Here is a 72089-nt window from a genome sequence, read left to right on the forward strand (position 1 = left end):
AGAGAAATCACTTGCACAAGGTGGAGTAACACTATCTGAAATTAAATTCTGGCCTCCATTTACAAGTAACACTTTAAGGTTAATAAAAAAAAAAAAAAAGAAAAAAATAAAAAAGCTTTTTCTTCTCAAGAAATTTAGGAGAATTAAGAGACGCCCCCTCCTCTTCTCCGAAAACATTCCCCTGGTGTTCTTGCCATCCATAACATGGCAGCCCCATGCACGGGGTAATTAGCAGAGCTCATCAGCCAGCCCTAACGAGCACACATTGTCCAGTGGGGTGAAACCTGGCTGGAGGCTCAGGGCTGCTCTGCTCTGCAAGCTGGAATTGAAAAGGTTTGAACTCTCGTGCTCTTTGAGCCTGACTCCTATTTACACTGAGTTTCCTCAGCATAAAGGGGCCTTCAAGTGGGCATGCAGTGAAGGAATATTTCAAGGCAAGGAGCATGCAGAGCGGGCTCTGGCTCCCCTCCTTGCACCTTCCCTGGAACAAGCCCCTCACTGTTTTCCTGCGAGGGGGAAATGCCAGATGTAGCTCCAGTCCGAGGTGGAGGAGAAAGGCTCCGGCTCTCAGCCCTATTGGAGCTCTTTTGCCGTGCGCTGCCACAGGTCCAGGACCTAAATAATTACTTAGGAGGGTTGTTTTCTTTTTCTAAATTTTCTTTTTATTCCTGCTCCTGAAGGCCTCGTTTCTTACTCTTTCTCCATTCAAAAGTAATCTCGAATTTGGTTGTCCAAGGTGGAAGTTGCGCCGAAATGCTCTGGAGATGTCATTGAAATATAAATAGCAAATAAATGATTAAAAATAGTTTGTCCACTTGAATGGTTGCTTTAGAACTTAAGGATTATTTCTGACTTGGGAGACCTCCTTGGCTCAGTCCTGGTGGGATATTTAATTTATTTTTAAATGCCAGTCCATGTTCCTCACTCCTAAGGAAATTAAGGCACACAAAAAACACTGCAAAATCTGGCTTTTTGTCCAAAGACAGTCACAGGGTTTTCTGTGACAATATTTATGAACTAAGACTCTTGTCCAGTCCCCCAAAGTCCCCAAAGAAAATGTCTCTTACTATTTATACCTGCTCCTTTGCAGGCAAAGATCTTTCAGACTATAGAATAATCTCCCAAAAGATGGATTGGAAACCTGGTTTGGCCACTACATTGTAGCTTAACTGATTAATTTCTGGTGGTTGTCATTTTTAGAACTAATTACTTTTAACAGTAAAGGTCTCCTTTAACCCCCTCCCCCCAAAGCTTTCAATGCTTTCTTTCCACATTTTCATAATTTCTATTGAAGGGTTTTGCTATAACTCGCCTACCAAAAATATCCCAATATTTCATTTTAATCCTATAACCATTTCAGAACGAACACGAATCTGTTTCAAAGCATTATGAATTTGAAAGGATCTATTTTGACCTCAGAATATTGAAACTCCGAGTAATTGCAAACACAGGTTTTCAACAATCAAGTTTATTTTCTCTGCAGCAAACCCCACCCATGTGCCTGCAGGGAATAGCTGCACTTGCCAAATCCAACTTTTGGTGCACAGAAGAAGTGGGGTATAAAAATAGAAAGTGTAAGATTTTGGATATACAACGCGGGGTTGTAATTTAAGGCCTCCCAGCCAGTGGCAACAACTGTCCGTGTCTTGTGCGGTGTCAATTTTCCCTCTTCTCTTTATTTGGCTCAGCAAGTCGCCTTCTGCAATCCCAGTTGAAAGTTCTGGCTTGCGCCTCCTCCAGCTCCCACCTCACGTGGAGCCGCGGTCGTCGCGGGATGCTCTCCGCTAATCCCATGCTGCAGTCTCCAGGCCCGTGGTTGGGTATGAAACAACAACAAAAAAAACCCTAAAAAATATTAAAAAAAAAATTAAAATAAGGAAATCTTATAAAATAAGCTTTCCTGAATTATATCCCAAATTGCACATTATCCCACTCGACAAACAAGAACCCTTTTGTGGCGGGCAGGACGCATCGCGTACGCCGTCGTTTTGACAGCGAGTTCTGAGGCTGAGCTGGCTCTTGAAACGATTTCCCTGTGTACGCAGAGCTGTTCCAGTTCAGAGCGAGCATATGGCAAACACAGAAACTGCACTGCCTGGTGCCAGGGCATGACCAAAATCTGTAATAATGTTGTTTACTTTCACCAGCTCTGCGAGGAAGAATGTAGCCTCGTGCACTGAAACGACCTCAGAGCAGTCACACTTTTGCTTTGTCAATAATTTACCCAAAAAACACTCATTTCCCCTTCGAAACATAAGGATTTGCAGCAGCAGGGACAAACTCTTCTATAGGGAGCCTCCTGGAGAAATCCTAAGGAAAATCTCTCTCTGACGTTGGTAAAAGTGAAAGGAGGCAGCAGACAAGCAAAACATTTGGAGCACCCTTGGCTTACTCTCATTTTGTTGTCATTTCTGATAAAAATCAGACCATTCTGAAGTCTTTACAGACAGAGCTTCTGCCACAAAATTGGCTCTTCCTGAGCAGTGCCAGGAAGGAGCAAATTTCAGCATCTCAGCGCTCGCGGTCTGGCACTGCGAGGCCGAGGGGCTTGGCCACTCCTCTGCAGGAGGCTGCAACACCCCGAGCTCAGGAGGGTTTTCCTCCACACTTCTGTCAGACACCAAAGCTGCCCGAAAGCCGAGGAGCCACGGGACAGGGCAGGCTTTGAAATGCTGGGGAAATAAACAAATCCGAGCGGCCGCCTTCGGAAACTCCGGCGCACGCAGGAAAAACATCCCTCTGCCCAGCCCAAATCAGAGTGCCAGCCAGGGGGAGAGTCCTGGTTCCAGCTGGGTTTGAAACATCAGGGACAGCCTGGAGGGATGGGATCTCCTAAATAAACATCTACGCTGGGAACAGAAGTTCAAGGAATTTGAGCGAATTTTGGCGATTTATTGAATAGCTCAGATAGATTTGCAAGTAACATTGCAAAAATTGATGCCACAAAAGTTGAGGAGATTCCATGGAAATGCCAATGCATTAAGTGGTTTCCCAGTTGCCTAAAAAGCACCTGGACACGCATCCCAAGCATCAAAGAGTCTGTGAGGATCTCAGCTGAGCTAAGTCCCACCCCAGGCACTGAGGAATAGGGGACTCTGCATCTGAGAGCACATTGCTTAAAATCAACATTACCTCTGCTGCAGACAGTGTTTGCACAGGGCTGAAGCAGGAGAACCCATTGGTGGAGTCATAAATATTTATTTATGAAGGGAGAAAACGTTGCTGATTTACTTTTCCTAATTTACTGTTCCTAATTCACGGTGTCCTCTCCCATTTCTGAGTCAGCAGACCCACCAAAAAGAAAAAACAAAAAACCTGATAAAAATTTGAGAAACCAATAAACACAGTACCCAAATAGAAATGAGATATTTTTCCAGCAGTTAAAACTCAATTACAGTCCAGTCACACGTTCACCCCACTCAATAGCTCATAAAATGGGCAATGAACTCACCAGGTGCTCAAGCATTGGATGGATGAGAGAAGGTACCAGGGGATGGAATCCTCCAGGGGCTGAAACCTTTGGGATTTACTGCCTGAGGTTCAGCCTGAGCCTTGATTGTCTCTGGGAAGAGGCAGAGCTGTTTTGGACTAAAAAGCCCAGCTGGGGTCTGTTTGGAAAATAAGGCATCCACAAATATTAGGAGTTAATTTTGACTGAGGAAGAGGTAGATGTCACATGGAAAGTGCATGGAAACATCCCAGGGAAATCCAAGGGTTTAGCCTCCAGCAGTTCCATATATTAAAAAAACAAACAAACAAAAAAACCCCAACCCAAAACACACACACAAAACCCCCAAACAAGCAAAGAAATGAAAAACCAAACAAACAACCAAAAAAAAACCCAACAAAAATAAAATAAAAAAAAACAGAAAACAAAAAAAAAAAAAAAAAAAAAAAAAAAAACCAACCACCAAAACCGATTGAAAATAGACATTTACTAATTTGCCTGAAGCAGAATTTATAAATCTTTGCAGCCATTGCACTGCTGATGACTCCTTGCAGGAATGTGGGGACGTATCCATGCTTAAGAGCAGAGATATTCACAAGAGCAAAATCCCAAAACTAAAGAAGACACTGAAAGCTGCTCATTTCAGAGGCCTTTGGGCCACATTGACAGGTACCATAAGCAAAATCCCAGCGAGCAGGTTTTGCTGGAGGCCCTGGAGCACGGGAGGATCCCCATCCCACCATCCTGCTCCTCCTGGAGGAAACCCAAACGTGGAGATTTCCACCCCCAGCCCCCCAAAGGATTGCTCAACGTTTAGTTTTGATTTCTGCATGTGATTCATGCCTGGCTGGGACAGGGCCACTACTAATAACAGAAATGCAGGCATCAGCATGGATCACAGCCCTTCTTTTCCTTTGGGTTTTTTCTTCCTACTTTTCCTTTTTTTTTTTTTCTTTCTGAATACACAGTATTTAAAGTTTGGGTTTTTTTTTTATTTTATGGAGGTGCACATTTTACTGACACCAAGTTCTCTACTCCTTTAGCTCAGACCTCTGCAATAGTGTGTTTCCATTAGTCAGGTCCTGCACTGCTTTTATTTTTCTTTTGGAAAATTTCTTTTGAAGAAAAGGAATGATTCCATCAATTCTAAAAGTTCATGTTTGAAAGCTTAACCACACTTTGTTCACTTGGACTTAAAACTGGTTCCTCTGAGTTGATGATTTACTCTTTCAACTAAGATTCTTCTATCACCTCTCTGGGTGAGTCCAAGAAGATTTAAACTTTCTCCTCAGCTAAGAAAGCCCCAGTTTTACCAGCAAAAAATATTCTGAAGAACAGGGGATAAAGGTGGATCTGACCCATTGCCTAGCAAAATATATTAAATGAATAAATAACACTGATGAAATTAATAGACTTAAGAGAAAAATGCATCAAAGAAATGTTTTTTCTCTCTCACTTTGTGCTGATGCAGACAAACTAGGGTCACGTTTAATCTTTCCAGAAAGGTCAGTGAAATGATTCCCAGTCTCTGCTTTCACATGACTCTGCAGCTTTTAGTCCAGCTCTGAGGAGAAGCAGAGGTGCTGAAATACAGAAAGATAGGATATCCTCTGTGTGTCACTTTTCCTACTGGAAAGAGGAAATAAAGGAAATCTTGTAAGGAGTCCCATTCTCATGAGTCTTTCAGCTTCTTTATTCACACCAAATGATCCTGGCTGGTTCAGATAAGGTTACTTTGGCTATTTACCCATTGTGAAGTAAATTATCAAAAGTCCTCAGGCTTGGCCATCATTAACAAAGGTTGGAAAATCCACTCTTTCCCATGCCAGGGTTAAGAAAACAATGTTAAAATCTATTTCAGGATCTAAGAGATGCACGATTCAGCACCACAAGCTTGCTTGTAAAAAGATTATAAGTTTCTCTGCAGCTTTTCTACTTATCCATGATTTTGGGGTGGAAGTTGTAGAAGTTACAAGGAAAATTCTTTCACTCGGATATTCTGAAACCTTTAACAATTGAACACCTTTTTCTGGGGTGATTTTCCTCCTTGTTGTAATTTAAGCTGAATCTGGCGGCTGATGCTTTGTCTTGTATGGTCTTCCTTATGAAGCCATGGATTCCCAGCCTTGCTGGTGAGAAATGCTGCTTCTAGAGGAGGGAATCACTGCTTGAGGGAAGATAATTCCTCTCATATCCTCCCAGACAGCCTGACCTGTCCCTTCAGCTGCACATAACACCAGGCTGAGCCCCCCTATTCCCATTCCTTGTCCTAAGGTGTGTCCAAAGAGGGATCACAGGAGGGAACTGAGCTCCCCCAGAGGCCCATGGAAATACCAGCACAAGATTTGTAGCATCACCTGGTGATTTTTCACTGCTCAACTGTACCTCTGCACTCAGGCCCTCTTTGTTTATTGTGTACCCTCCTAATCCTGGCACTGTCAAAGCCCTCCCCGTTAGCTCTGCGTTATTGGGATTTATGAGCTGTGCATGGCTAGCACAGTGTTATGACAGTTGGGATGAGATTAGGTTGCAGGTCAACCTGCTCCACAGCCTGGAACATTTTCAGGTCTCTTTGGAGCTAAGCACGAGGTTCAGACAGAGGAAATCCCAGAGGAGAAGGCAAGGGAGGAATGTGGTGCTTCTCCATCCTACACTCACAACACCTCTGATAAATGGCAGCAGAAACCTCCTTCTTAGAAAGCAGAGGTGGAAAAATAAAAGGTATTTGATTAAGGCACAGTGCTCCCTCTCTCCAAACAAGAAGCTCCCAGACCGAGGGAAAATACACTCACACTTTCCAGTTCACGCCTAATTTCAGACATAATTTATGAGATCAAAAAACCTTGGTGATCAAAAGTGGGCACTTCTCGCGTGTTTCTCATTTTTTCCCACTTGACTGAGAACAGTTGGGGAGAGTTCAGTCAGACTCTTTTCACACGCCAGAAACCCCAGCTACACACAGCAGAAATTTCTCTGAATTAGAGCAAAATCCTGCTCCGGTTTGCCAGCTCCTGAGCAAATTCTTTTATTTTGCCGAGCAATCATGTCTTTGTTTGTCCAGGGGAATATCTCATAACTCCCTGCCCATGGAAAGGCACTGACTTCTGAACGAACCAAAAATAGCCCAGCAATAATTCCAACAAGCTGCTCAATATCTGCTTTGAAGGCCCTTCTGGATCCAAGGCATTACAACCCAGCCCACCGTGACCAAGAGGAGCAGGACAAGGTGTGGAGCATTTCCCAGCAGGAAAATCAAGTTTTAGGAAGGAGGGCTGAGGGTGCTCCCCCATCAGCCATCCAGATCTGCTGTCATTCAGTGCTCACATCCAGTAAATTGTTCCAATCCAGTTGTGGTTGGGAGAAATGTGCTCTGGATAACCCACTGCAGCCTCCTGCCTGCAGACTCTGCTGAGTGGAGCAGGGCCTTAATTGCTTTTTTCCTCGTTCTCTTCTTGCTCAAGTGAATTGATTTAGAAACACGATATAAGTTAATGATAAAATCCTTCACTAAACCACTGATGGCTACGTGCTGCCTGGCTGGGATAGACAAATGGCCTATTTAGCCTGGAATTATGCTTCTGCAAGGGCTCAAATGTGTTTAAGTTGTGCAATACTACAGCACAGAGATAAGTGATTCCATGGCAAAACCCTTCCAAAGTGCAGCAGAGTGTGGCAGGTGAGATGATGAAAATCACTGGGTTCTCTTCCAAGATCTAAAGCTGAATTTCTGCACAACCAGCACTGGGCATTTGGCCCCAGCCAATCCTAGTTCCTTCTTCCTCTTCTTTCTGTCAGCTCCATGCTCCTGCTCTGCTTCCTACCTCTGAAGAACGACCTACAGCCTTATCCTTAGCCTATATTTTTATTGTCACCCAAATAACACGGCTTTGATACCAGTAATGATTTCATATGGTCTTGTAATAAGTAATTAAAAATAGCTTGAGTGATACTTTGACTGCCATCCAAGCTAAATCCTTCTGCCTAATCTTCCCAATCTACCTGCCTTGGGTATATCCCAAGGCACTGAGGGCCAAAGATTAACCAAAAACTGCGTGATATTTTTTTTTCTCCAGATTTAAAAATGTTTCCCTTAAAGGCAACACTTTTTTTTTTTTCCCTTTAATGGGTAAGCAGCCTCATTAGTACCAGGTGATTCATTTAAAGCACAATTACACAGGGAATTCAGCTAATTGATTGGATAACCCTCGATTCCTTTGTAAAAACACAATCCTCCAACCTGAAGTGCTTGGGCTTAGTGGTAGTCATGTACCGAGAAGTTTTCTTTGAAAGCAAACGTTTAGGTTAATGGGATCCATATGATATAAATTCCTAATAACTTTGCCATGGGTGGGCTTATCGAAGTGCTTATCATAACACCAGTCGGGCCATTTCAAAGGAGCTTTCTTCTCTGACTTTCTGGATGCTTTTCTTTCACCCCAGACCAGCAGAAAACTCTGCTAACTCTCCATTGAGGAAATATTTGAGCTCCCTCTCAGGAGATTCTTTTCCAAAGGGGTATTGTTTATTAACCCTTTGCTGGCAGGACGAAGACTGTGATTCTTCGGAGGGGAAGAGCTCTGAGCAGGAGGGGTTTGTGGTGCTGCTGTTCTGGGGTCCTGGAGGTCACACTTATGGATGAAACTGGTTTGGGGCTTGGACTGACCATGCTTCACTTGTCTGGACACTAAAAAAGAAGAACTCAACATTAATTTGGGCTCACTCAAACCCAGAGAAGTAAAAGCTGACCTCTGTGGGCTTAATCAGATCCACTATTTCTATGTCATTCAGTGCCCCATCACTCTGATGTAATAATAAATAAATCAATAAATGTAATAAATAAATGTAATAAAAATATCACTCAGAAAAGCTTCTATTTCTAGAGGAATAAATGACAGCAAACATCCCCTAAAGAGGCTTTGGGATATTTAGGAATCAGAGAACCAGGGCCACCTGCACTCTTTGAAGATAAAATTTTCTATACAGAGCTAAATCATCCTAGAAGCAAGCAGGGAAGCTGTTGCTATAACTATAGTTTACCAATTTGTTATATTTTTTAAAAAAATTATATTCATTTACATCTGCCAGAAACATGTTATAAAAACTTAACTCTTCTCTCTTTTTCCTGAATTTTACTAATTTTTCCTGAAATTTGATTTTATATTTCCCCCAATATAACTTCCTTATAGAAAAGCATAAAAATAATTTAAAATAGCTGAACATGGCTATAGAATTTTATATAAATACATGTGTATAGGCAGTTAAAGAGAGATCCAATATCCTGATAAACTCTGGGAAAGAAGAACTGCCAGAATCATGGTAGGTATGAAAATGGCCATGGCCTTCACAGTAATTATATCATTATTCTTTCAGTATTTAATTAAAACAAGCCATGATCACTCAGCAGAGGAGGGGGACAGCATCCAAAAGCATGATCTTATCCATAAGATTCCTGCTGGGATAACTGCATGGACTGAAAAAAGAGAAAAGATGAGAACCACTCACTCTGCTCATGTTTGGCATTGACCAATGGGGACATTAAAATGATCTACAGATATGTGGGAATGGGTAATCAAAAGTGGTTATATAAATTGACCAAAAAAAAAGAGGAAGAAAGAGAATTGTAATGGTCCAGTCTGAAGGGAAAAACACTGATTATTTTTCAAGGAGAAATTCAGAGACAGACCCACTTGCTTGCAAGAGTTTCCAGCGGTGCACAGAGCTCAGACCACTCATGATAAATAAATCATTGTAAACAGAAATCTCATTGGAGGTTTTGGCACAATTTAACCCAAAGACCTGTGATTCTTTGATGATAAAAAAAAAGGGAAAAAAGAAATTGAATGATACTTTGAGCCTTGAGTGTGAAATTAAATTTTAAAATACCATTTTTTGCTAAAAGGCTCTAGTATTAACTATTAGCCTAGTTTCCAATGTTTGGTCCTGCCCTCAAAGCTTGCACAGAGGGTGTTTTAAGCCCTTAATCACACAACCAATGCCTGAAATATCTCCATCTCACTGCTGCAAACGCTCCCCATCCACAGTATTATTGCAAAGAGGTGCATTTGTGAGCACTGCATCCCCTCACAGCAGTAGAAATAATGGTCTGGCACATCAGGAGCCCTCCAAGGTGATGAGAGAACAGTGCAGGAGCTCAGTGTGTTGATGTAGGGAGTTTCCAAACATTAATTAATGCCGAAGGGAAGTCAGGACTGGAAAATCTTGTTCTTGACCGTGGTGGGACAGCTGAACCCTTCATAACTCTGTTAATTAATGTGCTACAGACACTGGGCTCCTCAGAGGGGAAGGCCAGCTTGGAGGTGGGCATGTCACAGGAAGAGTTTTGGGTTTGCCGGCAGGGAAGTGGGGAAGATGCCCGCAGGGTTCTTGTCAGCACCTAAATTAAATCATGGCGTGCAAAGCCACCTGTGGACATACACGGATGGAGAAACAAAATACCAGAGCCTCTACAGCCCTGTCCTTCAAGCCAACACTCTCCAGAAAGAGAGAAGAAACCTTCTGTTCAATGAGAAGAACCCACTGAACCTCACCATCCTGAAGGCCAAAGCCTTTCCAAAAGAAAATAAAAAATGAGAAATTAAAAAATTGGGATTGCAAAAGAGACTGAGTTACCCTGGAATCTGGCCTCTAGGAGGCCTCAGGAGTAACCAGAACTGGGTATAAACTGTGAGATTATTGTGTTGGAGGAGAAGAACCCACCAACCCTCACCATCCTGAAGGCCAAAGCCTTTCCCCCCCCCGAAAAAATAAATTAGAAATTAAAAAATTTGGATTGCAAAAGAGACTGAGTTATCCTGGAATCTGGCCTCTAGGAGGCCTCAGGAGTAACCAGAACTGGGTATAAACTGTGAGATTATTGTGTTAGAGGCTTAACAGGCCTCAAAAAGCGGGGCTGGAGCGGCAGAGAGAGCGCGAGCGGCGTTTATTGAGCAATAAAAACAACATTACATTTCATGGCTCAGCCAAAGCGCCCTGCAGGAGCAAACCCCCGTGCCTGACAATGTGGGGTGCAATAAATGCTGATTCCATGAAGGGAAGGCAGCAGCGGGGCCTGTCAGGCTGCGACCAGGCCCCCTGTTAAATTAGCATCGCGCTGCTCTCGCTGCTTTATTGTGCGATGGGAGCGAGCCCGGGGGCTTTGGGGGCTTTGCTTCACCTCCTGCACGGCTGCACTCTGCTTACCCTCTCCCTGGGACAGCTCTCCCAGGCCAAGGGTTAGGTTTCCTCCCAAGGATTAAGCGGGAGGCTCATGTCAACAAGGTGGTCGTGGAGATAGAGACAGAGCAGGAAGGGCTCACGAGGCCGGCGGAGAAAGATCCAACAATTTCAAGGCAGCAGATTAATCCTGATAATGCAGAGCTGGGCCATTCCTTTCCCCCTGGTTGGGTCAAGTTCCCTTAGCAACCACAAAGCCTGTCATTAATAAAATTAACAAAAAAAAAAAAAAATTCCAGCCTTTCCCATCATAATTTCCAACCCCTGTGCCCTTTTCTGAGGCGAAAAGACAAATTGAACATAAAATGAAAGCTTCGCTTTTTGGCCTTTTAAAACCTTTTCTCCCTTTCCTGCTTTTCTGCCCATAATTCTGCAGTGCTGACCTTGCTCCAGTCGCAGCCATCTCAGGAACACACAGAGCATATGGACCTGATTGTCCCGTGGAGTGAGGAGGGCACAGGGACACCATTCCCAGCGACCTTCCCCTGCCAGGCCTGGGGGACATTAGTGACATTAGTGACATTTATGACATTAGTGACAGCATCTGCACAGCCCTACCTGGGCTGGGCTGCAGCAGCTTCTCCTTCAACCTCTGTCTGATATTCCAATTATTGTCACAGGCAGAGCTGCCTTCCAGGGTTTCTCTGGAACAAAAAAGAAAAAAAGAGGCCTTTTTATTCCATAACTGAATTTTTTTGGCTAAAATTTGTATTTCTGCTAAGATGATTTAGTTGCTGCTGTTCTGTGAAAAAGGAGTGGTTGGAAACCAAAGGGGACAAAAATATGGATATATCTGAAGATGCTTCAGGTTTCAGAAACCAGGAGTGACTGAAGAGGAGCTGTTAAAAATGGGAGGGGGTTTTGTCAGTAAACAAGAACATTTCTGTGGGAATTCAGGGCTTTTCAGCTGCTTGCAAAAATCACTGGAGAACTCCCGCACTCCCACCACCTCTTTTTCATTTTGTTCTGGTCATATAACACCAGGTTTCCATTTGCTGGAAATAAATGAGGGAGCCATGGGGTATCCCTGCTCTCTTTATTCACACAAATAATGCCATTAAAGTCCACAGGAGTTCTTGTATCCAGTGGGCAGGTACTGACCCCAATTGTTTTAACAGTTCTTTTTGTTCACACCTCATGTTCCAGCTAAAAAGCCTTATGGAGCCTGACAGAAGGCTTAAAATCACAAGCCTGCCCAGTGATGGAATTGGTATTGGGTATTTATGCTGCTTGGTTGGCTTAAAAGTAGGGAAAATAATGGAAGAAATCAAGTGTTATGGGTAAACAAATGGCTGAAGTTTGGTGAGTCAGGTTTAGACCATCACACACTTCTTGAGAAACCATAATCAATCCAATTTTTTCCTCTCTGTGCCTCAGTTTCCCCACAGAAATTGTAAACTGGGATTTATCAAACTTGACTTTCTCAACATGTAGTCAGTGGTAAACTTCAGGTGGTCAAAAGTAGGAGAGATAACTCAATTTTTCCTCAAATAATTTGAAAATCAGTACTTTTTGGTAAAAATCTCCTTTTTTTCCTATTACCCAACTGATGTTCAGAATACCAATATGATGAATGATGTTGCATCCACAAATGCTGAAAATAAAACAGATGAGTGATGCAAAGTGGGTGAGCTTTGTGTACTCACACAGTCCTGTCCACCTCTGCAGAATGATGTTTAAAACAGAACTGTCTTTCTCCTGAAATAATTCTGAAATATTTTAAATTTAATGAAATTTCTTCAGAGCTTCTAAAAATCTTTTCTTCATTATAACACACCCCACTGCCAGGAAGTGTTTTGCTCTTCCAGGATGAACTGAAAAAGAAAAATTGGTAAAACCTTTTCCAAAATGCTGTTTACTTCCTTCACAGTATGGTTTGGGTTGGAATTTGTGATTTGTTTATATGATATTTATGTGATGCCATAAGCATCTACAGGGCAAGGTGGTCCATTCTAATGATCTTCCTCATGTCTCAAATCTTACAGTAGCCAAGTTAATTGTACTGCAGCTTAGAAAGAAACAAAAAGTCTCCTCTAAATTCAGATTAAACATGAAAAATTGTAACCAGAAAGGAAATTTAAAAAAATTTTTTAAAGTAATGTGGGAAGATATAAACCCAGCAGGTTGAACTGGAGTGACTCTTTCAGCATGAGTTTACTGTGCTTACAGTATTTTTCAACTTCTGTGGAAAATAGCAACCATCACAAATCCCCCCAATGCCCCATATTTTAGGGCTTGAGTTTTCTTACATTTTCTGCTGGTTTAAAGCCCAACAATAAAGAAAGTTTTTGATAAGACAAGCTCTAAAATTAAAACTACTCTGACACACCAAGATCCACAACCTCATTCTGGCGGAACCAACGTTTCCACCACAACTTTAACAAATTCTTTCCCCTCCCTCCAACCTCTCCTCCATCCCATAATAGCCTCTATGTTTCCAAAGCAGAGCCCCACATCTGTAATATATTATGTGCATGATTTGCACTTAATTACCAACCACATTGATGAAACCGTTGCGCGACAATTAAACCTAATTAGGTTTTTTTTTTCCCCAATTCCCTCTTTAACCGGGTGTCTTATCAGCTCTCATCTCGCTGGAGACGTTTAGCCCCAAGTGTGAGCAGCATTTCTTCCCAATTCCAGGTGAAGGCAAAACTGGGGATTAACAAATGTGGGTCAGCCCAGCAAGGCACTTTGCATTCCCAATTGTTTCCATCTGGGTGTCAGCAAATGTTCATCTCCAAGCTAAAAATAGATGACCAGGCTGCCCTCTCCACGAAATCACACAAGACTTGTAGGGCTGCCCAGGAGGGGTTATTCAGAGTTAAGTTGTGAAATTCGAAGGGTTCGTTGAGTTTTCGGTGATAATTTCAAGATATTCTTTTCCTCAAGTGTAGAATTGTAGCTGCTATTAAAAAAAAAAAATTAAAAAATCATAATTATACAAATTTTAGCTAATGATGAAAATGAAGAAGCCTAATGAGATGTGCAAATACTGAGACAGTGATAGCTACATTTAAGGAGTTACTATTTTCCCCAAAAAATTGGTGTAGTTGAGATATTTCTATATCGATGGATTTGAGGGGATGGATTCTTTTTCTCTAGGGAAAGCAACACATAAATATTTGATATCTTGAAAGTGTTGTTTCAATGTCCAAAACAACAATGGGCAGAACTTTGAGTTAATCTTTGCACAAAATAACAAAATTAAATAATATTTTATTATGGTTTTACTGGGGCTGAGTTTGCGGGAAAATTGCAAATGAAAGGAAAAGATAAAATAGGTTCTCTAAGTCATACTTCACTTTCTGATAAAAGAAAACAAGCTAAAAATGATTCATGGTCACTGTTGAATTTCAGCACTGTTGATGGGATTTTTGTAACTAAAATATCCTGAATTCACTGATATTTGAACTTTCCCCTGCTCCTCTGAGTATTGTCTTCCTCACAGTTATAGACTTAGTCACTTCTTATCCAAATTATATCTTTACCTAATATTCCCTGTACTTTCCTTATTAGTGATATATTTTTAAATATTTAATTCACATACTAAAAAAAAAAAGGTTATCTGTAAGCCTGAATATTGCAATAAGATAAAGATGAAATTTATATGTCATATATATTAAATAATGTGGCAGTGGAACAGACTGAACTCTTAATTTTGAATTTAATTGTGTCAGGTTGTCCTCTCTTTTTCAGGTGGGAGCACTCAATTCTTTCTTCCATTAAATTTCTTAAGAAATATTTATATTTGGCTGGTGGATTAACTTAATTCTGCTACAAGGGAAAGGTTTCATAAATGCAGATGAATTTCTGATTTTTTTCAACAGAATTCAACCAATTGTTTAAAAATTCTGCTTCTTGGCAGAGAAAATCATTGCAGTATTTTGATTATTGTCTGATCCACCAGCGATTGGAGTCTGTTGAATAAATTCACAAGACAATGTTTTTGGCAGATTTTTACAGTCTTTTCATAAATTATTTGACTCAAATGATTTTCATCTCTTTCCCAGCTGATAGTATTGCTTTGGGAATTTGCCCATCCATTCCAGAGGAGAAAAGATTCCTGTGAAATCTTTCAAATAATCATTTCAAGCAAGAAATATTTTCCTTCAATCCGGTGTCTGCAGAACCCGTAACCTCAGCGTTCATACACAGCACCTCAAATAAATTCAAGTTATTTTCATTTTGCTCTGATTTTGCCTGTAATTTTTGCACTAATGATTTATAAATTATAAAAACAACAGCGGGATTTCTGCAGGATTTCCAAACATGCCCGGGATGTTTGGATGTTTCCAAACTTTCCCCTTGGACACCCACCCAGAGAATCTCTCAGCATGAGGAGAGTGATGTGGGGTGGGGGCAAACATTCATTTTTGGGAACAAACATTTCTTTTTTGGTGAAAACATTTCTTTTTAAGCAGCAGGAGGTTAACAGGGAGCCTCCCTCCAGCTTTCCCAGTGATTCCTTCAGTGAGTGTGAAATGCAGGAAAGCTCAGCCCCGATGCCTTTATGAATGGACTGTTTGTCTCCCTCTCCCCTGCCAGCCCTTTTTATTTTTAAATTATTTATTTTCCCCTTCCTTTTTCACCCCACTCTTGTCCAGTGGCCCAAAGCAGCTTGGCAGATATGGCAGCTCCAGGAATTATGGAAATGTGGATGCAGCTCTGCCAAAGTTTTGTCACGTTGGGGTTTTTTCACTTCAAAATTTCTTCTTTTTGAGAAGGTGCAGGACAAGGAGCTGCTTTTTATTTTTCTTAAAGATGTGGCTCTGGGCACCTGACGTGCTTGAAATAATTGCTCAAATTTAAACACACACTGTGCTTAATATAAGCCAGATCTAAAATCTTTCTCCATCACCAGCAGCTCCAACAGGTCTGGATCCAGGGATAATTCCAGCAGGTGGAATTCATCTCTGAATTAAATCCATATCTGGGACACAACCAGGATCAGAATTTTTGAGTTCCCTCCTTCGTGCCACCTTCCAAAAAGACAAAATCCATCTTTTGTGCACTCTGGGACAGAGGAGTTTAAAAAATGCTGGAGGTTTGTTTAATTAGGTGGCCCCGCAGTTCATTTGTTGGCAAATCACCCAAACTGCTTCCAGGGCTGATGTTAAAATCTGTTTCCATATTTTCTTGTGAGGGGAAAAAAAAAAAAAAACAAGAAAAAAGAGGGGGGAAAAAGGTTATCCTTCACCCTTTCCAGCAAGCCAGGAAAGCTTGAAACCTGAAATAGTGGCTTAATGCCCAGACACAGAGGAACTGAAATAAATACGAGCAAAGTTAAGAATTTTCTTTATTGAGAGCACCTGCTCCAATTTTATGTGTAGGGTTGGTTAAAACTCTTTCATTGCAGTGTGGGAGCTCAGTGAAGGTTTTGGTGCTGAGAAACCCAAAGGAGTCCTTTGGATTTCTCCATGGAAAGGCTTTCCCTGATTTTCTCCAAGGGAATTTTGTGTGTCCAAAGGGAGCTGCAGGTGAAGATGCAGGGCCAGGTGCTGGTGTGTAACTCAGGGACATGAAAAAATAAACTGGCAAATCCTCCCCACTTGGGAATTTTCAAGCAAAAAAATGTAAATTTTTTTACAATTTTTTTTTTTTTTGTAGAAAATGCTGCTTTTTCAGGGAGCTGCACATCTCCTGGGTGTATCAGCCCCTTGTAGCTGCTCAATCACCTTCTCAAGAAAAACGTGCCAGAGGAGCTAATTATGACCTTAATTTGTGATGCACCAAACATTTGTGGTCACTTTGATGGGAGAAAGACTAAAGCAAGAAAGGATTCAGAAATAGGAACGTGGTCTTATTGAGGAAGCTGTTGTAGCAGGAAAAGGCACACACCAGGCTGGGTCTCTGGTATTAAGCAAGAAATTTTAAGCTAATTTCTTGGCAAAACAATTTTAATTTAAACACGCTAATATTAAGCCATTAGCCTGAGACTTTGAGACAGCACCATTCTTTTGGCTTTTGTCTGAAGGTGAAACAATTAGGGACTAATCCTTTAAACTATATTATTTTTGGAGTTGAGGTTGATTATTCCCAGACCTCTTCAACCTTCTAGCACTGCTGTCAGAGTCAGGGCCTCCAGAGGCCTTTTGCTGAAATTGTGATGATCCAAGGACACACAACTTGTCCAAGAAAAGGAGCAGCCTCTCTCCCAAACCCACTTTCAGCTCCAATCTCTTTATTTTTACGCGGCCTCATGACAAAAGAGGTGGTCTTTGATGCTGGAAGTTTAATCTCAGTGTTGACAATGAGTCCCTCAGTAGCCCTGGTTAAATTGTTTTGCTTTATTGCACCTCGCTTTCCCCAAACAGATGATGATTCCTCTGTTAATGGTCTGAAAATAATATTCACAATAAACTTTTCAACCAGGTCAAAGCCTTCAGATGACAGAAGTTCTTTAGGAAGTGCTGTTTGAGTTTTAATATTATTATTAAAGGTAAGGAAGGAGCAGCGTGCTGGAGATGGCAAACAGAACCAGGGGAACTGCCTTGTTTTGTTCAAAATTCCTCCCCAGCTGCAGCCAAAGTAATTTTGTGCTGGGCTGGTGTCTCCTGAGGGAGTTTTCACAGTTTGACTTGTCACAAGTCCACAATCCTGGCATGGATAACATGGGATACTGTGATCATGATGGCAAAGTTGGTTTGTAAGTGCTGAAAAGTGGAAGAGAAATTTGGGAGATGCTCCTTGGGGTGGAAAATGGCCCCTCAAAAGCTGGTTTTGGTTGGTTTTATATTTCATTTTTTCAAATGTGAAGCCTAACCTCAAACTGCAGGTGAGAGGGAGGGCTGGTACCTTAAGGGAGCTGACAAGAACTATGAGAGTGACAATTTACCATGGTCTGGAGGGACAGGACAAGGCAGAATGGCTTCAAATTGACAAAGGGCAGGGTTAGAAGGGATATTAGGAATAAATTATTCCCTTTGACGTTGGGGAGGCCCCTGGTAAAGGGTGCCCAGAGAAGCTGTGGCTGTTCCATCCCTGGAATGTCCAAGGCCAGGTTGGAAGAGACTTGGAGCAGCCTGGAATAGTGGAAGATGTCCCTGGCCATGGCAGGGGATGAGATGGGCTTTAAGGTCCCTTCCAACCCAAAGCATTCCATGATTCCATGATCACAGTGGGAGCAAGGCTTCAGCAATGCCACCACTGTGCAAGGCTGTGGTGAGCCAGGGGGATGTGACCAGGAAAAGAGTGACATGAAAATGTTCACCAGAAAGAGGGAGATGAAAATGTTCACCAGAAAGAGGGAGATGAAAATGTTCACCAGAATTTTATCTGAAGGATGTTCGTTTAACACAGGGCATGACTATGGCTAAACGTAGTCTAAACCCAGGAAAAATCCCACACTGGGAATTGGTCATTACTCTTGTGAATAATGGCATTTTCAGAAATATTGCCTTGACAATAAACTTTATCTCCCTGTAATAACCCTGTCCCAGTGTTACTAGATGTCCGTTATTATTGTCACTTTTTTCCAGGCCCTGCAATGCCACCTTATGTTCACCAACACAGCAAACCGCAGTTTTCTGTCCTCCTTTTTGTGCCAGATCTAAACCCCCACAGTCACAGCTCACGAAGCAGAGATCCAGTATAAGCTGGGAAATGAGACAGGAATGCTGCAGTGCATCCAGAGCTGACCCAGAGCCAGGATCTGTGGTTTGAAGGGATCTGCAGGGTGCAGAGCCAGCAGTGAGGCTGCAACCCATGGGAAATCCTCCCCAAATGGCCAAGGATGGGCACAACCATGGGTGGAAAATAAATGAATCCTCCTGCATCAGCTGCTGCATTGAGATGCTCCCCAAGGGCTGGCACAGCCTAAGCCTGGGAGCTGGCAGGGAATTTTGCTCCACTGGGAGAGAAGAAACATTCTTGAACTCACAGAAATTACCCCGTTTTACTAGGGGATAAATCTAATCAGATTGTATCCAAATGGCCTATCTGTAAATTTCACCCACAGATGTATCTCATTTTCTTAATACCTAAGCTGCTTAGAAGCTTTAGTGCATTTATTTTCCTTTCACCCCTGCACTGGGGAGACACACTGTCCCTATTTTACAGCTGGAGAAGTTACTCACAAGGAGATTTAAGTGCAGGAATTCAGAGCAGAATGGAATTCAGCGTGGCCACAGAACCTACCTGCCCTGCTGGGCAAATACTCGGGCAAGGAGCTCTGTGCTGAATTACCTGTGCTAATTCATGGAAAACAGGGCTAATTGCACCCACTCACACTCCCTGCAGGGTAGAAATGGGTTCAGGGGAGGCTGGAGCAATCCCAGGAGCTGATCTGTGTCCCTGAGACTGGAGTCTGCTCCATGGGAAGGGCTCACCCACCAAGAACCCTGAATTATGCCATGGGAAGTCCTCACCAACCAAGAACACTGAATTATGCCATGGGAAGGGTTCACCAACCAAGAACACTGAATTATGCCATGGGAAGGGTTCACCCACCAAGAACACTGAATTATGCCATGGGAAAGGCTCACCCACCAAGAACACTGAATTATGCCATGGGAAGTCCTCACCAACCAAGAACACTGAATTATGCCATGGGAAAGGCTCACCCACCAAGAACACTGAATTATTCCATGGGAGCTGGATATAAGGAGGAGGGAACTAAAGTGACACTAAAATCTCTGTTTTTTCCATTCTCAACCCTTTCTTTTCCCTGGAGCTGTGTGAGAAGAATCCACCAGCCCAGACCAAGTTATCAGCCCTCCTGTCCCCTCCTGTCTCCCAATCAATCACTCCAGCTCAGTGAGTTCCCTGGGTTTTTTTGGTTTTTTTTTTTTTTTTTTTTTTTTTTTTCTCTCAGAGACTTGAACAGAACCTTTGAGGGGAGCAGGGACACAATGATAAATCAGAGCAGCAGCACGTGCACGAGCGTGGCACCGCCGCAGAGATCATTCCTCGAATCCCAAGTCATAATTAACTCCCTGAAGGACAGAAACCTGACAGGAAATCCAAAATCTCTCTGCAATCCACTAAATATTACAGGAATGAATGGCTGGCACGAGGGAAGGAATGTTGGCTGCAAGTGGAGCCCTTTGGTTTGAGCTTTTCCTGGGCTGTGTTTATTTAGCACACAGCTCGGAGGCACTGGCTGTTCGTATCTGGGAATGGGGGTTCCATGGTTGGGCTGGGAGATGGGAGGGTGGCAGCTCAATCTGCTGATACCTGGAGTTAATTCTGCACCTGCACAGCGCCTCGGGTGGTGTTTGAAACATTTGAAGGGTTTAACTCTGGGTTTATGTGGAACAGTTCAAAACGGGGCTGCCCCGTGGGTCTTTGTACTCAGACCGTGACGTCTGAAGTGTGAGTCCTTCTGGTTTCTCTTTTTCCCTGGGTGAAATGGAAGCAAAAACATTAAAAAAAAAATATCTGAACCCTTCACCTGTCAAACCAAAAAAATTCCACTGCATTTCAGATCCAGTTTCCCTCAAGGATAGGGCGAGGGAAAGAAAAGACATCAGATGTCACATAACCACTACCAGATGATGTTCATGAGGGTCACAGTGAGGGTCCCATATGAAATAAATAGAATATAAATTACAAGCCTCAGTGAAATGATGCTGCTTCACAACAGCTGCTCGTTGGCCCCTTCCTCAAGAGCTCTGGCTTTGCCAAGCTTGGAATTGCATCCTTGTGGTGAGAGTTCCCATCCTCAGATGTGTTGGGGAGCATCACTCGGGGCCAGCTCACCTCTGCTGCTCCCTGGGCAGGCAGGACCAGCCCTCTGTGCTCCTTCCCATGGCAGAGCAGCAGAGCTGGAGGAGCAGAGGGCTGGATTTTAGGAGGCACTGAAACTGCAGGTGATGAGTTTCCAATCAGATAAGGGGATGGTAATTCCAGATGACCCTGCCATCGGCCGCGGGAATCGCCAGGCAGGGAATGTAGGGGTTGGGTTTCACTCAGAGCCTGGACACATTTATAACGTTTCACTAAATGAATAGGGAGTACTGTGACCCAGCTGGGAAATTTATGGCCTTGGTTGTGGCTCTGACAGGGCTTTGGAGTGAGATATCATGGGCGTCGGGGGTGGAGGCTCATCTCAGCCTCAAATTGGGGTGGGGGTAGGGGTGAGAAGCAGAGATAAAGCAGCTGTTGAAAAGCTTAAGCTCTGTGTCTCTGGCTGAAAGCAGCTTGAGAACACGCTCACCGAGGTGTCAACCCCTCCACCAAGTGCCCAGGAGGTGAAAAATATCCCAAGTGAAGGAGAAATCAAGTCCCATGTTGGGGGGTCCAGGAGCTCAGTCGTAAAACGTGCAGATGCACAAGAGGAGGGAGAGAAGGAATAGCTCCATGGGAGGAGGAGAGGTCATTCCTGACAATGTGCAGCTCCACAAACCTGGAGCTGTGCTGCACAGGGACCTTTCACTCCACTGTCTGTGGTCACTCAGCTCATTTTCTCTCAGGGCTGGACCAGATTGGGGATTTATGGCACATTTTGGATTTTCAACAGCATCCGTTGCACAGCCCAAACTGAGCTCCTCCAGAAGTGGAAGTTAATCTTTGCCTAAGCTCCACACAATGATCTGCTGTGACCTTCCTGACTGATGCTTACAAAAGCCTTCCTTAGAAGCTGAGGGTGAAAAGCAGGGTTTAAAGATTTACTGGGACATTTACAAGTGTGATAACATTTTTCAGCCTGTTTGGCTTTACGATAAATCATTTTTTATTGCCCCAGAAAACCTGGAAGATGGTGACCAGAAGTTGAATATTTTTGGCTTTGTCATTGGAAAATCAGACCCAAAGTGTTTCAGCTATGAATGGAAGGAAATTTAAAGCACAGAACAATCTGAGGTAACCAGGCAAAACACTTGCTCTGGCTGTCCAAAAACAACCAAAAAAATGCCTAGAAATAAACAAAAGATGTATTTTGTAGGCCACTGAGAAGGTCTTTATTTTTTTTTTTCCCTTTTGATATTGAAGACTTTTTTTGAATTTTTTCCAAAGAAAGTAGTGAGGTTGAAAAATGGTGGTAGTGGGGGGGGGGGGGCGGGGGGGTGCATTAAAAATATGAATGTTTGGAGCAAAGCCAAGTGGTCGTGATTTGTTTTATTTGAAAAATGTCAACCAGCTGTACCTATGAAACTGGAAACCAGGTAAAAATTGCCCCAATCTCGGGGATTTTTTTTTTTAACTGAAAAGTCAACCAAGGTTCATCAGAATGGTTTGTGACCTTCCAACTGAGTGTCTTAGGCTTGCTGGAAAGTGGACTTGGCTAACAGGATTGTTGGAAATAATGTGGACTCAGCTGAAGTTTCACTTTCATTTTTGCGCACAAACCCAAGTTATGTGATGCTTGTACCACAAGTAAACTGAGATTTTTCACAAAATCTTTCCGTATTCATTGATACCAACAAACCAAGCTGCACAGCAATGAATTTGGGGTTGCAGTGAAGTAATCAGTTTTGGGATTGGCATGATTGGAAATTGGAATTTATCCTGAATATCCACCAGCAAATCCCTGTGACTCCTGAAGTGATATTTGTAAACAGGCAGTGTTTTAACGCAAGTATCTCAATTTTAATTCTTCTAAACCTCTCAAATGAGGAAAATCTGATCAATTTATCTCTGTGAACAGTAGTTCTTTGTTGAAAGCCAGCATGGCTTGAGTTTCTTTCAAGTTCAGGTTAAGAAGAAAAGGATTTGTCAACCAGAAAACTCCTTGGGTGTTGCCTTCTTCTCCATATTAACACCATCCCTAGTGGTTAAATCCCGATCCATGAGCAGGGCTCATAAACCTAAAGCAATGGGAATTAGGGACACAAAACCAGCTGAATAATGAAATTAGAGCCATTTTCAGTCTCCATGCAGCTGAAGCTGTGTGCAGGTCTTTTTTCAGTGCTCATAATCAGACAATTTGAGTAGCGAGCTCCCAAACCTGTTCGGTTTCAGGACCTCCCTTTGGAGAGTTCACCTGCAGCAGGAAAAAGTGGTTGGTGTTCTGGACACGGAGTGAACCAAAATCAAAGGCTTCGGGTCTGTTTTTGCAGGGCAATCTACACCTATGCAGCAGCTTCCCTGGAATCTGAACCATCTCCTGCAGCACAGAGCACTGAACCCCTGCCAGGAATGATAAACACATCCCATTTTTCTTTCCTTATCTGTTTGCATTTTGTTAATATCTCCTCTCAGCCCCTTCCACTCACTTCCAGTGGCTCTTATCAACAGCCAGCAAAGAAATCCTTCCCAGCCAAAGTCTGGAGCTTTTGTGTGGGAAATTTTCTCACCCGCGCACACGAGATGTGATTTACACGGGTTGTGATGTGGGGGTTCATTAGGGAAGTATAATTAAGATCAATCACATAACAGGTAAAATATAGGGATGGAGGAAGACACAACATCTCAGATCTCTGATTACATGAGTCACCAAAATATATTGCCACAGAAATCATGGAAAACATTCCTTTGACTTGCTGAGAGGAGTTTAGCATTGAAAACCTCATAGCAGTGTTTGTTGGAACACCGGTGTTCATTCTAAACAATAAAAACAAAAAATTGAGAGGGAGAAACTAGCTTGCCATAGGTTATTAATTCTAAGTTCCAAATCAATTTATTTTGGGGGGTTTTTATTACATTATATATAAAATGCCATAAAAGAAAAAAAAATATGAATGTATTCTTTTGTATGTCTCAGCAAACTGGAAAGCTCTTGGGTAATCTATAGAAATACATTTAAATGAGTAAAGCTTTTTTAGTTAATCATCTATATTTAATATTCTGTGTGGAGGGAGGGAATTTACCATCAGTACTTCTTTATTCAGTGTTTAATTAACGTGATGAATGCTGCACAGTTTGGAGCATGATAGGTTCCCAAGCTTAAGGCAAGCTATGGAGTAGATACATCACTAAGAATAAAATATATGAATTAATATAGATTTTTAATGCTGGAGATGCCACGGTGTTCAGGTGGGAATTGGAACCTTTTAAAATAGCACACTCCAGATAGAAACCCAGCTCAATAATGTTTGCTCCAAACGTGGGAGTTGCTGAGGGAGAAGCCAATATTGCATTCCTCAGGTCTGGGGCAGCAAAAGTGGAGGAGTTAAGATGAAGTGCAGATTTACTCCTAATCAAATCCAGAGGTCGTGCTGCAAACCTTATTGGGAGAGATCCGCTAGGGCTGCAGCACGAACATGACAGGCAGGCGAAATTGTGGATTTGATCATTTAAAAACCTGTGGATTCCTGGGGTTTTGGCTACGCTAAAGGCTCTGAGGAAAGACACGCTGAAAATTGCTGAGGGGTGTTACCCAAGCCAGTTGCCAAAGGCTCAGTCTGTTCAGTAATCCAGGGAGCAGCTGGTTGAGCTAACTCCCAGTTAATTACCTCTCCATTTCTGCAATCACTCCGTGGTTTGTTTGGGGCAAGGTGGACTGGGGGGTTTGGTGCTCAAATCGTTCAATTTATTCGTTTCGCTGTAGAAAATAAAAGTTGAGAAATAAAGACCTCATTATTGTACATATTTTTTCGTTTAATTCGTTATGGGCACGTTACAAACTGGCTTTGTAATTTGGGTAATCATGCACAAATGTTGGGGTTTGCTGCAGTATTTCCAGATCAAATGCTCGTTGGGCTGGAGCTGGCAGGCACTGCTGGGGCAAACCCAGCTCGCTGAGGGTGTAGAGGTGATTGACTAAATGCCCTCATAAACCTCCAAGAGCCAGATCCTGATGTCTTTTCATGCTCTTCAATGCCCAGGATATGAAAAGCACTTTTATGGGTGGAGTGTGGGGACCAAAACTCTACATACAATCATTTATCTGAGGAGGAGAATTAAGGAATGGAACATCTTACTGCCATTTAATGGGATCACTGGAGAACTGTTTCCTACAATGAAGGACCTCAAGTCCTTTGTGCCATCTGCTTTATTTAAATATTGCAGGATAAATCAGGTAAACATCCCAGTCAATCCTAACTTCCACTGTTCAGTTTAATCCCTATAGATTATCCTAAATAATTGTGCTTTTCCTTTGTCATTTCTTACACAACTCCAAGTTACAATCTCCTACAATGCCAGCCTTTTTTAAACTCTGCAGCACATCTAAAATCAGCATTTAAAGAAATTTTTCAGTTCTAAAATCAAGCTCTGAGAAGATTAAAAGTGCTTGGATCCAGAACACCCAAGCAACCTTAAACTGTCCCATTCCGTGAAGCCTTTAGACATCTGATTGCTCCAAGTTCATGCCCCTTCCAACTACTGTGAAAAAAGAGGTGAGACCTGCAAAAGCTGCTCCATTTTGAGGCACAGCCTGGAGTCATTCCCACTGTATTTTCCATCCAGGGCTTTGTATGAAGGAGGGAGTTATATGGAAAAAAACCCAGCGTGATCAACATTTTCTTGTGTGGAACCACAGCAACCAGGGAGAGCAGATGGAAGAGGGATTTCCCTTCAATTTTGACAACTTATTGTGTGAATTAGCTCCCTCTTCTCTCAGAAATGATCTTGAAAGGCTGACAATAATCTATTTTGACTTAGTGATGAGGAGTTGTGATGGAAGACTGCAGGGTCTCATGAAAATCTAATATTCCACTGAGAATGTTTTCTAGTCTACACTGGGAGCTAGAGACCAAATTTAATATCTGTTCTGAGATTCAGACCCCCTTGTCCAAATGTTCAGATGCTCCTCCAGCACCTGATTTTGCATCCCTCATTTGAGTTCTAAGTCTAAAGACAATCAGAAAACACACACCCCCAAAGAAAACCTTTTTGCTTTTTCTGGGAGGTTCTAAACGACTTTTTCTTCTCTCTGTGGTGGTGGGGAGGTCTTCAGGAGCCTTTCCAGTGCCGGATTTGACATCTGTTTTCTGAGGCACTGACTGGGGTAGTCTGCCCAAGGAATGATCCAGCTGGCTGGGTATTCCTAGGTGCTGGATTATAATGCAACAGGCAGGAAAGACATACTTGTGGGTATGGCCGAAAATGCCATTTAACGTGAAATGCTCCAATGCCACTTTGTTTAGGAAACCAAGCAGCTTCTTGTAAGTAAGATGACTATTTTTACTTTTTTTTTCCTGTATTCTCCATAATTCTCCTCCCCAGCTCCCCAAAGAGAACAAAAATACATAAAACACAGTGAGATAATTTGCGCGTTGCATCAAGCTATAATCCCTGGTAATTCCAGGCTAGCACTGTGGAAGAAATGACCAAACTCGATTCACTTTCTGTTGTGAAATTTTTAAAAAGTAGCTTTCCAGCTGACTTTCCTACTGCTGCACTCGCTGTGCCTGAAATGGTTTTGGCTTTAACTGCTTGGGTAGGCTCAACATGGCCACGAGGGATTTGGAAGACCTCACAGGGAAGACCTCCTACAATCTGCACTGGATGCTGTCTCCCCTCAGTTGGAAAATTTAGCGCCAAGGAGGGATTGCCTCAGCATCCCAGGAGAGGTATCTGCTCTTGGAAGGGTCTTCTTTCTTTGAGCGTGCACAAGACCTTGACCACCCTTCTGCCAAACGTCTTCATGGCAGAGTTCTGTTCACTCCAATATCCTCTCCACATCTGAGGTTGTTTCCATCCAGAGTAGGAGCAGTTGTTTCCAAAGCTCTTTATGGAGAAAGCCTTACTCATTTCTCTTTATTCAGAATTTTTTTTGTTTAAGTGCATGGCTGAAGCCGTCTAGAGAAATGTCAGAACTCCAAGTGGAGCACAGCTCTGGTGTTACTACATTGTTCCAGTGAAAAACCCGACCCATGAAGTGGGTTGACCAGCTTCCAGTTGATTAAAGATGTTCTCCAGAAGAACAGCCTAATTCAGAGCTGACAAAGGCAACCGTGGAAACTATGTCTGCTTCCAATAAACCTCCCTGCCTCCTTGCCAGGCACTGAGGGAAAAACCTGCCTTCAAACTGCTGGCCATGAACTTGCTTCATGTTTTAGCAGCACAAAATCGCTAAGGAATGACCAGAATATCCCCTGCATCCAAAACCAGGGTATTCCTTGATAAATTTGCTTGGTTTTCCCCCATCCCAGTGGCTGCACACTGGGCTGAGCTCGGCTGCCTCTCTTCTTTATGCCAGCCCAGCAAGGTCCCACGCACAAACTGGGAAGCAATTTGGCCAGAGGTAAATAATTCCCTCAGTGGCCATGCCTGATTGCACAAGGCGCTGTCCCAGCTTTGGAGAAATTATTTGGGTGAAGGTGGCACGTTGGGGTCGGTTTTTGCTCTCTCTGACAGTGTGAAGGTGCTGATTTTCCTGCAGTGCAGTGCATCCCGCTGGATTCGCTTCTCGCGTGTTCCGTGCCCGTGTCTGGGATTCATTGGCTGCACTGCAACGTGATTTTTGGACTCCTGCTCCAGCAGTGACTCTCTGACATGCAGTTCAAACCCTCAGCTCGTCCCAGACCATACTTTTATTACAGTGAGGAGATCTGTGTATAGCTTCAGACTGCTGCAAATTTCCAAGGGCCGCGTCCCAACGCGTATCACTTTCCAATTTCATTCCCCTCAAGAAATTCTGTCAACAGCTTCTCCCAATTCCATTAATCTTGTGTTTTACCATCTTAAAGCCTCCCATTCTCTCAACCCCCTTAAAGATGTGACCAGTGTTTCTCCTTGAGTGCTGACAATTACTTTCTCATTCTTGTGTGGAGCTGCTCTCCCTGCTAAGAACCACATGCAGTTTTCAATAATACCTATTCATCAGTAATGTATGGAGTGAGCCAGGTCTGGATTTCCACACTGAGGTACTGATGTGTTTTACATACCTTTCCTTACTCAAAAGGGATTTTCTGTCTCTGAACGCTTAATATGAGAAGCATTTTTCAAATTCTTTGACAGAATGCTTTTAACATATCAGCAGGGTTAATAAATCTTTCCCATTTGTTCTGTTCACTTTTATTCATAGTGAAGTATTGATCAGGAACAAGCAGGGATTGTGAGGACAGTTCTCAAATCAAAGTGATATATGGCGCTACCAGGACACTGATACAAATGGTTTGGTTTGGAGCTGTGCTCCTTTAGCCCTGAGGATTTTCCCCCAGCAGCAGGAAAATCCAGAAAGGGATCATTCAACCATCCCAGACCACCAACCTGTCAGAGCTCTCTGCATTAACTTTTCAGATTTGTTTTTCTTCGCTCCTTTTTCACTGTGCTGCACTTGAATAACACAAGCATTTTATCTCTCCAAAATGCAAGCAAATGGTGGGGTCCAAGTGACCGATTGAAATCAGGGATGGGATGGCATAGACCACAATAATATTGAAATTAATATTTCACCTTCTGTCCATGCCCCAAATCTGGAATATTCAGGGGGTTTCCCTTCATTGATTTGATTTTCTCTTGGGCTACCTTATGTATGTGCATTCTTTAGAGGTACCTTGTGCTGTGCAAGAAACTAATCAGTTAAAGCCAAGGGACAATTGGAAAGGTGAAATTAATTTATCCTAATTAGAGACATAGAATAACTAAATTTGAAAAAGACTTCTAAGATCATTGAGCAACTTTGATAAAACACAAGGCAAGTATACTATCCAACAATATGAAAAAAACCCAGACATTTCTCATGGAGAAAGTCTCAATATCTGCAGTCCTTTTGTGAAGATAGGATGGAAAGATCAGAGATCCATGATGGGAAGGGACAAGATGCTGCTCTGAGAGGAGGAATTCAATCTTAATATCAGAAATTCTCAGAGACATCTTGGGTTGTGAATAATCTTCTTAGATGCTGGTAAAACATCTCTCATTTATGGCTTTTAGGACAGCCAGTGGCATAGGGCATTATCCTGAATTAGCAAACAAATTGCCTGGATCCAATCCATTTTCCATTTTGAGTTTTCATGAGTCTGTAGTTCTGTGAATGTTTTTCTATGTTGGTCTTAACTTCTCACCACATCACTGACTCTTTTTGGTTGTTTTTTTTTTTTTTTTTGCCTGGTCCTTGGAATTCCTGTTTAAAATTTTGGTGACACGTTGTGCTTTTTGTCAGCCTTGGCAGGGAGGCAGGAATGGTGCGTGTGATCCACTGAGGAGAACAGAATGTCAAAAAGCAGTGGTGGCACGGCGAGAGCCAGCAAGGTTGGGGATTGGGCGTCTATTTTTAGTGGCCAAAGATTGTTCTGAGGTTAAAGGAACACACAATTCTGGGGGAAGGTGGAGCGAATATTTGCCTTCCCTGGAGGGAATCCAAGAGGATTGCAGAGTAAGAGGTCAGGGGAGCAAGGGGAGGGGAGGGCTATCTGTGACACAGCTGTTTTGGGAAACAAAAAGGATTAAAAAAAAAAGAAGAGGAGTTGGATGGCAATTCCTGGTGAAGCATTTTTCAGAGTGGTGGAGTCAATGAAGCACAGTCGTATTTAAGGCATCAGACCACCTACATCTCAACAGATCCACAAATCGACGTTAACGATGCCATTTATATTTAAAAAGAGCTTTACATTCAGCTGGAAAAATAGAATGGATGCTGAAACGTTGCCTTACTTGTTCCAGCCAACTTTCTGAAGCAGGATCTGATACATTTGCTGGGGAAAAGAGCAGAAAGCACAAAACCCTTTAGGGAAGAAATATCTCAGGCAATTCTTCCCTTCAGCAGGTTCTGACCAACACTGGAAGACCTCAGTTTGTAGCAGTGACAAATTCTTGTGCACAAAAAGGGAAAAATCAGCTTATTTATTATTTTGTCAGAAAAAAAATAACATTTGGGGAGTGTAGGACCCTTTTGGAGATGAAAATTGCTAAAGCAGTAAGATCTACCCACTGTAAATTAGCAATGCCTAAAATGGAAAACACAGTGGGATTTTTAATTTTTAAGTCACTCGAAAATTACATAAACCTTGCATGGTTTTCTTCTTGTATTCATTTAAGAAATTGAAAGTGCAGCAATTTTTTTCTCATAGAGTTATACTATTGACTCACTTTTTCAAAAGGACAAGGAGCCACTCGAAATTTGCAGCAGGAAAAGGCACAGGAGCTGCCTAATTTAGCCACATTTTTCTTTGCCCTGAAGAACTGCGAGCTTTCTCCAAGGAAATGTGGAGTGAATCATTAGGCTCAGCCTAAAACCAGACCAGTGTGTGTATTCCAGGCTGTGCACAAGTTAAACTGCCTTTCAGGCAGGTTAAGAACATGCTCAGGATTATTTCACCTGTCAGTCCACAGTTACTCACACAGGCTTTGGATGTGCATCCAAGTCTTTCAAAGGTTGTTCTCTGTGTTTGAGGATAGACCAAAAAGCCAATATTGTTATTTTTGGGCTATTTTTAATGTCTACATGCAGACAGCTCTCTAGAGTTGCCATAAATATCCTGTTTGCTTTCTTTGTTTCTCTTTCATTTGGCTCCCTCGGTATCAACCAGACTATTCTTCCTAAAATGTTTTACTATGTCCCTGCTGCTCCTTTTGGAGGAGAAAATCAGGGAAACGCATTTGCAAGGGGAAAGGGATATTTATCCAGCAGCGAGTAACTTTTAAAAATAGTTAAATCAATTTAGAGCAAACTTTCAACAGAGAACGCTCACCTTTGGACAGAGATCAAGAATGGAAACTCTCAGACCAGAAGGAATTTGCGCAGGATGTAATGAGGAATCAAAAAATGTGAGTGGGTCTGGAGGGTGCCAGGACCAAAATAAGGCCAGGTCACCCTGGCTGCCAGGCTGAAAGCTGCTTTTTCTCCCTCTCACGCAGCTCACAAATGTCTAACATTTCGCTGAGAGTGTGAAGTGCAAATCCAAGGATTCATTTTCGTGCCCGAGTGGGGAGCTGGGCTCAAAGAGCAGAGCTGGGCCCAGCTCTGCCCCACGTGTGCACAAATCCACAGGCAGCCATTCCAGGGCCTGCAGAGCATTTTCTCCCCGTGAAAGGCACGTGTGATGCTGGGCTCATTAGGAGGAGACGTGAAACTGGATCTTCCTTTCTTCCTGCTCGGCTCTGCCTTTCTGCTGAGTGCCACAAAAGCAGATTGCATTTGTTCACTCTCTGCCCACAGCACTGGAGCTGGAGTTTATCTCCATCTTTCTTCTATTTTTTCTTTTGCCTTTTCAAATTCTTGGCTCCCTCATTCAGAAGCATGTGGAAGAGGGAAATTCTCCTAGTGCAGCAAAGCACTTATGTACTGGAGCAGAGGGCTGGTTTACTTTTTAATAAGTAAAGCATTTCTTTTCTTTTTCTTTTTCTGTACCCGTTCTCCAGGCTGGCATGAGCAGACTCCAGGAACTCCTGCCTGCTGTCACTGACACCTGGGCTGAGAGCCTGCCCTCACCAGGAGGACTTTGCCTGAGCCTTCCCAACAAGCTGGGGGAAAATCCTTCCAGCAGCTCCTCTCACCTCATAAAATTCTGAGTGCGAATTGCCGGCGCACGTGGGGGACCCTGCAGGTCCTGGGGACGCTGAATCTCCTCTGTTCTCCCACCAAAATGTTCCATTTTGCCAGCAGCACCATTCCCTTCTCGGGGGCTGCTGTCCCTCTCATGTGTCACTGGGAATGTGCAGGTGGTGATGTGGGACAGGGGGATCAGTCCCAGCTTCTTGTTCCTATCCATCATTTTTGGTGGCACTCGGCCCCCCTGATCAATCAGCACATGGATTTTAGGGCCATCCTCAGCACAGGGATCTGCAGGTGGTGGTTGCACCAATCCAACCATTGTAGGTACTCTGGGAAACTGCTGCCAAAAATTGGGCAACTGAAACCTGGAGAGGGACTTTAGACCAGAGCATGAATAGATAAGGATGTTGATATCAGTTTCAAAATGTGAAGAGGGTAGATGATCTTGATTAGATATCAGGAAGAAATTCTTCCCCTGTGAGGCCCAGAGAAGCTGTGGGTGCTCCTGGATCCCTGGAAGTGTCCAAAGCCAGGTTGGACATTTAGGCTTGGAGCAGTGGAAAATGTCCCTGCCCATGGTGATTTTTAAGGTGCCTTCCCACCCAAACCATTCCAGGATCCCTGACTTCATGATCTCAGGAATTGTTGTAGAACACACAGCAGAGAAAGAAAGGCACGACAGAGTCATGGCCATGTCAGATGTTTGTGCTCCTCAAGGACAGGCAGCACCTGCCTCCCTGCAGGGAAATCCAAGGGAATTGTAGATGCCTTTGTAGCCTTCTCTGCCTTATTAGGTTAAAGGACTCCTGGTTTGGCCTTTGCCTGAGGGTGTCCAGTTGCCCTTGCCCAGCAGGAGCTGAGGTATGCTGAATTCAGATGATGTATTCTGTGGACAGGTGCAAAAGGGAATAATTTCTTCAGCCAAGAGGGGGAAAAAAGAGTGGTTAGAAAGTTCATCCTATGCTACAGAAAACCACAGCACTGTATATCAGGGACTTACATATTTATTATTATATACATTTCCTAAGTTCAGCGTCAGCTCTTGGCTGTGGGTGGTAGGAGATGTTAGAGCTCCTTGAGGGTGAGAACTTCTGTTGTTTGGAATATTTTGGCTTTTCTGTGAAGAGTCTGTGGCTTTTGGGAAGGACCTTGCTGCTGCAGGGGGCTCAGATGCCCAAACAGGAGCATTTCTGGCCGCTAAATTCCCTGGATGGCTTGGTCCTGCTCAGTGAGATATGTCCCCATGTCACTGACCCAACAGCCCACGTTGCAGCAGAGAAGTTTGCTCGCTGCAGTCCCCACAAGGAGGCCTGGCAGAGGCTCATTATCATCTCTCTATGGCATTTAAGAGAGAAATCTGGATATTTTACCCCACCAGTGCCACTTTCCATGACAAACCACAAGCCAAAAATCAAGGTTTTTGTGGTCTCAGCATGGCTGTGGTGGCTCACAGGGAGATTTTGGCAGAGTGGGGTGTGTTTACACACTGTCCCTGAGTGACAATCCCTCTCTGGGTCCCCCCAAAGCCATTAAAGCTCTGAGGAGTCAGCAGATGAACTGGAGTGGTTAAACTCATTAACACCAGGTTAACTCCCATTGTGAAGCTCCTGGCTCGACTTCAGAGGGCAATAAAACACCAAGAGCAACACGATGACTGTTCTGATCAGGAAATTCGGGACATGTGTCATTAGAGGGAACAAACAGGGCAGCAGAGGTGTCTGGCAGCAGCTCTGCTGAGTGTTCATTGCCATCCACTCCCCCTCCATGTTCCTCTAATGCCCTTTATCAGCTTCCTCCCCTGTTGGGTGCAAACAAAGTCTGGCCCTTACCTGAGGGTCAGAGAGATGAGAGACAGTGTTAGACAGGATATTCCCAGCATTTTCAATGCTTCCTTTTTGGTGGGATATGAATGTCTGACTGACACGGCCAAGCGAAAGTGCCGCGGGTTCCCGCGGGACCCGTGGGGCTGTAAAGCTCACAAACATAATAATAACAAAGCCATAAATTCTGACCTGTGCTGCAGTCCCGGCCGAATAACAGCTCCCCAGCTGTGGAATATGTGCCCTTGTTGTGTGAAAGTGGCAGACCCAGGGGTAAAGTTCACCTCGTATTTGTCAGGTTGTGCGGAGCCAGGCCCGTTTAATGAGCAGAATGCAGCCAAAAGCCCCAGCAGCAGGACAGATGCCCAACTGTGTTTTGAGCCTGTTATGATCTACTGAATATTTTGTGAGGAGGGAAAGCTTAAAAAAATACGTGATGAGGGACAGATAAGAGAGGCAGGGTGAAAAGTGGTGGCGAGCCCATCGCCAGGGACAGGTTTATCCCCTACACATCGCCCAGGAGGTTTGTATCTGCAGAGCTTCACCCAGTGCCTTCAGGCCATGAGGACTGGGTGCAGCCCAGGAGCAGGGATGAAATTTCTTCTTTCTTCTTTCTTTCTTCCTTCTTCCTTCTTCCTTCTTCCTTCTCCCTTCTTCCTTCTTCCTTCTTCCTTCTTCCTTCTTTCTGCAGTGATTTCTTCCCAGCCAAAACCCTGCAGCCCCAAATGCCTGAATGACATTAGGAAAGCTCCAAAGCTTACAGCAAGGTGGGGAAGTGCACTGGATGAACATTAGGGAAGACTGACGAAGCCATGAGCTAATTCAGATCCTTCCCAACAGAAGAGAAAGAGTTGGACATGTGGAAAGCACCCAAGTACCCCAAGCCTGTTTTTGGGATGGGCTGGCAGCAGGGAGATGCTCATAGGAGGAGTTGGGGGTAAAGCTTAGTTGGTTCTGCCATCATCAGGAGGGGATTTTCCAGGGAAAAGGGCCCTGAGAGACGTCTCCTTCATCCCCCCATGGCCCCTGGCAGGCTGGGATCGTGTCCACCTCCAGCCTCAGTGACAGGCGGGAGCGGGCTGCGCGCCATCCGCGGAGGGAAGGACGAGATGATTTGTTTTTGTGTGTGTTTTTCTTTCCATGTCTGCTCCTTGGAAGGAAACATGTCTGCTTTTAGAGAACAATGCTGCCCAGGGCCGTGGGAGTGAGGGCCTGGCTGGGCTGTGCGAATCCCAGCCCGCAGCCCGTTCCCAGGCTGGGCTCAGCCCTGCACCAGCCCCTTCCATGGGGCTCAACCCTAAATGAGGAGGGCTGGGGGCTGTTGGGAAGTGCAGCCCCTTCCTCTCTTTGTGGGGATGCAACACTGTCCCTGAGCTGCAGCAAGGATGCTCTGGGGCTTCCTGAACACCCCTCAAATCTCCAATCTGCACCACATAACCTGCACTGTTACCCTGAATTCTTCCTCTGCTTCTTACCCCAAATGCTTTCCTTGGAATATTCTTAGAGCTGTCTCTTCTCCTTCATCCATTTCCCAATGGATTGGTGAGGACAATAAAATGGAGATAGGACAGCCACCAACCCAGTAGGACAATTTACCAACTTCATCTCCCTTCTCTCAAAGTGCAGCTATGTCAGATCTTCTCATCTTGAACCAGCAAAACTCCCTTCAAAGTTGAGAAATTCCTACCACACATTCCACATCTCTATTAAACACCCTGAGCTCTGCTTTGGGAAGCACAGAGGGCTCCATGGGTGTTGCAGTGGCGTTAAACTCTACCAGCCTCTAGCCACATCATGTTTTGTTTTGATGTTCTCCACACACCAAATTTTGAGGTGAAATTTGGGCTGCAACATGCTAACTCCACTTGGAATGGGTGTTTGGGGCATCTCAGGGGTGCAAAGCAGCATTTTAGGGATTCCCAGCCAGCTCTCTCCAGCCTGACTAAAAGCACTTGGCATCAATTAGGGAATGTCCAGAAAGGCTGAAATTTCCATCTGTGCCTGAGCAGCACAGGAGGTGTTACACAGGACTCAAATAATGTGGATTTGGAGTTATTGGGGTGATGGGGATTGACAAGAGGTGCAAAGACACCTTTGGGAGGGTTTAGAGCTCCCAAATCTCCAGACAAGTACTGAGTTGAGAAAACACATTCCAGCAGCAGGTTTAGCCAGGTATTTTTCTTATTTTACAGCACTTTTTGTCACCTCATAGCTCCCCTGTCATTGCAGCCCTTTGAGCCCGGCTGTGCCCAGAGAATCAGGAAGATTTTGGAGAGAGGTTTTCCTTTCTCCCAGCGCAACAAAGCCCTTTTGGGGTCCTTCCTGGCAATCCTTAAGGTCTGCATATCACCTTTAAGATAAGCCAGGTATTTTTCTTATTTTACAGCACTTTTTGTCACCTCGTAGCTCCCCTGTCATTGCAGCCCTTTGAGCCCGGCTGCGTCCAGACAATCAGGAAGATTTTGGAGGGAGGTTTTCCTCTCTCCCAGCACAACAAAACCCTTTTGGGGTCCTTCCTGGTGATCCTTAAGCTCTGCAGATCACCTTTAAGAGAAAGCCTTGCCCTGGCACACGAGGGAAGGCTTGAACAAGGCTCCTTAACACAGCCCCGTGTCCTGCCGGGCACCTCTCCCACCCAGCCCCGCTGAATGGGACCTTAGTTTTCAGGATAAACACATCCATCACAAAGCTGCTTGGCCCACGTCCCCTCCATGAAACCCCTTTTGAGGACTCTTTGCACAGAGCCTTCATCCCTGCTCCACTTTCCACTCCCCAACCTGCTTTTCTCCAACACTGCCCAAGCAAAATCCCGTATTTTGCATTTTCCAGGAGTGGGAAAGGGTGCAGGAAAACAAGGGGCGCTTTAACCCCCTGTTTTAAAGCTGGAGTTCCCTCCTGGCTTGGTATATTTAGTTTGGGCACAGTTCTGAAACAAAAGGTACAAAGGAGCCAAGTTGTTGGGGCAGGGGGAGGGAAGAAAGTTGGTTTGATTTCGAGAGCCTTGGAAGATCATTAAAATTTCATAACAGGCAGGGAAGAAAAAAAAAAAAAAAGGTTGTTTGCTTCTAAGGTCTCTCTGGTGTTTAAAGAGCTCGAGACAAAACTGCCGAGCAGAATATTCCAGTTTATCCCGTGGAATAGGAAGGAATGGCCCCAGACATAATTACAAGTAAGTAGAGCAGCGAGAGAGGGGGAAAAGCTCAGGAAATCTGATGTCTAAGAGGGTTTTTTTTCACTGGGGTTTAATCAGATTGTTTGTTTGTGGTGATTTTTCTGACCTGCCTCAGTGAAGCGTTGGATATTTCGACAGCAAAACGGGTGGGAATGGGGGAATTTTGGCTGCTGGAATTTGGGGGCAGCGGAAGGCAAAGCAGGGGTGAAATGTGGAGCGTGGTTTGTGAGTTTACAAAGCCGGGTTCAGGGGATGGGGTTTCAGCAGTGGCCTCGCTGCTCACTGATTTTTGGAGTTTTTATCTGCTGAACAAGCAACAGGAGACAGATTTTTACAAAAGCAGGGAAATGATATCTCATTAATATTCCTACCTAGCAGAAAAAGAGGGGAATAATAACATTTAGTGGTTCTAAAGCAGCGGGGAGATGATGATGAATGTTAGGCTGTACGTGAAAACTATACAAGGCTGTATAGATTTCAAAAAAAATCCATGCTATTTCTGTTCTTGGGCTTCACTCTTTAAAAATACATTACCACTGAAATGGAGTTTTAGAAGGGAATAACAACCCTGGCAAAATATTTCTTTGAAGCGCAGAACTCCTGATCTGAAAAACAAATTGGGTGATAAATCACAGAACACATTAAGAGCCACAAGATCTATGGAAATCTAACATTATAAAATATTCTTCTCAGGATGAAATTGCATTTAAAACCAGTGTTTTATAGTGATACAAGCATTAGGAAAGGGGTTATGTTCCCGTCAAGGTTGTAGATATCAGTTCCATTCTAAAATCACAGTACAGTACTTTAAAAAGTCATTTAGAATGATTAGATATTTGTATATATGACATCAGACTTATTCATGAAAGGAGAAACTTTTAGCTCTATATTTGCATTTTATTATTAACTTACTTTTAGCTGTCTGCAATTTGTAAAACATTGCTGTGTTTAATGGCATCGTTCTTGCAGCAAAATATATGTATCTTACTTTTTAATTTTGTTTTACCAAAAAAAAAACCCAAACCCAAGAAAAATAATCTTACTTGTAATTTCCTGTAGTTAAAATGATTGTTAAATAACATCCAAGCTGAACACAAAGAAAATATATTTAATTATTTGTTGAAATGCATACAATTTTTTGGTTTTTTTAATGAGTAGAGCTTATTATCCTTCCTCTTTTTATACATAATCCATAAATGTTGTACCAATAAGAGAAGCTTTATGGGTACAAGAGGAGGACAAGAGAAGGTGTTTGTAAAGGAATATTTTTAAATTCAAAGTGAAATCTTATTATCTCTTGTGGGATTTGTGCTCCTAAAATCATTACCCACAGTAAATTGTTCCTCTGATTTGAAACATTTATCCCATGAGGAGGATTGATTATTCCGTTAGGAAACAATTTTCTCCTTATTTTTCTATCTCCCGAGAAAAAATCAGGTTCCCTGCTTTTCAGTTTTCACATGAGTGTACAAACAAAACTCAGAGATAATTTCTGAGGATTGTCCATGTGCAAACTCCCATCCTTTTTTAAGGATTTTCCCAGAGAGGAGCCTGATCCAAGCCCTGTTGGAGTTAATTACTCATTTCTATCTGCTTTAAAGGGATTACAAGCTGGAGGCTGAACTTTCATAAGAACATGAATTTTATCATCTTGCAAAATCAGGAATCATGGAATAATTTAGCCTGTAGTTGGAGAGCGCAGTTTGGTCTGATAATGATATTTTCCTCCATGTACTTTGGATTTATCAGTGGTTTGTGGCTAACACAGCCCGTATCAGATGATTTCTCACCCCCACGTTAATAAGACTGTGTTTTGGCATCGTGTTTGTGTAGAAAAACAAATTTTGAACCTTTGATTTCGTTATATGTTAAAAATAGACAAAGGTTTGACAATGATAGACAAGAAATAGACAAAGATCCTATTGTCTAAAAATAGACAAAGCTATTATTTACAAAAAAGCCCATTCCACAATTTGATAGTCATCAGAATAGCCTGAAACCTCACCAGCTCCATGAGAAAACGGAGAAGTCTGAGGGGTTACAGGAATTCTGGAGGCAGTGAAGGCTCCAAAGCTTTTTGCCTCCTTTTCTCTCTTTTATTCCTTGCCCTGGGCTTCCCACAAAGCCTCCATTGGGAGCAGGGTCTGGAAAGGGTCAGCTCAGTCGAGGCAGGGTCTGGAAACAAGGCCCATGTTGTCACACCAACCTGGGGCTCCATGTCCTGCCATCATGTAAATGAGCTGTTCCTGCTGGGAACGTGGCATTCCCGGGAACGTTCCCTCCTGATTTAAGAGCTCGTGCTGATGCTGCTGTCCTGGCTTTGCAGGCATTCACAGCCTCCCTGCTCAGCCTTTCCCTTCTTTTCTAGGTGGAAAGCAGTGAAGGGGGAAGGCTCCGAGCTAGACGAGTTTGTGGGAATAAATTGGAGAGTGGGCTTGGAAAAGGAAAATCCTTCAGGAACGTTTAAAAATGCAACTCTTCTTTAAATGTCCCTCCCCAGAAGAACCCCAACAAACAAACAAACAACAACAGCAAAAAAAAAAAAAAATACCAAAAACACCCCAAAAACACCAAACCAAACCAAGCCAAGCCAAACCAAACCAAACCAAACCAAACCAAACCAAACCAAACCAAACCAAACCAAACCAAACCAAACCAAACCAAACCAAACCAAACCAAACAAAACAAAACAAAACAAAACAAAACAAAACAAAAAAAACCCCCACAGAATCAGTGGGTGCAGTTATTTGCAGATAATGCCATTTAAGAGGCCAGAAATCTTCTGGGATTTTCCAATCTGGACAGATGGGGGTACACAGGGGTCTCATCCCCTTCAGGATTCCTCTCCCTGATCCATGGCCCAAAACTTTCCAAGTTATTGAGCCTCCCCAAAAAATTTAAGAATCAGTCTTGCTTGGGAGGAGTAAAAAGCTGGATTCTGCTTAATTTCTGTTCTTTCTGTGCAGGAGCAATTCACAGAGCCCAGTGCAAAGAGTGCAAAAGAGCCCAGAAGTGCCAGGGGCAAAACGCGATGGATGATTTCCAACAGCACTGCCTGCCCAACCTGCTCCCACCCCTGGACAGAAACCTTGGCTGTCTCGGGGATGCAGTTTGCAACCACTCTGCTCCAACACTTGTGAATAAAGGCCTTTTTATCTCTGGGGTTTCATGTTCAGAAGAAAGTTATCTATTGCCATAAAAAACACGTCTGTCCCTCTGCTGAGGGCAGAGCAGCCCAGGGTTCAGCATGGCATGGAAATGCTTCCAGCAGGCTTGGAGCCACAGCTATGTCCTTTTTCTTCCCTTTTTCCATACACTTGATCCTCACCCAGGCAGCTGCTGCTCTTTCTGGAGGGTGGCAATTCAGAAAATGCCAAATATCTGATTTTTTTTTTTTTTTGTGCTTAATAAAACTTGTCCTCGCATGAGCAGAAAGATTTTTGCCACAATATCTGCCCAAACCCTTGAACTCTCAGAAACTGCCCTCAGCTCTGGTGTTACTATCACAGCTACAGCATCCTGGAAAGGATGAAGCTCCTTGTCCTGAGGTCTGCCTCAGCACAGCTCTGTCTGCAGCAGGGGCAGGACAGGGCTGGGGATGGAGCAGAGAAATGAGCTGTAATGGGTTGGGGAGCAGCTGTAAAACCCAATCTGCCAAACTCAGCAGAGAGGCAGCTGCCCTGCCCTACTCCCAGCGAAGCCTCTTCCTCCTGACAGTCTGCTGAAAGCATTTCCATTGTGTGGCACTTAGCACATCTGGGGGTTTATGGCAGCTGATGCTTTCTGTGCTCTGTCTCAGTGACACCCACAGAGGATGCTGAAGAACAACCCGTGCCAGATCTCTGCTCCTCGCTGCGTCCAAATGTGGTAAAAGCCTGGAAAGCTCTGACGTAGGAGAGCCCTGCTTGTCCTGGTCTGATCCTGAATGACACTGACACCCACTGATTTCTCCCTGCAGCAGATGCTGCTTAGGGAAAATACTGGGATTTGGATAAATTATAGGACAAAAAAAAAAAAAAAAGTTTATTTCCCAGCCTTTAAATGCAGGGCGCTGGCATGTGTGGCAGGGGTGGAACACAACATTCACCAAATTCTTCATGTCCAGACTTTATTACCCTGCTGGATATGGAGAAAGGGAAGGAATAAAGCCTTCCCAGGCAGGAATAAAGCTCAAATTTGAGCTTATCAGACTCCATAAAGGAGCAAAGAGGCATGGTGCATGGCATAGAGAACTTCCCTGGTAATATCCAGATGTCCCTGCCCTTCCCACCCAGTAACTGCCCTGGAAATGGCTGATGGCTGGCTTGTGTTATAGCAGAAAATAGGGATTTTCCATCTGGACCACAGGCTGTGGCCATAGGGCATCTGCATCCCAATGCCTTTCCCTGCCCTTTACCTCAGCTGGCCCTTTGCAATAGTGAAATCGTGTTCCCAAAGGCAGGAACACAAAATAACTCATGATGTGCCTCAAACTGTGAGCAAAGAGTATCTGACCCTGCCCAAACACAGACTGCTCGCTTCAGAGGGGGCAATATTTACACAGCAATCAACATCTAATTCCCTTTCCCAGCCCAAATATTCCCTTGTGTGCTCAGCCACAATTTCTGCTCATCCAGAAAATCGGCTGGGTGAGCATGGGGATGTGAGGAGTGCTCCCAGGGAATGCCTGGATCCCAGGGATCATCCCAAAATATACAAGGATCAAGGGTTTTCTCCTGGCTAATTTCATTTATAACCACCCAGCTTGGGCAGGGCTACTGAAAATTCGGATTTCTGTGCTTTCCACACTTTCTAAATTAAAGTTTTTTCCCATGTAAGTGAGCAAAAAAGTACCCTTCATGCCTCAAGGATGGGGAAATAAGAGCAAAGAACCAAATTGCAGCCTCAAAGTGCAATTTAGAACTCCCAGGAGGCAGAAGATCTCCTCCTTGCCAGCCATCCCTTTGCTGAATTCAACAACTCAGAATGACCAGCTGGGCAGAATGAAATTCCTTCCATTCTCAGATACTGCGATAAATATTTAATAAATAATCAAATTAAACCCGAATGTTGCTTGTATTTATTTTTTTTTCCCCTCCCTTAGGTCAACATCTGTAGCTTCTCGTGCTGCTATTTGTGAAACAGCTTTATTAACCTATTATGAAAGCAGGCATTTGTTATGCAGCAAATTGAAGTTTCACAGTCAATGGATGTTTTGTGGCCTGGGAAAAAGTAAACATCAACTGGAAAAGTCACTTGTGCCTATTCTTGTTTTTGCCCAATGAGAATTAATATCAGATGTGTAGATGGTGGAATTCCTTGAAGGAAATGCATCTCCTTTGTTAAGGGACTGCTAGCTGGAAGCTGCAGAGCCTCGGATGATGTAATAGCCAGACGTCTGCAGACTTTTAGAACAATTGTCATTTATTTCCAGGAATAAGAGGAAATTTCTTTCTCCTTCTCTTCCCACATCACTCATCCTAGCAGGGGAAGATGCTTTCCAAGGCAGTTTCAGCAGTCACTAATGGCACAGTTCTGTATGGGTCACTCCACTTGACAGATGGATTAGGATCCAGTGTCAAACTAAGGAAAGAGGGAGAAGAAATCTTCATGTGGGGATGGAGACAGACTGATGAGCCCACCCTGCTGACAATACTAAACCACTCAGGGGCTAAAGATGAAAGGTGACTGTGATGGGATGCCAAAAATCCATCTGGAAGCCCCTGGCTGAGTGAGAAAACATCAGGTGAAGTCCAGGACAGATAAATGTCAAGTGATGCACACGGGGGAGGAGGGTGCTGGAAATGCTCTGAAGTAAATCTTACACTCTAAGTTAATTGTAATCATTAAGGATGGAGGGCAATTATTCTGGGAAATGGCTTGGACTTGTGGCTCTCAGGAAGCCAAGTGAATATTAGAAATTATTAAGAATTAAGAGGATAGATAGATAGATAGATAGATAGATAGATAGATAGATAGATAGATAGATAGATAGATAGATAGATAGATAGATAGATAGATAGATAGATAGAGATAGAGAGATGGATATAGATAGAGAGATAGAGAGATAGCGAGATAGAGATAGATATAGATAGATAGAGAGAGAGATAGATAGATATAGATATAAGAGAGAGAGAGAGAGAGAGAGAGAGAGAGAGAGATAGAAAATATGTTATTTTATAAACTTTGGTGAATCTCCACCTGGAATACCTGAAATTTCCCAGCTCCTAGAGGAATTAGTCAAGCTGGAACACAGAGGGTGGTGCCAAGGGTTCTCACACACCTCAGTGTGAGAGCAATTAAATGGATTCTGTTTCTTCAGCCAAAAGAGATGAGTGAGAGGATCTGATGGCCTTCCCAGGAATTAGGAATGAAAAGGAGAGAACAGCAGGCAGCTGTTTGCTGTTTCTGCCTCTAACACAGACCTCAGAAGCATGAAATGGAGCTGGTGGCTGGCAGCTCCAAGGGAGCAGGAGCAATCCTCCACACCGTGCTTCGTCATCCCATGGAACCCCTTGCCACGGGATCCTGGGAGCATTAAAAGTTTACTGGATGCATTCATGAAAGAAAAACTCATCAGAGGTTTTTAAAATCCATCTGGGTTTTGTATTAAACAGAAAGGCTCCATGTCTGGTTCAGAAAGTGCCTGAGCCAGAAACCACTGTGAGCTGGGCAAGTGTTTGGGGGGAAGTGTTGCTGTAGGACTGACCTACATTTGTACTCTTTGCTGGGCTCTCACTACTGTTGCAGATAGGAGGTTATTTGGCGTGGGCTTCCAGCCTGACCTGCTAAAGCTGTTCATATCTCCTTGCGAGCCCAGACTTCCAAGTGATAAGTAATTCCAGACAAATGCATTCCTTATGTTCTCCCTTAAATGTAATAATAATGTTAACTATTAAGTCAGGTGATGACAAGCCAACACAGAGCGGCCTCAGGTCCTGAGCTTCTCCCTTCCCAGTCCTGATTTCCTCTGCTCTGGGTTGAGGTGACCCAGGGCAGCCCACAGGTGCTGTAGGGGCAGGTCTAATGGGTGGACATCAAGCCCCTCTTGTTCCCAACAACCTGCGCAGGGCCACCAAGAGACAAATGGAGGTGTTTAATGCACAGCAGGGGAGTGATGGGGTTGATTTGGTGACCAGGCTCACCTTACTGTGCACCTGAAAATCACAGGTCAAGGAGTTGTGCTCAGATTTCCTCTGACTACCAAACTCCAGTGTAGGGTTTGGAGCTCAGGGCATTTTAAGCAGGGAGGAAAGCTCAGTTGAAAACATTCCTTTTGGCTCTGAACCAGCAGAGACCTCCATAAGAGACATTCACAATCTTGCAACCAGCTCCTCCAACTCTAATTGCCTGAGCAGGAAGATGAAAACAGCTACAGTGGTTTCTGGGCAAACATCTCTGTGTTTTAGTGAAGCGTTTGATAGTCCCATAAAATCTGAATTGAAAGCTTGACTCAGTCTGGCCTGGATGTGAGCACTTGTCTGTGGTCTCTGCCTTGGCTGGAATGCCACAAACCAGGATAAAGTTTGAGATGTCACGTTTGAGGAGATGAAGGAGGTGCTGCTTGGAGAGGGAAGTGTGTTAAGCCTGGCTTTATCTAATTTCTTCATGGATATGTTGGAGGACACAGCAAACAAAATGTGCATTGGACTTGCAGATGGGGGAAAACACTGGGGAAAAACACAGGAGATTAATTACAAAGCTTCAATTACTCAGGATGAGTCACCTCCAGCAGAAAAAATCTCTGTGCATGAAGGGGATGTGACCACCACGGAGGAGAATATTTGATCTCTGCTGGTTCTAAGACAGGGCAGTGGAAAACTGGTCCTTTATGAGGCTCCAGAAGGGGAGATGGAGCTGAATCAACCACGGAGATAACAGCTTTCCAAACTATCCTCATGGTGATCATCTCATTTCTTGAATGCTGCTCCGCTCAGGGAACCTGAGCAAGGAATCAACACCCCAGAGAGAATTCTGGGAGAAAGAAGGAAAAAAAAATATAAAATTAAAAAGTAATAAAAGTAATGAAGAGCCAAAGGGGAATGGCTTAGTAGAAAAGATTAAAATACCTAAATATGGTTAAGTTGTCCAAATTATGACTAAGGGAGGATATGATAACTGTCTGCATGTATATGAGGGCTATAAACCACTAGGAAAGGAAAGGCATTTTTTTGATTGACATAAGAAGAAATTTCGGAGAAATCTCATTAAATTAAACAAAGGAAAATGTTGAATGAATAACGGGAATTGTTCTTAATGGTAAACTTGACCAGAATTTGCAAAATGTTTTATATAAATTGATCCGAACAAAACATCAAGGAGATGTGAGAAAGCTGCTTGGATCCCAGTTATTAAAGATATTGGCTTCTCATGCTTCCTGCAGCAGAGCAAGGAACAAGAACAATTGAGTCCAATGGAGAGGGTTTGGCTCTCTTTGTTTTCTGGTGCAGGAAACCAACGATTTTAGAAAACTCTGCCAATGGTCTCGTTGCTAAAAATGCAGTGAGTGCATCCAGAAAGCTCAGTCACAAAAGAACATGGGTTTCTGAAGGCTGAGCCTTCTGCATTTCCAGGTTTTCAAAATATTTCTCAGCTAACCCTGCCAGAACAACCCCCCCACCAAAGTGCTGCAGCCAGGAGAGCGCAAGGTGTGATAAAAGGGGAAGGAGCATCATTTACATTCCCAGCACAAACATCAGCCCATGCAGGACAAGCTGGTCCAGGTCCAGCTTTCTTGAAGTGGTTTTTGACCAGAATTCCCAAACGTGGGCGAGAATTCCCGAGTTGTCTTTGTGGTACACCCAAACCACAGGTGGAGTCCATACGGGCTGGGGAATGTCCACAGCACCATGAGGCCCAGCTCTGCTGCTGGGGGATGTTTAGGGCTGGCAGAGTGAAATGTGGAATTCCTCCCTGGCACAGGGGTCCATGTTCCTCTCTCAAAACCACTTCCATCAGTGGAGGCTTGAGAGCAGGTCCTGTGCCCCGGGGTGGCATCTCATTGAGGGCTCCTTGGTGGGTTTTTCCAACTGGAATCACACAGCAGATTGAATCCTAGAGTCCTGGAATTATGGAATGGTTTGATTTGGAAGGGTCCTTTAAGGTCATCTAGTCCAAACACTGTGCAATAAGTAGGGAGCATCACAGAATGGTTTGGATTGCAAGGAACCATAAAGATCTTTGTCCCAACCACACTGCAGTGGGCAGGGACACCATAGATATCTCTATCTATCTATCTATCTATCTATCTATCTATCTATCTATCTATCTATCTATCTATCTATCTATCTATCTATCTATCTATCTATCCACTATGTCAGGTTGCTCCAAGCCCCATCCAACCTGGCATCTTCAGCTGGATCTGACCCTGGATGTTTCCATGGGCGGAGCAAGGAGAGGTCTTTGACAAAGCTGTTGTGCCAAGATTTGGGTTTGGCCATGAAAAAGTGAAAGCAGCTTTTAGCACTGAGATGTTGAATTTAAACCGAAAACAAAAGCAGGCGGGCAGATGAGAGCTCAGATCTCCTGCAGGCACCTGGACATTTTTTTGTTAATCTTGCAAGATGAAGGTTTTGCTTTGAAAACCTTGAGCTTCTCAGACCCATTTTGATTCTGGAATCACCTCTTTAGTCTTAAATGAGCTGATTCTCCAAAAACTTGAAGACTGAGCACTTCCACTGAAGCTGTAGCAGGGAAGGAGGAAGCAATCCTCACCTTTCTGAATCTTTGCACAGTTGGTGTCACTTCATCGCCACCCAACGAATTCTGTGCTCCTAAATCAGGTCTCCATCAAATCCCTGGATTGCTGCAAGCTAATCAAATCCATGGAGGTGCTGGCATCAGTTCAATAATATGGATTGTATCAAGACTCGAGATTTTCATATTTCAAAGGCTGTTATGATTCTTAAAATCTCAAACAGGGCCGTATTTATGCACAGCCCCTTGCTGTGTGCTACATTATCCACTTAGAGTCACATTACAAAAATAAGCTGTAAACACTTTTGATGAAAGGGTTGGACACTTCGTTTACACCCCGAGAATGGACTTTTGTTTTAATGCCCAATTTCACTTTGGTATTTAACCTTTCCCCTCTGTTTTACATATATTCTGTCATTTCGTTCCAGCTTGCTATTTATTTATCTTTGTGCAGGGAAGGAAAAAAAAGGGGAAATAGTATTAAAAAAAAAAAAAAAGGATAAGTAAATACATTTACAGAAAAAGTGTTCACTCAGCTCTTAGCTAAATGCATGCAGCAAATCAGAGTCTGTTTGCCCTGAAAGTGTTTTGGTTGGGGTCTCACATGATTTCCATTGGCCATGAATGAGCATCAGCTAAAAGCAAAATGAGAAACCTTTTACCTGTCAGGACATTCATTAAATTTTAATTAGCTCCTGTTTGCACACTGCTTTGAAGACGTGAAAGCATTTTGGAAATCCTGTGTGTGTTAAGGCCTGCACTGGCTGCTTTTGGAGTAGCTTTTGGCATTGGAAATATCCAGGATGGAACTGGGGCTCACAGCATCACCACGAGGGCTCCCTGGCCAGGGCCTGCCCGAGGTTGCCACGGAAATGCAGAAGCAGCACATCTTGGCAGCTCCATAAAAGTAGTTTTTTCATGTATTTTTTAAAGGTTGGAACCACCTTACTTGGCTTGGGCTCCCCCACAAATGAAGCCTTGCCTCAAGGACATGTTGTGCCAGGAGAACTGGGAGCAAGCTCCCTGTGTCTCATTGAAGGGCCCAAAACATCCCAGCAATGATAAGGGAATTCAAGGTTCAGTTTCCTGGATACCTTGTGCAGCAGAATTCCTCCTAAAAACACCTAAAATAGGGCAAAAATCAAATTTTGGCATGGTTGGTGCTCTTTGCTCTCTGAGCAACCACACTGAAGTCAATACTGTTCATAAATATTGACAAAATTATTTCCTCATGCCAGGAAATGCAACTTTTTTATGGATTTTATTGTTCCTTGTAGGCACTGTGGCAGAAGAAAATGCTAAAGGAGAGCTTTGAAGCAAGGAAATGAGCAAGCTGGATGGATCTTTACGGTGGGATCTGCTCCCAGCTCTGTGTGAGGAAGAAAATGTGCAGAGTGGGGTGGTGGATGGTGCTGCTGGGAGGGATATCTGCATGGGCAGGGAGAAGCAGCACCTTGGGATGAACAGGATACAGGAGAGGAAACCAATAAAATGTGATCTCTAGAGAGATTTTTCATAGATTCCTGATTATCATCTCAATTTTTTTCTGAACCGCCAAATTCTCCCCTCCTTTTTTTTCTTTTTTTTTTTTTTTCCTTTTTTTATTTTTTTATGTTTAACCTTTTTTATGTTTAACCACCACTAATTGTAAATGAGCCCTTTGCCTTCCTTTCCTCCCAGACCCTTTAACTGCCCAGGCATGGTTAAACAGTAAAAAATGTCACAGGATTCGCAGGGAGGGAGAATAACAGCAAAATCTGTTCCTCATTTTTTTTTTATATTTCATATGGGATGCGAACCGTTTACTCCCTAGTAATTGCAGATGTTAGGCTGAGACTGTAATAATGTAGCTGGCAATAGCTGTGGCTTTACCACAAAAAGCTTCCCAGTAGCATTAAAAAGACAACAGAAACAATAGTTTCAACACATTCATCTGTACCAGGATTCTGGAAGCACTCAAGCTACTGATTTATCATGTAAACTTTTGCTGGTGTACGTAGGAACTCCAAATATTTTCTCATGCTGTTGCTGAAGAGATGACAATCTCACATTGTCTTCCCTCATGTAATCTCTCAAATTTGCAGACAAATTTTGCCTTCCCATGGATTAAAAACTCTTTAGTTTCCGTCTAATTGAGACCAGAAAACAGATGGTTTAATATTTCCTATTTTTTCCCTATAATATTTGTGCTTTCTGGTTTGTTTGCCCGTGTCAGTCTGGTGCCCTGGGTGGCAATTTTGAATTAATTATTTAAAATTTACTGCAAAAAAGCTTTTAGAGCCTCCTGGCCTGTGAGAATAACATGAAATAGGTGATACATAAAGCAAACAACACCCTAAAATCAGCTGGCTGGGTGCCCTTATCACACATTTTAACCTGCCAGGCAGGACCAGGCACATATCACTGCACCTTCAAAGTGCCACGTTTTTGTCACAGATGTTTTGCATAAATAAATGCTGTCACCCAGGCTGATTAAATCAATACATCTGTATCAACTCCCTGTTCCTGGCGGCGTGTTCCAGAGGATGCCTTCTGCTCCCGCTGCCGCCTTTGAAATCCCGGAGAGAAACAAATAATAACAATAAAAAACCCCACTTGTTTTTTCCCCAGGTTAAACTTTTCATCTTTATCTCGGCGGAGCAGTGGCTGTGCTGATTGTGCTGGGGGAAAACAAGGGGGTTTTTTTCACAAAAACGGGTTGGGTTCCAGCCCAAGGTTATCCATCTGGTAGTACTGCAAACCACAGGAGCAGAGCTCAGCCCCAGTGTCATCAGATCCCCGGGCTGGAATGTTCTCCTGCTGCAATTTAGGTTTTCCAGCCATTCCTCTCCTAATCCAACACTCATACAGCGAGGCCTTCTTCTCTTTCCATCCATTGTTGCATATTTGCGTGTTTGGGTTCGGTAGTGCGAGATTAGGAAATTGCAGTTTGGAAAAAAGGGGCCTGGGGCTGTGGGTTCTGGTGGTGTTCACATTGCAAGGAGGTCACTCCTCCACTGATACTTACTGAAAGTAATGGGATTTGGAGCATGCCAGTAATAATATCACGTTGTGTATCTGCTTGGTGCATCTGGATATCTTCAGAGCTTCCATCCCTCGTGTGAGTGCCTAGCAATAACATTAACAGTGTGTGACACTGGGACTGGGAACTGGGATTGTTGGGACTTTACAGCTACCAGGGGGAAAGAAGTCCCAGAGATATTGTTCACAGTTTTGCATTTAAATTAACAGCGAGTAAACAGATGAGTAATGTATGGCAGGAATGTTCTGCACGGAGAACAGGCTCCCATTAGGATTTAAAAATCACATTCTCCTCTGGCTGCTCGTTTCTGCCTCACTTCCTGGGCTTACATCATTTATGGAGAACTTCCTGAGCTGGTGGCAGGGTGTCACCCTGGATCTGTGGCACCCTTGGGTGCAGAACAGAAACCACCCAAACTCAGCATGAACCACAAATGGATGAAATTTGGACCCTCATGCCAATTATGCTGATTAGATTTCTTTTTATATATGATTGTACCTGGTCTGGTTTTGAGAAAAACCCTACATTCTGGGATTTTTTTTCCACAATTATGTTGATGAAGATTAGAGATAAGCATGAATAGATCTAGGATGTACCATGGCAAGGTATAAACACTCCCGAAAAAGAAAATAATATTACATTACTTCTGGCTCTTTGGTGTCAGGTATTGCCAGGGCCCCATTCTACAAAATGAAAAAAAAAAAAAAAATCTTGGAATCAGAATAGACAGAATTAAAATACTAATAGGATTTCTTAGCATTATCCTCCCACAGCTCTTTTTTGGTGGTTTTACAGGGTTGTCATCAGAGGCATCATCTGAGCACCTTTCCTATAAAACTAAAAGCAACATAATGTTATAAATGAGCAAAAAATATTGGGAAAGAGTGAGGGAGAAAGTGTGTCTTCTCTCTCTCTCCAAAGATCTGATATTTTATGGGTAACTGGAATATTTCTGCCTTCATTATCTGTGTCTTGACTTGGCTTATACTCAAGCCCCAAGTTTTATAGAAATGTATCTCTGTATCACTCTGACCTTCCAAAGACATCAGTCTGGCTAGGAAATCCAGAGAATTTCTGGCACTGGTGGTACTGACTCACTCATTGTTCCTGTTCATTGTCAGTTCAGGAATTTCCTCTGGTTTGGTTGGAAGGGAAAAAAAAAAAAATCCATCCAATGGAAGTTGTTGGTATTTTGCTGTTGTTTGCCAGGAGTCTAAACCCCAAAATATTTTCTCTTCTCAACAGCACCGTGTTTCTGATTAATCAGGGTCAACTCTTCCTTTTCTCTCCTGACCTCTCGCAGTGACCCCAATGTTCCTTTTAATTTCCTTGATCTATTTGCAACCTTCCCAGCCAGGTCTCTGGAGTGTTTGAGACCGAAAGTAATTTCCAAACACCTTCAGCTGTATTCTGGTTCCAGCTAAACTGGTCTGAATCAAGGCTCACTCTGCAGCAATCACTGGGCAAGATGTAGGTGGGAGCCAAACCACAGATTACAACATCAGGGATTATTTCTTTCCAAGGGAAAAAGAAAATCCCACAAAATCTCTGTGATATTTGCCTCACCTTCATAATCCAGAACTGCCCCGGTCTTCTTCTTCAGCAGAACATTTTCTGTATGGGGATGTTTTCCCATTGGAAAAGGGACAAAAAGAGGAGCATGTCTGTGTTGTGTGGACAGTCAGGGGATTTTGGGTGTAATTTTACATCTCTGAGAGACTCCATCCCACCTCTTCCCATCAATCCCAGACTGACAACAGGGACTATTTTATAGACTCTGGGCAAAGAGATGGACCTTCTCCTCACCAAAACAGGACAGAAAGGGAAAAGCTGACATCTTCTCTTATTGAATATATGCCAGGCTGGATATCCCCTGGTCCGCAGTTAACCATGTGTTCTCCCAAGGATCATTCTGAGGGATTCTGCTGTCCAAAACTTGCTTTTGGGAGGTGTCAGCTCTGCCAGAGAGGAGCTCAAGCTGTGAAGTTTGACGAGCCTGGCTGTGTTTGAGCCTTGGAACTGTTCTCAGGACCTCAGGAGTCAGATTCTGCTCAGGCTTTGACACACAGAGTTCTGCTCAGGGAGGCCTGGATGATGGTTCCTTTTTTTTTGGGCTTGAAAAGGAACCATAACATATTTCCACCATAATGCACAGAATGGGGTGTGCTTGTGAGGGAATGCTGCCTGGGGGTACATGCATTAAGGCACGATTTGTGTTGGCTCCACAGAGGATTTATCCTCCTTTTTTCCCATCTGAAGGGAAGTCTGGGAATTTCACCACAGAAGGAAAGCAGCGAGGTGGAAAGCCATCCTCTCTTTAGGTGAGCTAAGCCTGGTCCAGCTCAGCAGCATCTGGGAGCAGGTTACCACAGGCACGGTCCTGGTGCCAGGACTCAAACAGTTTCCATCTCCCCATAAAAGACCAGTTCACATTATCCAGCAGAGATGAACAGAGTTTCCATTTGCCATGGTGGGCTCATTAGTTCCAGGTAAAATTTGTTCTCCTCACTGGCTAAATCCCTTAAGGGTACTTTGGGCCCGTTCCTAGACTCATTAAACCCAATGGCAGCAAGGCTGAGTATTATTCTGGTAATACCTCCTGGTATTATTCTTAATTTAAACATTAATAGTTTAACTCTCTGTTGTTAATAATAATAACCCCTTGGAAAATTCAGCCCCAAATCCACTTCCTTGCGAAATTTCTCCTCTCCCATCAGGCATCCAGGCTGGTTTGTTATTGTTGGGTTGCTCCAGAGTGCTTTGGGTTGCACACACTGGTTTGTTATTGTTGGGTTGTCCTTCAGCTCTGGGCTGTGCACACCAACTAATTTGTTTTTGGAGTGTTGCTCCGAGCTCCACACTCCACTTTATTGCTGATGGGCTGCTCGCTGCCTCTCGGGCTGCTGTCCTTGTTTTATGATTATTATTGCTGAGCCCTTTTGTGAAGCTCTTACCCACACAAATAGAAGGGCAGGAACTGTGGTGAATTTAATGCAATGTTTGGGGATTAATCTATTTTGCTTCACTTTTTAAAAGGGGCTAATTAAGGCTTTCAGGATTAGGAAACCCGCTTCTTACTTTAATATGGTTTAAAATGCCATTTCCTTCCCTACTTTCCTTTCTTCCCACATCCTTCTTTTGAAACACAACTTTTTATAGGTATCCTATCTTCCATCTTAATGCTCCTGCTAGCTTCCCACTAGCCTTTCAGGAAAAACTTCTTTATGGAAGATTTCCTTTCAGGTTCAGTGCAAGAGCAAATACTCATGACCCTTGATCTTACTGCTTACTTTCTTCTATAATGTCTCCATTTCATTTCGCTGCATATGTTCATAATCATCAGGAAAATGGAAACAAAAACTATTGGAAAATATTATTTGGACAAGAATCTGGCATATTTATATGATATAAACCAGAATTCTTCATTACCATCATTACTGAGCAGCGTAATATTGAATAAAATTTTTACTTCCCCTGTTCCATGAGCAGTGCCTCTGGTGATCTGGTAATGCTAATTTGGGGAAACTGAGGCCAGAAGTAGCTGTAAAAGCACATTATGATATAAAGCAGCCAAGACCTCTGAAATTACCACTGTTTATTTCTTATTTGCCTTTGCCAAACATCGTTCTTAGCATTTAAAAATTAGTTTGAGTGGAGCTAGTGTATCATCCTTCAGCAAAGGGGAAATGAAAGAGCTACAAAGTGAATAGAACTGTTGTCCACAGCAGTAATTATTTCACTCTTATATTAAAGTATTTAAAAGAGGAAGGAGAGGAATTCTGGAGTAATTAATGAAATACTCCTTGCATGACCCATCACAAAACCTCTCTCCCTTGTGCATATCTGGGCTTGTGCTTGTGTCTGTTTTCAATTCAATTAAATGACTGTAAAACCCCAAATGTGAGCAGAAGACTCAAGGCTGAAGGAATCTCATTGCTAAATCCAACTCCCAAAGCTCCCAAAGCTTCCCACAGCAGTCCTGGAGCTCCATCCTGAACCCAGTTTGGGTTTGATTCCACATTCCCTGCTCCTCTGGGCAGCAGCCATGGACAGGACGATGACCACAGACATGCACAGGGAAATGTCCTTATTTTTTTTTTTTTTTCTGTGTTCTTTCTCTATCAAACCCCAGAGTTTTGAAAGAGGCAGTTTTGGAAGTGATCATTGGTTTGTTTCAAGAGAATCCAGGGAAGGCTGAGCAGTTCAGCCCTCAAAGGCATGGGCAGTTTGGGTGAAGAGTGACCAGGAACAAGAGGTGGCTCAAAGCAGCTTTCCTGCTCCCACCAAAAACCACCCAGAGCCTGAAGAAACACTTTCACCATCCTGTCAAAGAAAGGTTGTGCTTCTGCTGTGAAAGCTTTCACTGGTCAGAACAGTTGCATCACATCCCAGCATCGTTCTGGGAAAAGAAATGCATTTTAACACAAATTTCCAAACAGCACCATCCCATACTCTCTGAGGACTGCTCCTCAGAATAAAGACAGCAGAATCTTTTGGTTTGCCTGTAGCAGTATCTTTTGGTTTGCCTAACTCAAACCCACCTTCCTTGAGGTCTTTATTTTTCCTTTTGGAGGAATTCGTTGTCTGAGGGACGCTCAGGCCTGGCTGGGGATGGTTCCCTTCAGCAGAGTGTCCCAGGGACAAAAGGATTGAGGGGACTTTGGGTCAAACCCTGCCCTCAGCTGAAACCCTCCTCATCCTCATTATTCCCAAGCTGCCTGAGCATTTCTGAAGGCATAGCTTGGCTTATGGATGTGTTGTTGTGGTTATTTTGCCATTCCAGCACAGAAATGGATCTTTTCCCCTCTGAAGGAAAGGAGTTCAGTTTATCAGCAGCGACTTTTAACCACTGGGCTGGTTGGGGCTCTCATGTTTTACAGCCAGGATAAAGGATCCCTGATAGGTGCACCCCGGGATTTATTGGCCCCACAAGGACTCGGGGGTTTGCTGGCAGCACCGTTCAGAGAGTCAGGAGGAGTCAAAGGTTATCTTTTGTAGGGTAGTATGGGATTTACCAGCTGACCCTGCCCCTGTCCCCTGGTTCATCTGCTAAAATCATTAACGAGTTTTGCTTTACCCTCCAGAACTGTTAGTGTCTTTTTAGTGCCCAGATCGAGTTACTGACCTCGGCAGTGCCAGTGCACCTCGAGGATTTCAGGAGCCTGGGGGCATTTTCAGCACTAAAAGGAGCAACAGGAAGAAAGATGAATAGGTGGGTGCTCTGCCCGAAATGAATCTTAATGTTTTCCTTGCTCGTTAAAAGGAGGCTTCCCTTGTTTGTACATCACTGTCTCAAGAGGGTTTTTTTGGTTTTTTTTTTTTTTGTTGGAGAAAAGTTTTCACTCTTGCAATGCAATGGGGAAATAATGGGGGTGAAAGTGGGATGTAAAAATGAATTCTGAAATGCTGAACTGGGGCGGTGCTCCCTTCACTAGGGAAGTGGGAGGATGCTGTTATTCCTGCTGAGGAATGATGGGAAAATCATTTTGGCATTCCACCACACTGCTGGAGGACCCTTCATGCCTTTCCTGAGCTTTCTGGGGATCATCCCCTGGCTCTCTCAGGGTCTTTTCCTCACCCTGCCATGCCTGGAGGTGAACTGCACGATTCTGGGGAAAATCAGCAGATGAGAGCTGCTGCTCCACCTCTCCAGCTCCTCCACATGTCCCCTCGCACAGCCTGCAGCAGATTTGTTTCCAGTTAAACTCATCTTGGAACGAGGCCACCCCAAAATGAACAATGCAATAATGACAGCCCTGCACCGTGGGCTTTTCCCCTGCATCCAAGAGCAGCGAGCAGAGGTCATTTAAGGCCTCCCAGCGGTGTCCCTTCCTCCCTCCTGCCTTGCCCTGCCCCATACATCAGTGATCTAACCACTGGTGAAACCCAAGGCGGGGGGCTCTGAAGTTATCCCGTTACCAAATCAAGATTTATCGGAACATGAGAAGCCTGGCAGGGTTTTATGAAGCGCACGGCGCCATTCCTCGCCCCAAACCTATTTGTTACATTTATACTGCGGGACTTTTTATCATTCCTGACACCCCTCCATCTGTTCCTCACCGTGCAGTAGCTGGGGGTCCTGTTTCACGGGACAGCAAGGATGAAATCACTTCATCTCAATAATGGGTTACAGTAATTAGGTTGCTGTTTGAACACTTGGATTTTGATCTGCTTTTGGGATAAATTCCCCGGGTTTCTTTTCCTTCATAGAATTTCACACCCATATAGCTGCTACTCCACCAAGTATTGACTTTACAATTTTATATATTTTCCTTCCAACAGGAACTATCTGAATATCACACTTCCTTCTTGTAAAAGTAAGGCAGGGAACAAATGTTCTCAGGCATTAATTACAGCCAGATTATCTGATATCAGGACCCAGAGAGCAGATTTCTTAATATGCAGCGTAAAGTGCGAAAAGGAGGCGAAGAGGGGAGAGAAAAAAAATCTCTCTTTGTTTTCACTTCGGTGTGAAGCCATTTGGAACCTGTTAGCTGAGCACAACAGCTCCAAGATGCTCTTGATTAATGGCAATTACAGTGATGCAGCAGCTACCCCAGCGACATGATCGACACGGCCTTGCCAGCGCTTTTAACTGAAGTTAAACTGGGCTGAATTCCGCGGAATCCATCAGGAAATTGGAAAATCTCGAGGCTGCTTTGAGCCCTGCTGATGGCAGAGGCAGATCCTCCGTGCATGCTGTGTCACTGCTGGCAAAACCCGCCAGCAAGAGGCTCCTGCATGTCACTGCTGAGGTGACAATAGCCAGATCTGTGCAGGGACGGAGTTCTGGACATGATGCATCTGCTTTATTAAATCTGGGTTGTTGAGCTCAGCTCCAGCCCAGTGGACCCTAAATTTTTTGGGGATGTGTCACAGGACATGTCTGTGCACTGCAATTGTCCTGCAAACATCTCCCACCACTTGTTTGCATCTATTTGAGCACTTGGATTTTGATCTCCTTTTGGAATAAAGTCCCCTTCTCTTCTTTCTCTTCTTTCTCTTCTTTCTCTTCTTTCTCTTCTTTCTCTTCTTTCTCTTCTTTCTCTTCTTTCTCTTCTTTCTCTTCTTTCTCTTCTTTCTCTTCTTTCTCTTCTTTCTCTTCTTCTTCGTGCCATCCTTCATAGAATTTCACACCCCTATAGCTGCTACTCCACCAAGTATTGACTTAAAAATTTTCTATATTTTCTTTCCAAAGAACGATTCTATTTATTTTCTTTCTAAAGCAAAATGCTATGTATTTTCTTTCTGTAGCTGGTGACCAAGTTTGCTTCTCACTGAAGCTCTCAGAGGAGTGGCAGAGCCTGGGAGTCTTCCCAAGCTCCACCCAGAGAGGTTGGAGCAGGTCTTTGACCAGAAGTGGTTTTATTAATTAGAGCTGGGCATATGAATGTCAGAAAAAAGATTATAAACAATGCCCTTGTGAAATGTGAGTAAATACAGTGAGGTTCCTTCCAGGTCCTCAGCTGAGTGGGCTTTGCTCATGATGAGCATCAGCTCCCCAAAAAATCTTCTCCTGCCTTCAGAGGGAATATTTGTAACACAAATTCTGGCTCCACCTGCCCGTGGGTACAAATGTGCTGCAAACATCCATGCTGAGAGAGAACATGAGAATTTAATAAAATAAAGTTTTATCTTATTACTATGGAATTGAAAATTTTAAGTCCTTACTCTGTTTTAATAACACAGCTCTGTGCTGGCTTTAAAGTTTGGTTTAAAAATGACCATTTTCTGCCTTATTTAGACTCAGTGCCCCAGCAAGAGAGAGCTGGAAGGCACAAGCATTTAGAGGAGTTCAAATAACTCAACTGGCCGTGACCTGAACTAAAACTAATAGTTTGTGTTTGTGATGGCTACGAGAGCGGCATCTGGCTTACATTTAAATAGAAGGCTATTCAATAAAGGCCCTGCTTCTCCAAACTGCACAGAAGCAAAGATTAATTATTGCAGCTAATGACATTTCGGCCATTCGTGCACCCAAGGGAGAAAGGCAACCCCTGCCCCAAGAACCAATGACAACAAAAATCTCGCAGAAAGCCCCACAAGGGAGAAAACCCCCAGAAAATATTGTTGTTCCTGATATTCTGCCCAGGCAGCCTAACCATGGAATTAAATATAATTTTTACCAGCAAATTCTTTTTTTTTTTTCTTCTTGTTATCCTCCCAGAGGAGAACCCAGAGTTTCAAATGGGCTTTTAATAGCAACGCTCTGAGAATCCAGCCTCTGTGTCTTGCAGCTTCTTAGGGAGGTCATGTTTCACATTTCACTCATTCCTCAGTGTGTTGGCACAGCCTAACACTGGCTTCAGACATTTGGTATTTGAAACAGAAAATCTTGGTGTTTCATTCCTTGCCTCACTTCTCCCCGTGTTTCTCCAGCATCATATAATATTGACAGCCCCTGCCTGGAAAGAAAGGCCAGGTTCTCTGGTTTATTCAGCTGCAGGCTTTAAAAATGGAGAATGGGGGTTTTGTTCAGAGGAAAGAGCAACTGCCAGTGAACTTTTTCCTTCTTTACATAAAAGTGGGATAGCACAATAAACAATGGCAAGAGAAGTGGGACCCGAGGTATGTATACATGTATGTAATATTTTTTAGCTGGCTGGTTTTTCAGTGCCCAGGCTTCAGGGTACAAATCTGCTCCAGTTTGTGTGAGTGATTTATGTCCTGTAATAATCTCAAAACCTGGGCAGTGAGAGCTCTGGCCATAGGCTCATGCTGTGGTGAGTCACATTCTGTGACCACACTGGTGTCCCCAGGGCTTTCAGGGGCAAGAACATGCACAGATTTGGGGAAAAGAAAAGCAGATGGGAAAGAGAAAATACAGAAACCAGTCATCTTAATCACAAGTGGGAAAAATTCAGTGATAATGCCTATCTGGAAATCTTGTCCATTATTACTACATTATTCCTAGAATCGGGAACCTCTGAGATTTTTCTGACTGTTCTCCCTACATGGATCAATTTTGTAAGGAGAGTAGATGTAAGTTTTTCTCCTCTTCCACTCCAACCAAGTGGAAAGTTGCTGGGGCAACTTTTATGATTGGAAGCATTTTTAGGTAAATATCTGCAAGGTTTTACTCTTTCATACATCATTTCTTGAGGCAGTGCTTTGGCATCCAGAGGTGACTCCCGCACCAACACCCTTCACATCTTTCCTGACCTTCCTGAGGGTCATGCCCAGGGTCTGTCAGAGCCTTTTCCTCACCCTGATGGTAAGAAATGGAATTCCATTTTTTTCTTTGTGGGTATGAAACTGAAATCATTGCTTTCCTTCACACAGGGGCCAGTCCCATCCTCTCCAATGCCTCTGTTTAACCTCCCTGTCCATCCCAGCTGTTCCCTTCACCTCCAAACCCTCGAGGAGCCAGAATGGGATGGGCAGTCACCCACAGAGGGCACCTGTTGGGGACAGAGCCTGGTAACCCCTGCTGTCCCACAGACATGGCTTTGATGGGGGCATGAGTGTGTGGAGTGGGACATTCCTGTCCCTGTGTGACATCCCCCATGCAAAAAGGGTCCAGAGGAGGGAGAAAAGGTCCAGGTGGAGGAAAGGAGTGATGATGGTGAGCAGCTCCACTGAAACAGCAAGAGGAGGAATTGAATCACTCTGCCATGAACAGCGCTGGAGAGCTGGATTTGTGTCCCTGCTGGCATCCTCTCCCAGGCATCCTCATCGGGATTAATGCTGTTTCTGCTCTTCCTTTGGGGAGTTTTCCTCCTCCTTTTGTCCACAAGCACAGAGGGGATGTGAAAGGGAAAGGAGAGCAGCTTTGGATGGTGGCTGTGGCTGTTGTGAGGAGCGGAGAGCAAAGCTGAGTTCTGATAGGAACTGTGACAGCCCTGCAGCTGTTCACCAGGTGGGGGATTGTGTAAAAATATATCCAGGCTCTTCTTTGGGAGTGGATCTGTGACCCACCAGGCCGGGTTTAGCTCCTGCTGGGCTCTGTGGGAATGGATCATTTTTGGCAGAGCCAAAAGGAGCCCGAGTCGGTCCGGCAGGAGAAAGGACCTGGCAGGGATGGAGAGGGAATAAATCCCTCAGCCAGAATTTGAGGGAGAAATTTCCCCCCCAAGATGGGAGAAATTCCTGAACTACAGAAATTAGGGGTTCATTGTCTTCAAAGTGGCTCAAGTTTTCCCTTCAATACTCAAAGTAGAGAAATGATGGATGGTGCATCCTTCAAAACTCTCTCTCCACTGTGGGTTATTATTGAGAGCCCTGAATTTGCTTTACATGGAGGCTTCAAAAAGGGAAAAATCTTGGGGAGGTCCAAAATGCTCCAGATGAGACCCTGAGATGTTCCTCTGGAGCCCAAAGGCATCCAGGAGGGACCCAGCTGATCCACAGTGCCTGTGGGGAGGAATGGTTTGGAAACCATTCGGAAACCACGCCTCAGGCTGCAGGTGAATAATTGCATTTTCAAATGCTCAACTGAGCATTTAATTAATAACATGTTATGGGAAGATGGTGGAGTTCTTCTAATTTAAAAAAATGCCTTTTAACCAAAAATTTCCAATGACCAGTTTCAACTGCATTTGTGTGATTTTTTTTTTCATGAAGTTTTAAAGATTTAGGTTAAAAGTGAATTCCTAAAGACCAGAATGTTTACAAAACCACATTTATTTTCAGTAAACTAAAATTACTTTGGGCAGTGTCCTTCAGAAGGACAGTTGAAAGAATAATTTGATATTAGAATGCCATAATACAAGATATTGATTTTTTGTGTTTGTATTTATTCAAAGGCTGTTTAACACTATTTGAATTTCACATCACAATAAGATTTAAATATCAGATTTTTCTTTGACTGAAAATATGAGTTAACTTATGCCTATTCTAAAGTCAAAAAATAGAGTATTTAAGAGGGCCAAACTAATTAAGTAGAGAAAAAAAAAATTGAAATCCAAAAGCTCTTATTGAGCTTTGTCCAAAAATCTGACTGTGGTGCACTTCCTTTCTTCGATCTGATAGCTGGGAGCTGGAATGAAATGGGAGCTGTGATAAGCACATCCAAAGGCAGGACAAGCACTGGGGTTCCAGGGGCTGCTTTCTGGAGGTCTCTGTCCCAGATATGGATCACATTTCCTCCTGTTTACATGTAAGAAGGTTGTGAAGATCTGCAATTTTGGAGATACATCTGGTTCTCGCATCAAATTAAACAGCAACCCAAGCCCGAGCGCCGGGGCAGATTTTAAAATGTAGGAATGAATGTGTGTTTATACAGTATTTGCATTAATGCTTCCTAGGGTTTATTTTGAAAGTGAAGAAAGAACATTGCATGGTAGGCAACTTAACCCAAACAATATCGGTTTAAAGCTAGGGCCGTGCTCCTTGGAATATTTTCCTAGTGTTTTGAAGTGTCCACTTGAAGAGGGAGCAAGGGGAGGAGGCGAGGAGGGGGGGAAGAAAAGGATTGTTCTGTCTTCTGCTCTGTGTTTGGCCTGGCTCAGTAGGGCTATTGCTGTGGCTCATCTGGTATGGATTAGTCCTTCTCTCTCACACTCTGTCAACTTGGGTGTTCTGCACGCAGGCTGTTCCTGCAGGGGGCTTGGGTTTGCTTTTTTTAACGGCAGGAAGTGCCCCGCTCGGACCACATGTGAAATTGTGTGGGAACAGTGGGGGGGATGAAAGAGCCCCATCAAACATAGCAAGAGTGTGGGTGGAGAGGCAGGCAGCGCAAGGGGGAGAGATACCAGCCGAGGGATTTCACCTCCTGGGCTGCTGGGCCGGGCACACGGCGCAGGTTTGATGCTTTGAGAGTGGCTCAAATGCTGCTCGTGGCATTGATTTCTAATATTTTATCATCTCGGGGCTGCTGGGAGTGAGAGGGATTACAGCTGCTGCTTAATTTGTTCTAAATTTCCTGCGAGCCTCAGCAGACACGAACAGGAAATAGGCAGTAAATGTTTAATGGGTAATACCTGACTGGACAATTAACAGGTGCTGTCACACTGAAAACCCAAGCCTGGCTCTGTGGGATCACCTTGGGGATGTGGACATCCCCCATTTGCACTGTGGTACCCAGCCTGAATCCCTCACATCCCAAAATTCATCTGTGTTCCCACATCCAGAAACAGACTCACAAGATTTTTATTTCTTTTTAAAGCATCTATTTGATGCTGATGATTTTGCTTTTGGTTTTGCTGTTTCCATGAATAAATGTCACCACAGAAACTGGTCCAGACTGCAGCCCTTGTATTTATTTCACACACAAATTCCACCCTTGTTTTTCACATCCTGGAAGAGGCAAATCCAATGCTCATCAAGAGATAGAAAACTGTAACTTGGTTTTCCACGTCAGAATAAATTCCTCTCTGTGCTGTCACCTCAGCTCTACCAGGGACCAGCAGATACTGTCCCAAAAAATTGCAATAGGCAGGATATATTAAATGATCTTTCCCTTCTGGACTTTCTCAACTCCTGGCAATCAGCAGGTATGAGGTTTCCTGCTCTGGAGTCTGTATCTGGATTTTAATAGTCATTGATGGATGTTGTTTCTTCATTTTCAATTAATTTTTACTTCTGGTCTCCATAAAATCCTGTGGCAATGAGTTCTACAAGTTAATAGTGTGTTCGGTGAAAAGTACTCAGACTTGGTTTAAATCTCAATATTAAATGTGACTTTAATTCTATGCTGTCTTTTTTTTCTCCTCAGTAGAAGGTTATTTTAAAATAAATTTTCCATGGGATTGCCAACACCATGGAAATCAGGCAGTGTCAATCAGACACAGTTCCTGGGGTTGGCTTCTCTGCCTTAACATGCCCATTAAAATTTCAAAATATTTTTGTTATCATACAATTTCTATTTTTACATTATTGCTCCTATGAAACTATGTTATATTTTAACTTCTATTACACTCAATTATTTTGCTGCAATTGCAGCAATCTTTTGCAATTGTTCATTTATCAGCAGACAGAATATTAGGGAACAACCCCTTTTCAACCTTCAGCCTTCCTTACTAGTTACAAGCCTGCAATTAAGCTCTGATTGCTCAGAATAATTGTATTTCCAATTAAGGCAGAATTAGGATAATTGAAATGCTATTATTACCTACAAAGCAATATTGGTTTAATATGTTTGGCCAACACAGAGCAAAGCTCTCCTGTGGAATTTGATTCATTAAGTTCAAGTCCAATCGAGTTCAAAAGCTCCCCCTGCAAAGCCCTGCTGTCCCCTAATAGTGCATGACTAATGTCTTACACTTGGCTTTCCTATAAATTGCTCTCTTTACTGAGCAATTTCGGTGTCAATACTCAGACATCCTTATCAGCACTTGATGTTCATGTAAACCAACTCTGGTTAATGACTACAAGGATGGGGAGGGGGGGGAGAAAGTAACATTGCCCAGACCTCAAGGCTCCTGCTCCATCTGAGCTTTGAAGTCCAGCTGTTAATAGCAGCGTTGACTACTTACATAAAAATGTGCAGTAAACTGCACTGACATTGTCTGATTTCCAGGGATTGCTTTCAACCATCCCAAAGGGCCTGGAGCTCCCACCCTCTCCTCATCTCTGTCACTCAGGGTGATTAACGCTGCTCTGATACCCAGGCCATTGTCCCAGCCTGAAAATAAGTAAACATTTTTATAGTTGGGAGCAAGAAAAATTTCAAACAAGTTCCCTTTTGCCTGAAAAAGGGATCCCCAGCTGCTGTTTATTATCTCTGTGTTTACATCACACATGTGCATGTGGAGGACAAAGTAGTTCAATAAATTACTCCTCCACCATCGGCTTGGCCAGTCCAGGCTGCCAGGAACAAAAGCATTTAATGGTTTGTTGAATGTCTCTGAATGCTCCTACGGTCATTTTTAACTCTCACCAAGTAGTTGATCTGATTTCATCTGCTTTAAACTTTGTTTAGGGCTCAGAATGTTTTTTTCTTATTGAGTGCAGTAAAATAAATTATAGCCATGCTCTGCTATTGAAGCAGTTAATAGGGGTGGATATCACACTGGGCTGTCTGACGTGGGGATGGGGATTCTCACCCTGGAATTCCCTACAGCTTCCTTGAGATTTGGTGAAGTTCCTAACTCCTCACTTCTGCACTCAGCAATTTACTCAATATCTCCATTGCTGGCTTTTTTTTTTTTTATTGGAGAATACCAATAAAAATGTTGTGCACACACACATCCTTGGCCACCTCTCCAGCTTTGAAAATGGAAATTCCTCACATTTATTTTATGCTTTAAGTCCCTGTCCAGACGTGATCTTGGCTGTTCTTCTGCACACAACCTGCACTGGGGTTCCTCCAGTGGCCAGAGGAGGGTGGCTGCCCCTTGCGAGCCCTTTCTACACCATCCCTGCTGCCCATTCAACACTGAGCATCCACTTCTAGCACAAATCTATACAGGAAGGATCCCTATAAAGAAATAAAACCTCAATATCTGTAATTCCTGATCTCTCTCTTCCCACTTCTTCCCCTTTCCAGTGGAGTTATTCCCAAATAAATCCAGTACCTGCCTACAGGTGGGACAGCACACACATTTTCCTCATTGGTACCCCTTGCACCGAAACATCAGTGAGAAGATCTGGGTTTAACAGAGACACTTCTGAATTATTTTTTTTTTCTGGATAATTCCAGAATTCCCTTTGCAGCAGAGCCTCCTTAGAGCTGTGTAAATAAAGATTTGTCTGGAACTTCCCAAATCATATCCACTTCACCACCACAGGAGCTGCTCCACAGCCTGGGCTGTGCAAAGCCAAGGTGCTTTGGGAGCAGTTACCATAAATCCACATCCAAGCCCTACATCTTATACACCAAAATCCATCCAGAGGGTTCATGTGGTGTTAACATCAACAATTCCACTTGCTGTCATCCCAGTAAAAAGCTGGGAGGTTCTCTTGATGGTCTCTCAGAAACAGAGACTGCCAAGTCTGGGATATATTTGTAAACACACTTCAAAACACCACCAGAAAATTCCCTTTAGGAACTTAAAACTTGAAATATCATTGAAGAAAGTGACTCAGATGAGCTTAAATCTGGGTTATTTGCAAGCACTCTGGTTTACTGCTGCTGGGAGTTTTTTGGGAACACAGCATCTCTAGAAGACTTTGTGAATAAAGATGAAAAAGCCACAATTTGGAGCCTGCTGCCTCAGCAGTGCAATGCTGACACAAAAAGATGCCCAGCCTCTCTTGTTGTGATACAGGCAGAGAATGAACAGTCAGAGGGCAGAAAACCCCGACAACCTGCAGGTTTATTTAGGTTTCCAGCAGTTCATCTTTGTGCCACTCTGAAATCCCTGGTTACCTTTCTTTGGATGCGTTTGGACCTTGTGTAAATGTCACACCACCAGGAAGCATCAGCATCAGCAATTTCCCACAGACACCTCATTTTGGTGCAATTTTCCATCCCATGTTTCTTACCTTAAGAAATGTGGGTTTTTATAAGCCTCAGGAACCAGATGAACTCTGGGAGGATCCTCTGACTGAAACCCAAGATTTTTTAGGCTCTGCAGTGACCACGTTGCACTGAAGTTGCACCAAGCCTGAAGTTACACAGTAGTTGTAGTCACTCGAATGAAGACACTGACTTGCTTGATTCATTTTTGGCTAAGAGCAATCCCTTGCACATTCCTACCTTTCACCCCTTCCTCATTAAGTGGAAAATCCAAAGTTTCCTTTAATCAGGTTTGAGCTTGGGCTGATGTGATGTTTACTGACTGAGACAGTGGTTTTCAAAGGCGTGGGGAACATCTGGCCCCGTGGCTTGGCAGGGAGCCCAGCAAATTGCCAATCCCAAGGCCCAAGTTCACAGGCAGCTTTTGGGGCTTTCATCCTTTAAAAAGCAAGCCCTGAAGGCAGGGGAGGTGCTGCTGCTCCTCCCTGCTCTCCATCCTCCTGCTTTGCTACCTGTGTGCTCCACAGAGGAGAGGAGGATCCTCATCCTGTCCACTCCAGCTTGGCCACACTGACCATGCCCCTCTCTCATTTTCCTCCTGTGTCCCACCAGATTCTGCCACTCCCAGGGAGCAGCAGGGACAAAGGAGGGCAGGGACAGGAGCCAACACATCCCTGTGTCCTGCCCAGCATGTCCCACCCTGCCAGGCTGTCCGTGTTTCCATCCACCACCTCTGTCTGTCCCCACAGACCGCCCTTCCCAAGGCTCTGGGGAGGCTGTGCCTTGCTCAGGGTTGAACCCAGGTCTCCAAACTCCCAGTCGAGCAGCCTGGAGCAGGAGTCCAGGCTGGGATTTTGTCAGCAAAGCCTGCCTGGAAAGCACAGCTGCTGCAGATGTTCTGCAGACGGAAAACATTTGCATCCACCACTGTTAATGCGTGGTTTGAAAGCTGAATCTGGGATGCTTCACTGGTGTGAATCACTCCTGCTCCAGCAAGTAGATCCATCCACTCCAGAAAAAGGGGAAATCAGACTTCAGATGCTAACTAAGGTTGGATCTCACTGTGAGGAACCTTGAGGATCATGACCTGGGTCTTTCTTTCAACCTTTACTGGGCTGTCGACGGGAGCACAACATTTTAACCAAAGAATGAGCAGGTCTCTTTATTCTCTATATATGTCACTACAACACACCTTGCTTGAGGAGAAAACAGTGCCTGTCTGCACACAAGTGAAAATCTCTGAGGGTAGAGGTTTGTGTGGCTTTCACTGCATGGAAAATGGATAATGGAAAGTGGAGAGGGCCACGGTCAAACAAGACGTTTGTTTGTTAGAAAACAAAACATCACACAGCCCTTTAGGGATTAGCACCAGTTGTCTTGAAATGGTTTGTGAGGTGAGGGAGACAAGCAGCCAAGGAGAAAAATATCTAAAAAATGTTTCCAAAAAGCAGTGACCAATCACCAAGAGAACAGCAAGTCTCTGTCCTGACCTCCCGTGAGCTCTGAACTCTGCTGGCACTGTCCAGCCCCATTCCCTGAGAAACACAAGGCTCAGGGAGAAAGTCATCTTTGTTCCATGAAATATTTACATTGGAGAAGGGAAAGCCTTTTGTATATTGTCACTGACCTTTGGAGGGAGGGGGGCGGTCGTAATCAGGTTTCAGGATCACAATTTTCACAGCTGCACATAATAATTTGATTCAGGTATTTGATTCATGCACTGAGGCTGAAAGCTCCTCAAGAACCAACAACTGCTCTGCTTTTCCCACAGAGATACCCTCGACCTGGGCATGGGCCTTGTGTGGAAACATTTTGTGCTAAATGCTGGAAGAAAAGGAAAAGGAATAAAGAAGTTCCATAAAAATGCCTAGGCCTGGTGATCTTTTGTGCCTGATGATTTTTTTTTTTCCTTTTTTTTTTTTTTTCCTTCCAAACAGTCACAAATGAAAAGGAAGAGCTAATAGGAGTTTGGCTCCATCTCCTTTTCCTGAGACAGAGTGGGGTCTACAGAATTTCCTGCTCCTGGGCAGCTATCTTAGAAAGGCCTCAAAACACAGCCGGGTCCAAGAAAAATCAAAGGGCCATCGCTGAAAAGGGATACAGAACTTCCAGATCCTAGGGTGGGAGCTGCATTGATGTGGCAAAAGCCGTGGTGGTGGAAAGAGGAAGCAGGTTCAGTGTAAGATTTCACGTGGATGGCCTTTGGTGCCTCAGCGGTGTGAGGGGGATCGGGGTCGGGCAGGGGCCTGCATGGGGGACAGGAAGGATTCAGGCTCCTCATTTCCTCTGCAGCAAAGCATGGGCACTTACTGCTTTTATCAGTGCCTTACACAGCAAAAATGTGTAATTGCAAAAAATTCAGGCTTAAAACATTCGTCCCTCCAGTGTTGGAGAGTCAGAGTTGTTGATGTGCAGCTTGCTCTGGCTGTAGGATCTCCCACAAATGCCACTCTGTCTTAGTTCAAAATAAGGCAAGGGGATTCAGAGGAAATTTTTTATTCCCCGAAAGATTACAGCTGCCTGTCCTAGCTGGAAATCTCTTTATTCACCCTTTATGTTTTTGTGTATTTTACCTATTTTCACACCTGCAGTGGGTGGGTTCAACTGTGTGGCTGTGGCTGCTCAGGTTGGATTTTTAAAAACAAAACATTAAAATAGAAATTCACCCTTTTCTGCAAGCAAATCTCATGCCCCACTGTGTTAGGGCTCTGATTCACATCAATCAGGAAAAAAAAAAAAAAGAGTAGAGAAGTGAATGAAGAAAACTCAAGATCTGTAGTCACAGAAACCTCTCAAGCACTTGGATGTAAATTGGCACAACAAGGCTGCAAATCCCACATCACCCACCTCAAGTCTTTCTCCTTTAACATAAAAACGCAGGTTTTTTCATTAAATATGTGTCTGAAGCAGCATTCCCTCATTTTGAAATAAATCCTGTAGAAAAGCTGCAAACCTGGGAGTCAGAGGGAGGCAGAGAGGTCGGGTGGTCAGCAGAGATGTGCAGCACAGCCCCTGACCTCTGAGCACCAGCTTTGCCATTTCCACCACTGCCTTCCCACGTTTTAAGCATCAGGGATAATCTGGAATGTGCTCCTCCTGTCCTCAGCGACAGATGGCAGAGAGGAAAGCAGGTTGGAAGAATGGAATAATAAATATCCCAAGGTGAGTAAATGCCTTGGCTTTGGGCAGCTGCGCCTGTGGTTTTTCTCAGGGTGCACAAATGTCCCTGGGCTTGTTCCTAGAGCCACTAAACTTTTTTATGACGTGTTTCCTGCACTGTCTGGCCAAGGGTCAGGGATGTTAAGTCCTGGGGGAAATGTGGAGCTGAGAGCACTGCATGATCCAGGGGGTGATAAGGCAGATTGCTGGGCTGGGCTGGGAAGGGAGAGTTCAACTTGCAGGGCAGAAAGGAAAGTGGAACTGTGGAAAATTCCTTTATTAGCAAGAAGGGGCATTTATCCTGATTTTTGGGTGACTCAGAAGACAGTTTACCTCCATTGCCACATTGGACCTCTGCAGATGAGCAGCAGCTGGATATAAAACACAACCAGTTGTGAGGTTGTGTCCTGCTCCCTTTCTGCCTAGAGCTCTATAAGCATCAGAAACTGGGGAGGGTACAGGTTTTACCCCATGTGGGGTGTCTGGGGGCTGATTGCCCCCCTGGTTTGGGGCACATTGTACCTCTGTGGATGAGCAGCAGCTGGATCTAAAACACAACCAGTCTGAGGTGGCCCTTGCTCCCTTTCTGCCAGGAGCTCTGTGAGCATCACAAACTGGGGAGGGGACGGGTTTTACCCCATGTAAAGTGTCTGAGGGCTGATTGCCCCCCTGGTTTGTGCTGTGACACACCCTGAATGATGATGGCTTTTGGCAGAGCCATCCATCAGCTGGAAATAGATGGAACAGGGCAGCCAGCTCCCTGCTGCCATCCATCAGAAGACCTCGTGCAGAATTCATCTTTCCATCATCTAAGAGCATTATTTACAGGGAGAATTTTGGGAAATTTATCTGTCCTTCATTTCTTTGTGGCGCAAAGCTTGCATCCCAAACTGGACAATTACTGAAGGGCAATTCAGCACAAACAGCACAAAGCAGTGCTGTGCAAGAGTTTAGGAAAAATGGAGAAGAAATCACCAGAGCCAAAGAACACTCCATGGAGCTGACACAGGAGGCTGAAATAAGATAGGCAGTTTGTAATTACTTACTTTGGGACGTGGCCAGGACATGGAGGTTAACATCACAGCTTCACAAGGACTGCAGAAGCAGCTGAGGATCCCTCTGAGCTCAGGAGACACGCAGGGAACTTCCCTGAAACCTCCTGCCTTGGACCATCACACCCAAATCCCACGAGCCAAGGCCAGGAGGAGCACAATGGGTCTGATCCGTGCTCAGTGACATGCCAGAACCAAATAAACAAACTCAGCCCAGGGCCCTTGGGCTCCTGCCATGGGGTTGTCACTATTCCTACAGCCAGCATCTGCCCGGGATTGTTCACCTTCAGAAAGGAGAGCATGGGAGGCACACAGGAGTGAAAAGGCAAAATCAGCCCACGAGCATCCCACAGCACAGCAAAGGGAAGGGAGAGCTTTAAAACCTCCACCCAGCCAGGAGATAATTTTAATTATTTTTATAAGGATTATTAATTATATTTTAATTTAATTTTATTTTAATAAGGATTATTGAATTATATTTATAAGGATTTTAATTATTTTTCCCCAATAAATTTATTTTAAATTTTATTTTATGTATTTTAATTTTTAAATTATTTTTAATTATTTTTATTTTTTAATTTCATTTTTAAATTATTTTCATTAATTTTTAAAATTTTTAAAATGTACTTTAATTTTATTTGATGTATTTAATTTTTTAAAATTTATTTGTAAGAAGCATCTCTGAGCTTGTCCCACCTGCGAGCCAGACTGGAAGCACAAGGCCCTGGGTATCTCCCTGCCAACACTGTGTTTTATGACAGCTCTTAATTTGACCCTAAGCAGACTCAGAGGCAATAATTCTGGAATGTTTCCCTCCAGAAAAGCCATACCTCAGGTTTTTCTTGGAACTGGGTTCCATTAAGAGCAATCCTGCCCTTTAGAGGCAAACCTTGAATTTTTTTATTTCCTGCTAAGCACTCAGGTGTTTGAGCCATGGGCTAAGATGCCAGTGGTTCAACTTCTTGCTTTGATTTAAGTGGCTGCAAAATCACAGGAGGAGCACAAAAAATGCTGAAGAAAAAAAAAAAAAAAGGCAAAGGTGGCAAATGGACCAAGCACCTTCCTTCTGTCCATTAAATTCCATGAAAGGAAAGGGAGAGAGAAGGAGGCTTTGGCAAAAGACCTTTTGCACATGTTCAGAGATGCACAGATGAGCTCTCGACCAGTCAAAATAGGAAATACCACCCTTTAAAGCTGGGTGTTGGAAGGTCTGAGGAGCTCTGTGAAACTGTGCCACCGAGCAGAATGGAAAAACCATTCCCAAAGCAAATCTCTGGAGATTTCTGGGAAAATTGGCTCACCCACCGATTTTAGCTCGATTCTTGAGGTGGCAGGTCTTAACCCTGGCAAGGACTTCAATCTGCTCACTTAATCTGGCTGCACAAAGGGCTGAAATGCTGTTTAGGCCGTTTAGCTTCACTTTTTCTTCCCCCTGCTGCAAGCTGAGCCAGCCCTTTTTGCTCACTTGAAAAGCTTCCTCTTCAAAGAGGAGTGGAAAAGTCTTATTTCTTCCCCCCCAAGTGACAGATTTTGAAGCAATCTCAAAGATATCTTGTCCAACACAATTACCCTCCACAAATCTGACCCTGACAGGGCCGAGGCAAAGTGTGATTTTTAACCTCAAGCACTAAAACATGTCAGGAAAGTTGTACTTGTGGAAAGGAAAAACCTTGAGGTGGCTGAAATTTATGGAGAAGAGACGTTACAGGTTTTAAATTCCAGATGTGTGAAGCTCCAGCCATTTGGTGAATGATCTTGGAATTTTGGGGCCATTTTTCAGGCAGGGATTTCAGCCTCAGAATGTGTTCAGAAAGGGACCAAGGTATTTAATTGTTTGTAATTTATGCAAATAATTTATTCTCATCCTAGGATATGGGACATTTTCTGCTGCTTAAAATCATAGAAGGTGTCAAATCAAGGAGCATCCTGTATTTCTACCAAAGAATCTCCTATAAAATACCACTCAGCTTTTTAATTATTGAGGAAACATGGAGATGATGTGTTGCAGAAAAAGCTTTTTACACTTGAGTCTCTTTAACCTCTGGGATCGTTTTAGGCTAAGTATGAGGATAAGGAATTCACTGGGACAATATTGATTTCAATTCAATTTCAATTCAATTCAATTCAATTTCAATTTGCCTCAATTCCTGCTTCAAATATTTAGCGTGGTTCTAATTCTCATGAATCTTTGTAGGATGAGAGTCCATAACAGCAGAAAAATGTGTTGTAAAGTAAAATTATCCCATACTGTGGGAAAAGGAAATCAGGGAATTTAATAAGACAGGATTGGATTGTGTCTAGGTGGGTATATTAATAAACTAAAAAGAGTAAAGGAGATTAAGGTAGACAAAAGAAAAAAGTAATTTAAGGAATGATTTTTTTTTTTAACCCTTTAATCTTGGGAGCAGAAACATCTTTCTGCTGGGACTTGGGCCATTTTCCAGACCAGTCATGGCTGCAATTTTGGGGACAGCAAAGGCAGCCTGACTTTGCCTTCTTGACTGTCTCTGGCTGTGTCTGTTGCAGAAAATATTTTGCTTTTAGGTGATGCTTTTCCACAGCTGGTTGATCAGAGCAGCCTGAGCCAGCACAGCCAGACCCAGCTTTATTTGCCACCTGGAAATGTGGGATTTGATTTTTCAGAGGAAGCGGGGATGGCAGAAATGCTTTGGGGTGAAAATACAAGGGCCAAACCAAAAAGTGAGACCCTGCTCTGCTCCATTCCCAGCCTGGGAACGGGAACGACAAATTAGAGGCATGAAAAGAAGTGGGAATGACAGCAAGGGAGGGGAAGGGGGTGCAATGGATGGCTTAATAGCAGCTTGTACTGATGGACAAATTGCACCTCTGGACTGTTTGGCTCCCTGTGTCAGCGTGGGGATGCTTGGATCCTTGTCAAGGAAAGCTGAAGGATGGCTCCCAGTTGGAGCATGCAAACAATCAGCTGCTCCCAGGCTGGGCCATGGGCCTGGCAGAGCCCTAAAGCCCCCAGCTCTCTGGGGCCCATCAGTGGGAACCAAAAGGATGGGAGGGAAAGGGTCAGGCCACTTCAAAGGAGACATGGACTTGGTTTGAAATTTAACCCCTCTGGAGTTTAAATTTCTTCCAGGGCTCCACATGGCCAAGTGGCCCTGTTGGCCTCCAAGCAGCCCCTGGGACTGTCCAGCAGGAGCTGCAAACACCCCCAATATCAAATATGGGAGCTCCTGGATTTCTCTCCTGGTAGTCTTCAATGAGATATTCCAAAATTTGCTTCCATGACCCAAAAACTGCTCCCAGGGAATATTGCTCTGGGGCTGTGGGAATCTGAGCATCACACTGTGGGGTTTCTGTGCAGGCAGCTCCTGCTCCAGCAGCTCGTTTATATCCAGCCTAAGATAAGCTGTCATTATTAAACATCCCATGACTTTAATAAATAAGGTTTCCTGAAGGAACCTGTGATGTTTCAGCAAGTAAAACTGTCTTTCCTCAGGGTTGGACATGAAATACAGCATGGACCATGACCTTTTGCAATTCCTCCTGGTGGCTTTTGCTGGATCTTCTGTGTTCCTAAATCTTTAGTGCAACAATTGAGGCTGCTCTGCCTCCACTTTCTCCTTCCCCCAGGACATTTTGTCCCCTTTGCCTTCCCACCCTCCTCAGAAAAAAATGTCAGAAACTTCCCACCAGAGTTGGGGAGAAACAAATTTGTGGGGGAAAAGGAGATGCTGGAGGCAGATGGGTGCTCCTGGGGCTGCTGGTGTTCCCTTGCTTGGGAAGCGTTCCCACCACAACCCAAATACCAAAACCATCATAAATTTAGAGAATGGGCTTGTGGAGTGACCCCAAATGACTTTTGGTGTGGAGAGAAAACATTCCCTGTAAACTGAAGGGGAATGAGAGCATGTCCTCCCCACCAAGGGCTT

At 43.8% G+C, this 72089-nt stretch overlaps 2 long non-coding RNA genes across 2 annotated transcripts; one reads left to right on the forward strand and one right to left on the reverse strand.

Annotated features, from left to right (window-relative positions):
- Nucleotides 1–3477: 3477 nt before the first annotated feature.
- Nucleotides 3478–12361, reverse strand: LOC134424100 (uncharacterized). The gene is made up of 3 exons (XR_010029339.1): nt 12328–12361; nt 11240–11325; nt 3478–3608 (listed from the first exon to the last, which is right to left on the reverse strand). It is a non-coding gene; the product is annotated as an uncharacterized LOC134424100 (long non-coding RNA).
- A 23447-nt stretch (nt 12362–35808) lies between these two features.
- On the forward strand, nt 35809–39099 carry LOC134424074 (uncharacterized). The gene is made up of 2 exons (XR_010029331.1): nt 35809–35933; nt 38903–39099. It is a non-coding gene; the product is annotated as an uncharacterized LOC134424074 (long non-coding RNA).
- The last annotated feature ends 32990 nt before the right edge of the window (nt 39100–72089 follow it).

The sequence above is a fragment of the Melospiza melodia genome, chromosome 13 (assembly GCF_035770615.1).
Source record: "Melospiza melodia melodia isolate bMelMel2 chromosome 13, bMelMel2.pri, whole genome shotgun sequence".
NCBI classification, from domain to species: domain Eukaryota; kingdom Metazoa; phylum Chordata; class Aves; order Passeriformes; family Passerellidae; genus Melospiza; species Melospiza melodia.